This window comes from Ascaphus truei, chromosome 19, assembly GCF_040206685.1.
Source record: "Ascaphus truei isolate aAscTru1 chromosome 19, aAscTru1.hap1, whole genome shotgun sequence".
Classification (NCBI taxonomy): domain Eukaryota; kingdom Metazoa; phylum Chordata; class Amphibia; order Anura; family Ascaphidae; genus Ascaphus; species Ascaphus truei.
In genome coordinates, this window is record NC_134501.1 from 6,066,152 (window position 1) to 6,138,240 (window position 72,089).

The following is a 72,089-nucleotide window of genomic DNA, read 5'->3' on the forward strand; positions in this document are numbered from 1 at the left end:
CCTTACATTGTGTCTGGGGTTCTGTACCCTTAGTGTGTCTGGGGGTTCTGTACCCTTACATTGTGCCAGGGGTTCTGTACCTTACATTGTGTCTGGGGTTCTGTACCCTTAGTGTGTTTTGGGGGTTCTGTACCCTTACATTGTGCCTGGGGTTCTGTACCCTTACATTGTGCCTGGGGTTCTGTACCCTTACATTGTGTCTGGGGTTCTGTATCCTTACATTGTGCCTGGGGTTCTGTACCCTTACATTGTGTCTGGGGTTCTGTACCCTTACACTGTGTCTGGGGTTCTGTACCCTTACATTGTGCCTGGGGTTCTGTACCCTTACATTGTGTCTGGGGTTCTGTACCCTTACATTGTGCCTGGGGTTCTGTACCCTTACATTGTGTCTGGGGTTCTGTACCCTTACACTGTGCCTGGGGTTCTGTACCCTTACATTGTGTCTGGGGTTCTGTACCCTTACATTATGCCTGGGGTTCTGTACCCTTACATTGTGCCTGGGGTTCTGTACCCTTACATTGTGTCTGGGGTTCTGTACCCTTACATTGTGCCTGGGGTTCTGTACCCTCACACTGTGCCTGGGGTTCTGTACCCTCACACTGTGTCTGGGGTTCTGTACCCTTACATTGTGTCTGGGGTTCTGTACCCTTACATTGTGTCTGGGGTTCTGTACCCTCACACTGTGCCTGGGGTTCTGTACCCTCACACTGTGTCTGGGGTTCTGTACCCTTACATTGTGTCTGGGGTTCTGTACCCTTACATTGTGTCTGGGGTTCTGTACCCTTACATTGTGTCTGGGGTTCTGTACCCTTACATTGTGCCTGGGGTTCTGTACCCTTACATTGTGCCTGGGGTTCTGTACCCTTACATTGTGCCTGGGGTTCTGTACCCTTACATTGTGTCTGGGGTTCTGTACCCTCACACTGTGCCTGGGGTTCTGTACCCTCACACTGTGTCTGGGGTTCTGTACCCTCACATTGTGTCTGGGGTTCTGTACCCTTACATTGTGTCTGGGGTTCTGTACCCTTACATTGTGTCTGGGGTTCTGTACCCTTACACTGTGCCTGGGGTTCTGTACCCTTACATTGTGCCTGGGGTTCTGTACCCTCACACTGTGTCTGGGGTTCTGTACCCTTACATTGTGCCTGTGGTTCTGTACCCCTACATTGTGTCTGGGATTCTGTACCCTTACATTGTGTCTGGGGTTCTGTACCCTACATTGTGTCTGGGGTTCTGTACCCTTAGTGTGTCTGGGGGTTCTGTACCCTTACATTGTGCCTGGGGTTCTGTACCCTTACATTGTGTCTGGGGTTCTGTACCCTTAGTGTGTCTGGGGGTTCTGTACCCTTACATTGTGCCTGGGGTTCTGTACCCTTACATTGTGTCTGGGGTTCTGTACCCTTACATTGTGTCTGGGGTTCTGTACCCTTGGTGTGTCTGGGGGTTCTGTACCCTTACCTTGTGTCTGGGGTTCTGTACCGTTACATTGTCTGGGGTTCTGTACCCTTACATTGTGTCTGGGGTTCTGTACCCTTACACTGTGTCTGGGGTTCTGTACCCTTACATTGTGTCTGGGGGTTCTGTACCGTTACATTGTCTGGGGTTCTGTACCCTTACAATGTGTCTGGGGTTCTGTACCCTTACACTGTGTCTGGGGTTCTGTACCCTTACATTGTGTCTGGGGTTCTGTACCCTTAGTGTGTCTGGGGGTTCTGTACCCTTACATTGTGTCTGGGGTTCTGTACCCTTAGTGTGTCTGGGGGTTCTGTACCCTTACATTGTGCCTGGGGTTCTGTACCCTTACATTGTGTCTGGGGTTCTGTACCCTTACATTGTGTCTGGGGTTCTGTACCCTTAGTGTGTCTGGGGGTTCTGTACCCTTACATTGTGCCAGGGGTTCTGTACCTTACATTGTGTCTGGGGTTCTGTACCCTTACATTGTGTCTGGGGTTCTGTACCCTTAGTGTGTCTGGGGGTTCTGTACCCTTACATTGTGCCAGGGGTTCTGTACCTTACATTGTGTCTGGGGTTCTGTACCCTTAGTGTGTTTTGGGGGTTCTGTACCCTTACATTGTGCCTGGGGTTCTGTACCCTTACATTGTGCCTGGGGTTCTGTACCCTTACATTGTGTCTGGGGTTCTGTATCCTTACATTGTGCCTGGGGTTCTGTACCCTTACATTGTGTCTGGGGTTCTGTACCCTTACACTGTGTCTGGGGTTCTGTACCCTTACATTGTGCCTGGGGTTCTGTACCCTTACATTGTGTCTGGGGTTCTGTACCCTTACATTGTGCCTGGGGTTCTGTACCCTTACATTGTGTCTGGGGTTCTGTACCCTTACACTGTGCCTGGGGTTCTGTACCCTTACATTGTGTCTGGGGTTCTGTACCCTTACATTATGCCTGGGGTTCTGTACCCTTACATTGTGCCTGGGGTTCTGTACCCTTACATTGTGTCTGGGGTTCTGTACCCTTACATTGTGCCTGGGGTTCTGTACCCTTACATTGTGCCTGGGGTTCTGTACCCTTACATTGTGTCTGGGGTTCTGTACCCTCACACTGTGCCTGGGGTTCTGTACCCTCACACTGTGTCTGGGGTTCTGTACCCTCACATTGTGTCTGGGGTTCTGTACCCTTACATTGTGTCTGGGGTTATGTACCCTTACATTGTGTCTGGGGTTCTGTACCCTTACATTGTGCCTGGGGTTCTGTACCCTTACATTGTGCCTGGGGTTCTGTACCCTTACATTGTGCCTGGGGTTCTGTACCCTTACATTGTGTCTGGGGTTCTGTACCCTCACACTGTGCCTGGGGTTCTGTACCCTCACACTGTGTCTGGGGTTCTGTACCCTCACATTGTGTCTGGGGTTCTGTACCCTTACATTGTGTCTGGGGTTCTGTACCCTTACATTGTGCCTGTGGTTCTGTACCCCTACATTGTGTCTGGGATTCTGTACCCTTACATTGTGTCTGGGGTTCTGTACCCTTACATTGTGCCTGTGGTTCTGTACCCCTACATTGTGTCTGGGATTCTGTACCCTTACATTGTGCCTGTGGTTCTGTACCCCTACATTGTGTCTGGGATTCTGTACCCTTACATTGTGTCTGGGGTTCTTTTGCCTTTTAATCTTTTTCTGTTGACTTAATTATTTTAGTAACGTTTTCATACAGCACAAACAAAAAAAGGGAACGGGGGATACAATTATAAAACCCAGGTAAAAATAAGATTCAGTATCAAATAAAATAAATAATAAGTACATAATAATTAAATGCTATAAAAGGAGCGGGGAAGGAAGGGGGGGTTGGGGATGGGGGGGATTTGGGAAAGGGGGGGGGGGTTGGGAAATGTGCTTATTCTCTTTCTTATTCATAGTAATAACTATGACTTGAGACCCGGGTGCGCAAACTGGGGGCATGAGATTTTCTGGGGGGGCCGCGCGAGGCCTCTGTAACTTCACTTACCTTGGTGTCGGGCGACACGCCATGGCCACCCGGCATCAAATAACGCCGCAGGGGTCACGTGACATCGCGTCGCCATGGTAACCCAGCGTCAAATGATGCTGCGGGGGTCACGTGACATCGTGTCGCCATGGTAACATGACGTCACATGACCCCGCTGCGTCATTTGACGCCGGGGGAGGGGGAAAAGTTTGCACACCTCTGCTCTAGTCCAGGGGTGCTCAACTACAGTCCTCAAGCCTTCTCCCCCTCCCCCCAACAGGTCAGGTTTTCAGCACATCCTAGCTTCAGCACAGGTGACTCAATCAGAGGCTCAGTCGTCTGATTGAGCCATCTGTGCTGAAGCTAGGATATCCTGAAAACCTGACCTGTTGGAGGGGCTTGAGGACTGGAGTGGAGCAGCACTGATCTAGACCAGGGTGACATGGTGACCAACCTGAGTGGGAGTTGGAGACAGAATTTACCTGTGTCAGTGTCAAAGCAGGACCACAATAAAAAGTGTGTGTGTGTGTGTGTGTGTGTGTGTGTGTGTGTGTATTAACATACAGCAAACTTACATCAATCAGAATTAGAGAAAGGAAAACAATATGCTGGGAAATAAAATGCATCTCACAATAATAAGATAATTTACTTTGTTTTGTCATTGTTATTCTGTGCAAAACAGTTCGTCGTTTCCACTCTTGGGAAACAAACACAAAATAAATCAACTCTGCCCCCTCTCACTCTATTCCCCTCTCCCTCCCCCTCCCTTCTCTCTCTCTCCCTCTACCCGTCCCTCCTCTCTCTCCCCTTCTTTCACCCTCCACCCTCTGTCCTCTCTTACTCTGCCCCCTCTCACTCTATTCCCCTCTCCCTCCCCCTCCCTTCTCTCTCTCTCCCTCTACCCGTCCCTCCTCTCTCTCCCCTTCTTTCACCCTCCACCCTCTCTCCTCTCTTACTCTGCCCCCTCTCACTCTATTCCCCTCTCCATTCCCTTCCTCCTCTCACTCAATTCTTCTTCCCCCCCACACTCCATTATCCCCCCACCCAATTCCCCCTTCACCTCCCACCCAATACTCGATTCACCTTCCCCCCCACTCAATCCCCTACACTCACACATTTCCTGCCCTCCCCCCTCCCCCCCTGCCCTCCCACCTCCCCACCCCTCACCCCCCCACACACTTCCAGCACTTTTACCTTGGGGCACGGTGAGAGGCTCTAGCCCTGCGTTAACTTCTGGCGCGGCGGTGCACGGGGCAAATAAACTAAAATGCCGGGGAGGTGGAATGTGGAAGTACCGGCCAGACCCCTAAGCTAGTGCACATGAAACACTATAGGCCCCACATGTGTCCCTGCGGGACACGGGTTGGCCACCCCTGCTGTAGACCATATAGATATTGATAACACTTAACTCATTCCTAAACTATAGAATTTTTTTTATCCAAAGAGTCCCTATGTGAACAGAGACTCAAACAGGCGCTCCTACGCGGAATAACTTACTATATATAATAATATGTGCAAAAATATGAATTATATCATAAGTGAATAGTAACATCAAAATGTGTAAAATGTATATATGGAAATAAGAACCGAGTGTAATAGCAGAGAAACGAGGTCTTAAGCCGCTGAAACCCATAGAAACCGTCCTAAACAGTATAAAGCAAATAGAGGAGCGATAATGTCTCTCAAAACACCAAGCTAATTGAAACATGGAAAAACTTATATGAATATTAAATAGGAATACAAAATGTATCCATAGTGTAGAGAAGGGAAGATACAATAAAAACCATACGTAGACCCTTCCTTTCACTGCCAGCAGTGCTCTCCTCTCCCGCAGACAGCGAATCTCCGGGAACAGGAAACAGAAGAAGACCAAGAGCGCAGATCGTATGATATATAAAACAGAATTACAATAATCAACAGACACCGTCTCCATTCTCTGACACATTAAACACGGTGCGGTCTCTTTCCGGGATCCGTGGTGGTAGTAGTCCTCTTGCCGGGGAGTGAATCACCGCTGCTAAATGTGGCAGGATGCCCTCTTTGAATTCTCGCCGCCCCTTCCCCTCCAGTGTCGTGATCACTCAGCTTGAACTCAGCACGGGCTCCGTCTGCCCTGTCTCCTCTCCCTGACAGATAACGACAACGCGTTTCGCATCAAAAAAGCTTTGTCAGGAGTCTCTGATTCAACATCTAACTATTAACCTTTTATATACCCTAATCAATTAATCTAATACTTTATTGAAAACATATTAATACAATTTTAAACACTTGCTATACCATCAATTTTCCATGGCAGAGGTATGCGTGGCATATGATCTGATACGATGTGCATAAAAATGTCCCTACATTGTTACATAGATAAACAATAACCACTTGCACAGCAAAGTAGAAACCAAAAAAAACCTAACAAGTTGACACATAAATATCTTTACCTAAACTGGGAATTATTATCACTAAATGAGTTTGTACAAACTTTCAATGTTATATTTAAAACAAGTGATTTATTCTTTCAAAGCATTTTGAACAATTTCACCAAGCCAGCCCTGAGGGCCTTATATACAAAGTGATTGAACATGTAGAGATGAATCGGAGAGCAGGGGGCAGAATGTTGAAATTGGCACAAAGGGAGACCTAGATTTCAAAGACTCTGTATTGGGAGCATAATATCTCTCTTATAGTTATGAATATTTGTATATTTCCATTATGGAATATTTTTTTTAATCTGACTAATCAATTCGTCTTCCATAACTGCCAACCTATATCTTGTTGGACCAGTGAGAAATCTGAATTTTGAAATATAGAGGTCATTGGAGATGGGAATTTCGACAATCTCTCTCTTATGCCCCAAGCATCCCTAATATTCAATAAAAGTGTCACTATAGGATTGCATTCTTTAATCCATTTTCTTTGCTTATTAGTGTAGCCACATACACCAATCTAGAGGACATTGAGAGCAGGCGTCTTTCTCAATGTTCACCCAGATTTTAAGGACATCCAATAAGTGCCAGCCAACCACTTGAATTAACCGAGCAGCTATATAATATTTTTTGTAACGATGGAAGAACCAAGCCTCCACTTTCTGTGCATCTATATAATATTTTTGTAATGATGGAAGAGCTAACCTCCTGTGCATCTATGTAATATTTTTGTAATGATGGAAGAGCTAAGTCTCCATCCTCTCTGGACCTACTGTATATAATATTTTTGTAATGATGGAAGAGCTAAGCCTCCATCCTCTCTGGACCTATATAATATTTTTGTAATGATGGAAGAGCTAAGCCTCCATCCTCTCTGGACCTATATAATATTTTTGTAATGATGGAAGAGCTAAGTCTCCATCCTCTCTGGACCTATATAATATTTTTGTAATGATGGAAGAGCTAAGCCTCCATCCTCTCTGGACCTATATAATATTTTTTTGGACACCTTAGGATTTTTATCCAACCAAATAAAGTTGTGAATTATGCATTGCTGTTTATCTAAATGAGCATTGCTTATCTCAATAGGAAGTGTTTGAAAAAGATATGAGTCTGGGTAAAACATTCATCTTTATATACATTATTCTACCCAACCAAGATATGCTATATTGTTTTTAAACCTTCAACTCCGTTTCTATTTTTTTTTTATTATCTGAGGAAAGTTAGCTTGAAAATGTTATTATATGTTTTAGTTCTATACACTTCCAAATATGTAATACTATGAGGCCTAGTCTAGTAGCTTCGAAATGTGACTTAACCCCGCTAAAACACACTTTAGACGCGAATTTGCATGTTTTGCTATTCTGTAATGTCCAAATGATGCAACAAAAGGCTTTTTTAGAAGTGTTTTCATTCCGGCTGTGCAAATCTGGGCGGAATGACCAAAATCGCATTTTTTGCAAACACGCTGTGTAGCTCCGAAAACTGCAAAAGGCTAAATTGCTTCTAAACAACTCGCGTTTTTTCCGAAGAGGACGACTTCCTAACTTTATAGTATCTCCAGTTGTATATACTGTATGTCCCCTCAAACTTCCCTCCAAATAAATTAGGGAGAGATGCCTGTGCTGAGAAAGTGCCGTGCTCCTCCCACACCACCACGCCCTATTTCAGGCGCAGAAGGAGGGAGTTAGATAGAGAATACAGTTTTTTCACACATTTCATACCGCGTCTTCTGAACATACAAAAACGTGCGATTTGGGAATGACAACTTCGGAGCTACTAGAATAGGCCCTATTCCTACGTGTCTTGAACTTGAAGGCGAAACTTATCTTAATCAATTTTTGGGGGGAATAATGCTGAATATGTATCCCCGTTGCTTCAGATTCGGAGGTGTTTACTTTACACCCTGCCATACCCCCAAACTCTAATAACTCCTTCAGTAAATTAGGCAACGAGATCATTGGTTTGTTATAGTTATAAATGTGTGATATGCATATAGGGACTTGTACTCCTGTAACCCTCCGTGCCCGGCTCTTAGGGCGTTTATATCAGTGTCTGTGTTAGGGCTGCTCAGGATGCGTTACCTTGTTCAGGGTGCAGGCTGGGGACGCTGGTACGTAATGATGGGCACCAGGTACTTTATTCAAACAGCAGCTTTATTATCTTTCAGGCACAGTCTCACATTTACTATACAGAGGTCACCTTGTATATCCAATTGAGTGTCCTTGCCCTATACTATTTGTGCGGCTTCCCTAGCCGCCCCCATCTCGTCCCACCAGGAAGAGCCAGCGATGTTGGGGTTGGTCCAACTATGCCTAGGGCCTGCTGCTTGTGAGCCCCCTCTGGGCCTAGTCTGTCTCTCTGTACACTGTGGGAGTCGTATAAAACTATGGGACTCTATATAAACGGGGTACTTTCCCTAACTATAAAACAATAAAAGGGAATCCTTACCCTACCCTAAACATAGGAACTATATATATATATATATTCACAGCGAGATACCTCTTCCTCAACTCCTCCTGATATCTGATTTCCTGAAGCTTCCCACTACTATTTATAGCCTAGCCCAATGTCTCTGTCCCCAGGCAGAAGGGGGTGGGGCTTAACTTCTGTGGAGTCACCGCAGCACCATGTGATAGGGGAAGGGGCGTTACTCTGTGTGAGCCCACACAGTTAACCTCTTAAAGCCCTAGTAATCCCAAGGGGGGGGGGGGGCAGGGTTACACTCCTAACACCCAACCTTGACCCCTGAAATGTCTGGATTTACTCCAATTCTGGCAGCCAATGCCTCAATTACCAATACAAAAATGAGACGAGACAATGGGCACCCTTGCCTCGTCCCATTGCGTACAGGGAATGTCTCAGAAATGTATCCACCCGTTTTTACACTAGCTACCGGAGACTCTCACTGCCGCCACCAGTCTAAGTTCTTTAAAACTAAAGCTATCTCACATTTTAATCTGGTCTGTAACTGTTACATACGCCTATAATATATATTATCTCTTACTGTGCATGCAATGTCTTGTATATAATGTATTCCCTGTTCACTTATGTAACTGTGTACTTGTAACCATGTATTATTTGTCATGTTAACTCTATGCCCAGGACATACTTGAAAACGAGAGGTAACTCTCATTGTATTACTGGCTGGTAAAACCTTTAATTAATAAATAAATAAATAATTTCTGAAACTTTGTGCTTAGTCCATAACATTTAAAACTCAATATCATGAAAGTCCAATTGAAACGATCAAATGCTTTTTCAGCATCTGAACTATGCAGTAAAAGCGGGGATTTCCTTTGATTTGAGATATTTATGCGATTAATTATTCTCCTTGTGTTTTCTGAAGCTTGTCTAAAGGGTATGAATCCAACCTGATCTGGGTGTACGAGTTTAGGAAACACCTTTCCTAACCTATTCCCTTGAATTTTTGATAATATTTTTAGATCTGTATTATGCCAGAATATAGCTTGCACAATTCTCTGGATCGTTATCTTTTGGGGGGACTACTGTTTGCTTTAGCGTTTCTGGGAGTGTGATACCCTGTATAACATTATTATAAATGTTGGCCAAGTATTATTGTATGTATTCTAGATGCAATCTGAATATTTTGTAGTTTGTGGGCTAATAACCTGGTTTATTTCCTTTCTCATAGTATCTCTGTTTTGGCCATCTTAGTGCCCTATCAGTTCTATCAGATAATAGCATTTTCAATTTACCTCTCAAACTAAATATCTTCTTTTCTTTCTCCACATTTGGTTCCTCTAAGGACAAGATGAGCATTTCTTTCTCACTTTTTCGCTTCACCTATCTCCATTGCTGTGCCCATCATTCACCCGATTTTTGTCACCAATAAATATGTTTTAAACAACTGAAGGGACGTGTCACAAAAAGATCAAACCGAGATATAAATCTTCATATGCAAAAATATATTTGCATTGAACATAAATATAGACTTTTACAATAATTTAACAATCGAAAAAAATATTGCCACACAGCCTAGCAATACATATAGTTCCATGGTAGGTGGGGTCGAAAAAAGACACACGTCCATGAAGTGCAACCTGCGCTAAGTGTAGACAACAGATACTTATCCTATATTTGTACTTACAGTATATGTATCCAGGGGATACATATAGGGCCTGGGGACAGAGACTTGGGCTACAAACAACCCATAAAAAAAATACCAAAAGGGCGGTTTTTGCCCGAAACGTTGAGTCGCTCTTCCCTTGGTGTTAGCCTGGTATATATTTTTATATTGTTACTTCCGTTTTTTTAATCTCTCTTGGGAACCTAGTTCACGAATGTGTAGATTATGTAAGATTGCAGTGTGATGTTTGTTTTTTTAAACGTTTGCGCGTATCCGTATCACTTGACTGCCCATGTTGTCCATCTATTACAGTCAATGGATATGTCACTTGCTAGAATACCATTCAGATTCAAGCCTGTCAAAAATGAATATGTAAGACAAGCTGGTATATACAAGTTGCCTCTGAGACCTGCTTTCAAGTATAATTCCAGACAGTAGTGAATAAATATCATTTCAAATAAATGTCTGCTGGTTCCTGCCATGCTTTCTCTGATAGCACTAAAAATCATGAAATGGGTACTGAAAGCTCCAAGAAAAAGAGCCTGAGAAGCTGTTCTAAGAAACCGGCTTGGTTCCGTTATTCTTGTTCGGGTGGAAGGTTGCCAGGGGGCCTAGTGGTTTCCATAACATGGCAGGAATTCCTATGGTGGTGTCTCCATGAAGATGCCGATAACGATGGTGCAGTTAAGGGTACGCCAAGTTCCCCCACTTCTTATTTGGATGATATGCAATTGGGTTATTCTGTACTACTGACCAAACTGCGGTACAGAGTTTAAAGCTGCCGTTTAAAATTATTATCTTTTTTTTTTCCATTCAATATGTGCATCAATACAATCTGCACACTGACAAGTGATTAGCTAAACTGCTGATCGATCCGTTCTCCTGTAATCAATCGCTTTGCTCGGGGTTATTTAATTCACTGTTATTGCTGCAAAACACTACCCACGGAGCAAAGTTCTGTGTGGAAGATCATGTGACCAGGCAGTTACTAGATACAATTGGTGCACTGCTAGAGAGAGGGCAGGGCTCAAGAACCAGAGCCTGTGTCAGAAGAGGAAGGGGATGTGACTTTGTAAATGGTTTCTATAGAAACAAAAATGCTTGTTACATTGGAATACATAAAAAAATTCTTACATTTTTTTTTTAAATGCTACAAATATTTTCTCTTAGTACAGAACTTATTTATTTAAAAAAAACCACACATGTAGGATATTGCTTAAATTGCAGCTATAAATATAAAAGTGGGTAATTGGATACAATCACACCATACATTGTGCGATTCATTAGTCCAATATTTCTGTCCCCATCACTTCCTCAAGTTGACTGACGTACAACATTTTGGCAGCGTGTTTGATATGAGCGTGTGCATATGAGCGTGTTTGATATGAGCGTGTGCATATGAACGTGTTTGATATGAGCGTGTGCATATGAGCGTGTTTGATATGAGCGTGTGCATATGAGCGTGTGCATATGAATGTGTTTGATATGAGCGTGTGCATATGAGCGTGTTTGATATGAGCGTGTGCATATGAACGTGTTTGATATGAGCGTGTGCATATGAGCGTGTTTGATATGAGCGTGTGCATATGAGCGTGTGCATATGAACGTGTTTGATATGAGCGTGTGCATATGAGCGTGTTTGATATGAGCGTGTGCATATGAACGTGTTTGATATGAGCGTGTGCATATGAGCGTGTTTGATATGAGCGTGTGCATATGAACGTGTTTGATATGAGCGTGTGCATATGAGCGTGTTTGATATGAGCGTGTGCATATGAACGTGTTTGATATGAGCGTGTGCATATGAGCGTGTTTGATATGAGCGTGTGCATATGAGCGTGTGCATATGAACGTGTTTGATATGAGCGTGTTTGATATGAGCGTGTGCATATGAACGTGTTTGATATGAGCGTGTGCATATGAGCGTGTTTGATATGAGCGTGTGCATATGAACGTGTTTGATATGAGCGTGTGCATATGAGCGTGTTTGATATGAGCGTGTGCATATGAGCGTGTTTGATATGAGTGTGTGCATATGAGCGTGTTTGATATGAGCGTGTGCATATGAGCGTGTTTGATATGAGCGTGTTTGATATGAGCGTGTTTGATATGAGCGTGTGCATATGAGCGTGTGCATATGAGCGTGTTTGAGATGAGCGTGTGCATATGAGCGTGTGCATATGAGCGTGTGCATATGAGCGTGTGCATATGAGCGTGTTTGATATGAGCGTGTGCATATGAGCGTGTGCATATGAGCGTGTGCATATGAGCGTGTTTGATATGAGCGTGTGCATATGAGCGTGTGCATATGAGCGTGTGCATATGAGCGTGTGCATATGAGCGTGTTTGAGATGAGCGTGTGCATATGAGCGTGTGCATATGAGCGTGTGCATATGAGCGTGTGCATATGAGCCCGCCACACAGCTCTTCTTTGTCCATTTTCTCTTCTATTGCATTCTATCTTTGGCATGTTTTTTTCCATGGAGGATGTTACATAACTATGGGGGTTTGTACTGTCTACCACCTACAGAGAGGTCCCAGAGGAGACCCACATGTTGATCTAAATGAAGTCTACATTTTATTGTATATGTGCCGGTTTCCATCTGGATATTCCCGATGATCACGGGAAACTTCAGTTTACAGTGCACCCTGCCTTATTAATGACTGTTATTTGGGTTCACTTAATACACCTAGATACACAAAGCTCCATTAAATCAAGGCTTGTTACCTGATTAAGCTTTGTACCAGGTGTATGTATATTTTGATTGCGTCCACAATGTATACAGCGCTACATAAAAGGTCCTGCAATACAGGGAATGATAATACAATAAGTGCAACAAAAAAGATCAGACCATGGGAAAGGAAAACCCTGCCCCAGGGAGCTTACAATCTAAATGACCTATCTATTTTCTGTAATATAGTACGTGTACAGGCAGGGGTATATAAAACAGGAATCTCTTTATTAGCATACAGTGGATCTCTGTACAGCGGATACAGAGACAGGCCAAACCTCTGGGTGGTACCTGACCTTCTATTAGAATTGAGGCCTTGCAATCTGTTGGATCTTTATCTTCAGCCAGCCCCCTTAAGGGGGTCAATGGCACATCTTTAAGCACAAGAGGGAGAGACCCAGACTGACTATAATTTGGAATGGCTTCCTCTCCAGTCCAGAGGGGGAAGGCACAAGTTCTGCACCTGGATTGGCTGCACACAGACCAAGTTCCACCTCCACCCGAGTCACGCAGGGAGGCTACCTAAGGATGGGGAAAACCAAGGTGATAGCTTGTCACAGCCTGCAGCTACCAGGACTTACATGACAGGGGGGCAGAAGTATAGCCAGAACCAGCCATGGCTACACTCTCCCCTAGGTGAAAAATGTCCTCACTGGGAGCCAAATTTGGGGTACATAGATAGAAAATAGGGGTAACTACCCCCCGGTGATGCTCTCACCAAACAAGGAAGTCCATATAGGAAGAAAAATATATGTCCATAAAACGGTATAATGCAAAATAAATGATACTTGGATTATGGATTCCAATGGGTAAGCCGATGGTGTGTGCGTGCCTGGAAACCCCCACCTCACCTGAATACTGCCGTAGGAGAAGTCTCGCCACGCCGATGGATAACACTCATCCCCACCGATTGCTGTTGAATGGGGTTAAATAACCTCCTCAGCCGAGAATACGATAACCCGGTAAATGGGGACTGGCTGCTGGAAATGGAGCTCCGTGTGCAGGGTCTCCCGCCGTCTCCCCCGGGTACCGGATCGATGTTCTCCGAGTTGCCGGGTCGTGGCTGTCGGTGGGGTTAGTGCTGGCTGCTGGCAGTGAAGACCGGACAGGACACTCCACTCGTGCGTAGGATGTCCGTCCGCGATGTTGATTCCCGGAACAGGTGAGGGGAATGGTGACCGGCTGCACACTGGCAAAAACCCCGGATCTCTGCAGCTAGGAGAGGAAATCCTCTTGGTGTAAACAGCTGCTCCGTGTAGTAGATACCGGCGTGCTACAATACTAGGTAAAAAATCAGGAACAGGGAGGAAAAAAGTAGAGCACTGCTAATAAAAATAAGAAAAAGGGCCAGTTGCAAAATAATTATTTATATTAGGGTTAGGGCCGACGGGCCCACAATGTCATCCGCGGTAGGGAAAGCTGTAGGGGCAGCATCAGTTGGTGTGGAGGCCCAGTTGATTGGTAGGAAAGCGGCGGCTGGCCCAGGGCTTGCAGGCCGCATGAAGTAGGCCCTGCAGTGCTGACACTGCGCAGTGGGGCTAGCGTCGCCTCCGGGGAGCTGACATTGCGGGCAGATGCACCGCAGGTGGCACTGTCCGTTCACGGTGACTACCAGGTAGCCTCCTGGAAGATGGAAATTGGCTATCTCCAGTGTGGACATTATCTCTTTAGTAGGCGAGGTAGTGTAGGCAGATCAGCAGTAGTACACTATAGCTCTTGTCACTTGCTCAGCTCCGTGAAACTGAAGTGGGGCAGCTTGTGTTTAGCTCCTCCCCAGGACAGGCACAGCCTCCGATTGGTCCTTTGCGGTACCCCCTCCCCTATGTGGAATATAGAGCAGAGGCATGACAGATCAAGGCATGACTTGGCTCCGGCTGAGCCAGTCACAGTGATGGGCGGTGCTTAACCTTGCCGCCTAAAGCTTGCAACTTGGTTTGCAGAAATAGCTTGCAGCAAACCCGTGCGGTCCAGGTTTTCTGGCGGGAACGCCATTTTGAGTATATAGAACATGCGGTGTGCTCCTTTTGTCTAGGAGCCACCATTTTGAGTAACAGGCAATACGTCAAAATGGAGAAAAGGTACACAGGGTCCCTGGCGACTCCTCAGGGGCCCATTCCTTAGCGTATTTCGAATAAAGATGGTGAGAGTTACCACACATCCTGGATTTGCAGTCAGGGTACCCCCCAGCACAGTACAATTTTGGGCAGTTATGAGGGTACACGCTCCCTGGATTTCCCGTCAGGGTGCACCCCAACAGTCTCTGGGTGCTTATGAAGAGTGTCCACGTTCCCTGGCGGAGCCTCAGGGTATGCCCCAACATAGTCTCTTTTTCCGGTAAGGGCCTAGGCAGCCCACTCCCTGGAGTAGCCTGCCGCACTCAAAAGCCGGCTCTCTTCTGCATCTCAGAAGATCAAGGCATTGGTTCCGATATATATAATATATATATACTGCCCTTCAGCACTTAATAATTTAGGGACTTTAGTTATTTGAGAAATCAAAATGTAGAACACCTTGGTGAGTTGACCATATATATATATATGGATGTAGCACTGGGCACCCCCTGTTGTTTGATATATATATATATATATATATATATATATATATATATATATATATATATATATATATATATATAATTTTTTTGTTCTTGTATATCGCTGCTAGTTTTACGTAGCGCTTCACAGAGACATTTTGGAGACACAGTCCCTACCCCGTGGAGCTTACAATCTATGTTTTTTTTTTTATTTGGTGCCTGAGTCACAGGGAGATAAAGTGACTTGCCCAAGGTCACAACGAGCCGACACCGGGAATTGAAACAGGTTCCCCTACTCCAAACTCAGTGCCAGTCAGTGTCTTTACTCACTGAGCCGAACCATCTCCCAAATGAGTACTTCTCCCTTCCTGACTCGGAACCCCAAGGTAAACATACATTTGTCAGACCTTGTCGAAGAATTGGATGGAGACCACAGGGACGATAGAGCAACTGGCCATGGCATTTACGATATCTGCACAACAATTAAGGAAAACACAGACAAGGTACTGATTGTTGGTACAAACCCCCCCCTAGCCATATCCAAATACGTACCAGGGTACTCGGGGCCGGTTGGTGGCGGTTCCATCGGTGCAGTCACGCCGAGCCTCGCACTTACAGAGGCCCCACGTTCTTCCCCATAACAATTATACTGATTACCGGGGGAGAGCGCAGGACCTCTGTAACTGTGTCTTGCCTTCTATCTGGCTTCTCCTCTCTGCGACGTCCATCTTGGTGTTCCGTTGCCTTGACAACGCGACGTCATATGATGCTGCGACATCGCTCTCTCCCCCAGCACCAAGCCCCTATGCCCAAAGGCTGTGGAGAAGTAGAATCTTTCCCCCACATGTGCTGGACATGCCCTCAACACTGACCGATGGCGTCAGAAAAAAAATTGGCTCCAACACATTTTAAACACAGATATTCCCATGGTCCCATGAGTCTTCCTCTTAAATAGGCCTACCCAAAGCCGAAAACAAACGATTCGCACGTATAGCCACAGCCCCCAGATGTGAAACAGCTGGCATTTGGAAACCGAATAAAATCCCAACCCTGTCCAGCATTAGGAATACAACGTGGTATATACTGTATGATAAGTGGAGAAGTTGAATATCTTTCTGAGCGATACCGGTCAAAAATTCCAAAAAGTTTGGCAACCCTGGCTCTCTTTTGCGGGAAACTCCAGGGTGAACCCAAACTCAATCCTCCTGTAACACCCCCCCCCCCCCCCCCCCCGAGAGCAAGCCCTCACCTTGACCTTTGTCCCAGAAGGTGGAGATAATAGTGACGTGAAAGCAGATAGTTCCCCTTGGGAACGTCCAAAATATGTGCCTCTTTCCACTAGTTGGACAGAATTTTCCACTTGATACCCAAACTGTGTAACAAATACTATGTATATTTCCCCTGAGATGTAAAGGCACCCCCCTCACCACCCCTTTTTTTCCTGTACACCCCCCCCCCTCCCAACGAATGCTTTTTGCTTTAAAAGTAAATAAAATTAGAAAAAAATGACCATTAAAAATAACTGTTCTGTCCCAGTCCTCACATGTTACTCAGCAAACGTCCTAATGTACAGAACCTTCTTCTTCCTGCCAGTACAGGGTATTATATCAAAGCAGCAGATCCCCCTACCATACCCCCCCCCCTCCCCCTCCCCCATCTTTTTACTTTTTATTTACCAGGGTGGGATACAGTTGGTTCCCAGAAGCTGACCCCCCTGTTATTTACAGCCCTGGGGACTCCCCCGGTCCCTGAGATTCTAACTATTAAAGTTAGCGCTGGTATTTTCAATCCCCTGAGTCACGCATGCCAATAGGAAGCAACAATGGATGACATGATGACTTCCTACCGGCCCGTGTGATGCAGGAGATGCACACCGCCATTTTGTTTTCCCTGAAGGGACTGCTACTTTTACTGTAAGTATTGAGAACCAGGGGGTGTTTTAGCTCTGGGGACCCCCATAGCTCCCATCTTTGGTAAAAATAGTGGGGGTAAAAAAAAAAAAACACAGGAAGAACTGATGCTTATACTGTACATGCACAATTTATTAATATTTTTTAAATAGTGTTCTACAGTATTAATTTGCTGCACTATATCGACTTTATTCAATATGATAAAGTGGTCGGAATAATCCCAGCCTTGTGATTTAGCAGTACAAAAATCTGAAATCTAATCCTAACAGCATGCCTCAACCCTACGCCAGTCATTTCCCTTCCAGGGGGGACCCTCCAATACTCTGCCCTGAGGCTTCCTGCAGTACAAAATAAATTAAATTAATAACTGAAACTCGAGCCGGGGTCTGGCATGCATCTTATTCTGCTTTCTTTGTTAGAGGGTAAAAAGGCGATGATATTCTCTTAAAGTACAAGAAATTGTGTGTTTTTTACTTCGATAAACATACTACAGAAAATAGATATGCAATTTAGATTGTAAGCTCTCTGGGGCAGGGATTTCCTTTCCTATAGTTTGATTTTGCACTTATCGTATTATCATTTCCTGTACTGTCTCTTTTGTGAAGCGCTGCGTACATTAAATATACATATAAATATATCACATGGAAATAGCCGTGTTAGTCCAGTTGCGATAGTGCAGAATAAATGAGTACTTCCGTATTAGGTAATACATTTTTTATTTGGACTACGAATTTATGTCATAGGACAAGCTTTCAAGAGTTCTCCTCTCTTCCTCAGGTCAGCAATACATAAATATACATAGATGGCGTGCGTGCGTGTGTGAAAGCGCCCAAATCCGTGTGCGGATTTTACACGGCAAAACGGATTTTGGGGGTAACATCAGCAAAAATCCGGGTAACTGATTTGGGCAGATTCGCCCGTCTATAGTTATATCAAATAAAGGGTTTATCCCTGAAAATGAAGGGACATTTTCCACTGAGTATCGCTTGACCAGTTACTGGACCTCCGGTATTATTCCCCTAAGATTGCATTACAAGTTCTGCCATGTGACTTACATGTTCCATTTTCTTTCATTGCCACTCTGTGCATTTTCCATTGTGGACGAGTAGACTCCTGACCAGCGGGGAATTAGCACAGCACCTGGCCTTTAATGCCCAATTCTGACTCTGATACGACATTTTCTGGCAACTGGGGTACTTTCCTTATACGAAAAAGTAAAATAATCATATTACCAGTGTTCGACAAACCTATACATTTGCTCGCCCCGGGCGAGTGGATTTAACCCCCGGGCGAGTAAATATTGGCCCAAGCAGCACACGTTTGGTACTAGGTGGCGAGTAGATTTTTTTGTGTGGCGAGTAGATTTTTTGGTGATTTGTCAACCACTGCATATTACTAATGTGTTGGTTAGGATTCGTTTTATTGTCCACAAACAAGAATTGAATTAACGTTAGAACTACAGCAACCACCGTTGACGTGATGGATATTTTTTGGAGCCCAAACCGCTTATTTGTACGGATTTTGTTGTAGATATAGAAATTGTGCTGAAGAGATTTGGAGGGATTGAAAAGCATGTACACCGAACTCTCACACACCAATAAACCGTGTCCCAGCGTGCAGCGCATGCAGCCTTTTGTAGAACCAATATGGTTATTGAAAAGCGGCATATAAATATATAAACATGTTATTTGTCTGGTTGGGTGGTAAATGAATCTTTAATTATAAGTATGTATTATAAGTGCGGTAGTGGATGCATTGTTTTAATCTTGGATTAGAACGCTCTTCTTTCCGTGTGCTTAAGAAAAAGAAGAAAAGCAAAAAAAAAAAAAAAAAGCATTTTATGTGAAAGTATTCTCACTGCCGTCTTCCCAAACGAGAGCTGGGCACAGCAGGGAATGAAACTGAATTGTTTGTTAATGCACATTACGCGTTTTGTTGCCATCAAATTGCACGTGTGTAATGTTCTTAAACAGAACACCCAAAAAAGGGGGAAGCTGCGAAGCTATTCTGCTGAAATTGTTGCTATAAAATGTTTAATAAGTATAGTCATGAAACATTACTCTGCTCCCAATACATTTATAATTACAGTAAACTATGTATAGAAAGCCTGGCTGGCGAACTACATTTTGTTGCAATATTGCTTAAGATGAGAGGAATGTTTGCGTAGTCTAAAGACACAGCAGTCAAGCGTTCCTCCATATAAATGCAATCGCAACGGGAGTTTGCTCGCACAGCCACTTGCAGACTATCTGCACACAGCCGTTTTAGGGTAAAGACTTCATTTTAAGGAACGGATTTGGTATTTGTCAAAGTGCTTAAAATATATATAGCCCATTGTGACTAGTTACAATATTGGCATTGTTCCAATGAGTTACTAGTGTTACGCGTATGTTATGTTATATCAAAGTCTGGGGAACGCGGCTAATGCCAGCAGGGCGGCGTCAATACATTACTTTGCCTCCAACTGATGAGCAATAACCTATATTGCCGGCAATTGTAACACTTCTAATGCTGAAATTCCTGGAGGTGCCATGGGTCTGTCGGCCTGCGCCTTGTTTCCTGTAGGAGTCACTGGAGCCCGATTAAGAGTAACTAAAAAATGGGTGCTGATCATTAGAGTGGGGGTTTTTTTTTTGCAAAAATAGTAGAAACTGAGCACAATTGTAAAAAAAATAAAACTGTACGTTTTAAGAAAATGGAAAAATAGCTTTTTGCCCCTTTGTAGAATTATGTATTTTTCACACCTTTGCTGACAGATGAACCTCCATGACTTACCCATGCCTCAAGCTGGACCCCTCGTCCATTCCCAAACCATACAACTTCTTGGGGGGAAAAACCGGTCACAGCTTTATTTAGAAACAACATGATAAATATAACATTTACCCCAAACTAGGGACCCAGCCTGATTGCTCCGCTAACATCTACCAGAGCTCGAGGCAGACCCTCAGCTCGTGCTCATTAGGCCACTCAGCATCTTCGGCCAAATGGCACATAGCCTCCATATGGAAGGTCTCCACCATTACGCCTAAACCTGGAATGGCACCTCCTTCCCCAAGTATCCATTTACGAGGTCTGAGACCTCCCTCTAGGAGCCAATGCTGACTGAGTCCTCCCCCCCCAACCCCCCAGAGTAAACATTACTCCCGGCATGACATTTCCAAGCTGCAACGAATCCAGAATGGTATCTCAAGCCTCTTTCAAAAGCCGCCGTTCCTTCCTGCCTAAATCTAGCAGGTCCTAGAAGACAGAGGAAGGTAGGATCCCTCCTCCCCTACATTAAGTACCCTTTCTTAACCTGCACCCCTACCCCCCGACCTCACAGCTGCTTAGCGGAGGGGCCTCTCGAACCTTGACGTGCCGCCCCTCCCCTTACAGGTCCAGGGCTTTCTTTACTTTTACATTCATTTTACTCCATCATGTTGTTATATTATTTTTGGAGTTGGCAAGTTTCTGAATGTACAGTATGGGCTCATTAGATATACCATGATTTTAAGAATTTAGTTTGTACAAGCCTTTATTAAAATGGGGCAGTTTCCGTTAAAATGTCATTTTTTTCTAATAAAAAACAGTAAAGAAGAGTAATTTTGTATATCTATCTTTATATTGCGCTATCCATGTACTTATGCTTCCCAGCAGTAATACACGTGACATAATAATATAACACATAATGGGAAAAAATGCTTCAGACAAAAAAGTAACAATAGGAAAAGGAGTCCCTGTCCCGAGGAGCTTAAGTGGTAAGTAGGGAGAACTTACAGAGCCAGTAGGAGAGTATTCTGGTAAGTGTGTCTGCAAGGGGAGAAGGTCGGTGCATATGAGCTGTATAGTATCAGCCAACGGAACTTCCCATATGCTACGTTAAAGAGATGTGTTTTAAGATGGGTCTTAGAGGTGGAGAGAGAGGGTGCCGGTTGGATATTGAGGGGATGGTCGTTCCAGAGGTGTGGGGCAGTGAGTAAGAAGTTTTAACCAAGAGAGAGCTTTAGATACAAAAGGGGGTAGACAGAAGACATCCTTGAGCAGAACGCAAGAGTCTGGCAGGTGTATAGCGAGAAATTAGGGGTGAGATGTAAGGAGGGGCAGAGGAGGGTATAGCCTTAAAAATGAGGAGCAGAATTTTTTTAAAGTAATATAGGATTTAATAGGAAGCCAAGAGAGGGATTTCGGGAGAAGAGACGCAGAGACAGATTTAGGAGAGTAAAGGGATTCTAGCAGTTTAGGATAGATTGTAGGGGAGAGAGGCAGGAAGGCCGGACAGTAGAAGGTTTCAATAGTCAAGGCGGGAAAGGATGAGGGCCTGCGTTCGTTTAAGCAGAAGAGCAACAGAAGAAAGGGTGTATCTTTGCACTGTTACGGAGGAAAAAACTACATGTTTTAGCTACTTTATGAATGTGAGCAAAGAGTCAAATGTGGCCCCAAGGCCGAGCACTTTATCATACTTGGTGTATGATAGTGCTGCCAACAGTAATGTAGAAGGGGCAGTAGGGCCAGGCTTGTTAGGAAGTATGAGGAGCTCCGTCTGACATGTTAACTTTAAGGCGGCGGAGGGCCATCCAGGATGATATAGCAGAAAGACATTCAGAGACTTTGGTCTGTACAGCAGGTGTAAGGTCAGGGGTTGAAATGTGTGTGTCACCAGCATACAGGTGATATTTGAACCCAAGACATGTGATAAGGTCACCTAGAGAGAGTGTGTAAAGAGAAGAGGTCCCAGGACAGACCCCTGGGGTACTCCCACAGAGAGATCGACAGAGGAGGAGGTGTTAGCAAACGAGACACAAAGTATAAAGTAGCAAAAATATGACTTTCTTTGCAAAGAAAAGTACGTTGTTCTATAAAAAGACTAAACTAATACAAGTACAGTGGTAAAGTACAAAAACAAATTGGGAAGTATGTTACAAGGGGACACCAACATTTTTTTCTTAATAGAATATAATGTATTTCACCTTCAATATATAGATGTATAGTAAAAATATTACTGATCAACATATTCATTTTCAGGGTCACAAATATCATATTGAGATTTTTTCGCTTAAACAATGACACTATCTCTGTAGTTCTATGAATACTTTTGAAGTGTCATATTAAAACCAATCTCTGGGCCTCCGGGCAAAGCGAAGCAATTAGTCTTGGAGTTGTGAATAAATAAAAATCCTTTTATATACCCGTCCTTGACACGTACCTTGCAAATCATGGAACTTTCATCTGGCAGAAAAAAATGTTAAATAATGAACATCAATACTAAAAAGTGCTACTGCTTTCTGATATTAAGTTTATACTCATTTGTGTTGTTATGGGCTTTTATATTTACATTTAAAAGGCATCTTCAGTAGAAATATATGGGCTACACCTAAAGTAATACCCGTGTGTGTGTGTGTGTGTGTGTGTGTGTGTGTGTGTGTGTGTGTGTGTGTGTGTGTGTGTGTGTGTGTGTGTGTGTGTGTGTGTGTGTGTGTGTATGTATATATATATTTACCACTAACTGTAGATTGTAAGCTCTCCGGGGCAGGGATTTACGTTCCTATTGTCTGACTTTGTTGCGCTTATTGCATTACTATAATTCCCTTTACATAGTGTCTGTGTAAAGCGCTGAGTACACTGTGGATGCTATATAAACAAATATATACATACTTACATAAACACACACACATACACACATACACAAACACATACATATATACATACACGCATGCATGCGTACATACATACATACACACATACATACATACAGTACACACACTCATTCATACATACATACATACATAGATACATACATACATAGACACACACATACATACATACACACACATACACACATACAGTACACACACTCATACATACATACATACATACATAGACACACACATACATACATAGACACACACATACATACATAGACACACACATACATACATACATACATACATAGACACACACACATACACACACTCATACATACATACATACATACATACATACATACATACATACATACATACATACATACATACATACATAGACACACACATACATACATACATACATTTTTGTTTTTTGTCAAGTTTTTTTTATGCAAACAATTCAAACGAAATAAGCTGCTTCTGGTGGGCTGCATTAACTCAGAAAACTAGGACTGGATTACAGTCTCATGAGGTAAATAAGCAACAATGCATTCATACTTATTAAAAAAAAAAGGAATCTCCGTACGGGAGTATTTCACAATAAACTGCCACCTAAAGTCAATTTATTTACTAAAATTGAACAAGGCGCATTAAAGTTCCATGCGCAAGTACATTCATTTTATTTGTAACACCTATAGTTCCGTTTCAATATCCTGGTTTAGTCATTTTATTAATGTTTCCACCATGCTTAAAATGGCACAACGGAAAATGCCGTATTTGTATTATTTTATATCCCACTCTTCCGTTTCTGTTTGTTAGCAGACATATACATGGAAATGAACTGGAAAAGATGCACTGGTTAGGTGACCATGAACGCTTTGGGAAGAGGGCCGCAGCACTGGTCAGGTGACCCTGAACGCTTTGAGAAGAGGGCCGCAGCACTGGTTAGGTGACCCTGAACGCTTTGAGAAGAGGGCCGCAGCACTGGTCAGGTGACCATGAACGCTTTGGGAAGAGGGCCGCAGCACTGGTTAGGTGACCATGAGCGCTTTGGGAAGAGGGCCGCAGCACTGGTTAGGTGACCATGAACGCTTTGAGAAGAGGGCCGCAGCACTGGTCAGGTGACCATGAACGCTTTGGGAAGAGGGCCGCAGCACTGGTTAGGTGACCATGAGCGCTTTGGGAAGAGGGCCGCAGCACTGGTTAGGTGACCCTGAACGCTTTGAGAAGAGGGCCGCAGCACTGGTTAGGTGACCATGAACGCTTTGGGAAGAGGGCCGCAGCACTGGTTAGGTGACCCTGAACGCTTTGGGAAGAGGGCCGCAGCACTGGTTAGGTGACCATGAACGCTTTGGGAAGAGGGCCGCAGCACTGGTTAGGTGACCATGAACGCTTTGGGAAGAGGGCCGCAGCACTGGTCAGGTGACCATGAACGCTTTGGGAAGAGGGCCGCAGCACTGGTTAGGTGACCATGAACGCTTTGGGAAGAGGGCTGCAGCACTGGTTAGGTGACCCTGAACGCTTTGAGAAGAGGGCCGCAGCACTGGTTAGGTGACCATGAACGCTTTGGGAAGAGGGCCGCAGCACTGGTCAGGTGACCATGAACGCTTTGGGAAGAGGGCCGCAGCACTGGTTAGGTGACCATGAACGCTTTGGGAAGAGGGCCGCAGCACTGGTTAGGTGACCATGAACGCTTTGGGAAGAGGGCCGCAGCACTGGTTAGGTGACCATGAACGCTTTGGGAAGAGGGCCGCAGCACTGGTCAGGTGACCATGAACGCTTTGGGAAGAGGGCAGCAGCACTGGTTAGGTGACCATGAACGCTTTGGGAAGAGGGCCGCAGCACTGGTTAGGTGACCCTGAACGCTTTGAGAAGAGGGCCGCAGCACTGGTTAGGTGACCATGAACGCTTTGGGAAGAGGGCCGCAGCACTGGTTAGGTGACCATGAACGCTTTGGGAAGAGGGCCGCAGCACTGGTTAGGTGACCATGAACGCTTTGAGAAGAGGGCCGCAGCACTGGTTAGGTGACCATGAACGCTTTGGGAAGAGGGCCGCAGCACTGGTTAGGTGACCATGAACGCTTTGGGAAGAGGGCCGCAGCACTGGTTAGGTGACCCTGAACGCTTTGAGAAGAGGGCCGCAGCACTGGTTAGGTGACCATGAACGCTTTGGGAAGAGGGCCGCAGCACTGGTTAGGTGACCCTGAACGCTTTGAGAAGAGGGCCGCAGCACTGGTTAGGTGACCCTGAACGCTTTGAGAAGAGGGCCGCAGCACTGGTTAGGTGACCATGAACGCTTTGGGAAGAGGGCCGCAGCACTGGTCAGGTGACCCTGAACGCTTTGAGAAGAGGGCCGCAGCACTGGTCAGGTGACCCTGAACGCTTTGAGAAGAGGGCCGCAGCACTGGTCAGGTGACCATGAACGCTTTGGGAAGAGGGCCGCAGCACTGGTTAGGTGACCCTGAACGCTTTGAGAAGAGGGCCGCAGCACTGGTTAGGTGACCATGAACGCTTTGGGAAGAGGGCCGCAGCACTGGTTAGGTAACCATGAACGCTTTGGGAAGAGGGCCGCAGCACTGGTTAGGTGACCATGAACGCTTTGGGAAGAGGGCCGCAGCACTGGTTAGGTGACCATGAACGCTTTGGGAAGAGGGCCGCAGCACTGGTTAGGTGACCCTGAACGCTTTGAGAAGAGGGCCGCAGCACTGGTTAGGTGACCATGAACGCTTTGGGAAGAGGGCCGCAGCACTGGTTAGGTGACCATGAACGCTTTGAGAAGAGGGCCGCAGCACTGGTTAGGTGACCATGAACGCTTTGAGAAGAGGGCCGCAGCACTGGTTAGGTGACCATGAGCGCTTTGGGAAGAGGGCCGCAGCACTGGTCAGGTGACCATGAACGCTTTGAGAAGAGGGCCGCAGCACTGGTGACCGCGCAAGCACTCCTCCGCTGCGGCCGCGTGACGTCTCCTCCGTGTGCGGTCTTGTGACGGCTCCTCCGCTGCGGTCGCTCCTCCGATCGCTTAGGCTGCGGCCCCGCTAGCACTGAGCAGGCGGCGCTTGCCGCGGTTACTTACATATATTGATATATGTAAGTCCCCACTCACGCGGTGCGCTCGTGCGCAGGCACACACGCTCGGCACTTAGATAAACAAAAAAATCTTACTTTCTAGCGCGCTCAACTACCCGCAATGCCCCCTTCCCCCCCCCCCCCCGCGTAAATGCAAGGACCCCCGGCGCTCATGCTTGGAGTACTTTCCAAGCATGAGAGCGCTCAACGCCAACGGGGACTCGGCCTTATGATGGATGGAAGGATTCCTTTTCCTGTTCCACCTCCCCTAGAAGGACGAGCAGGAACGTTATGATGTATCTACAACAACATGGGGCCCCTGGAGTGCCAGACCCAACATGGGGCCCCTGGAGTGCCAGACCCAATGACATAGTTGCTTCATCTAGGGGGCACCCGGAAGGGTTAACACCTTCATTGCCAGAGGGACCTGGGACACATTTGCAATAAATTGTGGGTTCTTTTAACAACAAAGGCTTCAAAATAAGATGACAGTGGGTGCAATTGCACCCACTCAGTGGTAACGTCGCAGCCTTTGAAGTAGGTGAACCTGGTTTGAATTTCAGTGTCGGCTCTCCGTGTGACTTTGGGCACGTCACTCAATATCCCTGTGCGCCAAAATTAGATTGTAAGCTCTATGGGACAGGTACACAGCGTGCCTGCATACTTGTATGTACAGCACGTTGTACACTGTCGGCACTCTTGCGTTCTGCTCAAGGATGTCTTCTCTCTCCCCCTTTGTATCTAAAGCCCTCTCCCGCCTTTAACCCTTCTCACTGACTGCCCCACACCTCTGGAATGCCCTTCGCCTCAATACCCGACTAGCACCCTCTCTATCCACATTTAAGACCCACCTCAAAACACATCTGCTTAATGATGCATATGGCCTGGGACATAGTACGGTGAGCCGTGCTGAGCAGATGCACTTACCCCCTGCATCTGTCATCAGTGCGGCTTTAGCAGCCGCTTCCGCATGCGTGCGGAGGCTCAGGTATTTTGGAGAGACAGGCAAATTTAAAATTTGCCACTCAGGGAAGCGGAGGAGCGGTCACGTGACCGCTCACATCCAATGGGAGCGAGGGACTAGCCCCGCCTCCCGCCTCCAAAGCGCGCTCACTGCCTCGCCTGCCAAGGACACAAAAAAGCTCCAGTTTGAGCAGGCGAGGCAGAGCAGGAGCGCTGATCAGCGCGGCCCAAGGCACCATGCCCGAGGCCTATGGGTAGCTCCATGGCTGATACCTAACACCTCATACATAAAGCTTGGCCCCTTGCAGACGCACTTACCAGAACGCCCTCCTACTGTCTCTGTACGTTCTCCCTACCTACCAATTAGATTGTAAGCTCTTCGGAGCAGGGACTCATTTTCCTAAATGTTACTTTCATGTCTGAAGCGCTTATTCCCATTGTGTGTTATTTATATTATTTGTTATACTGCTGTGACGCGCTATGTACATTAATGGCGCTATATAAAGACGTACAATACAACACACTATATACTGTAGGAAAAAAGAAATACGAAGTTATGTTGTAGTGGCAATGACAAACCAGGAGGGGGGCGAGTTTATAGAGTTATTTAGACTTATTTATCAAGGTCTCCTGGGTGCTAAATTACAGCAGATTAATTTTCAAGGAAAACTGTTCTTGTTGAAATGTGTGGGATTTTCCTCTTTGATAACTGCAATACTTTTTGCATCAGGTTTTCCGCTGGGAGAAGTAACCGGTAATATCCCGAGTAGTAATCCAGTGAGTGCGACACAATATGAGACCTTCACAACTCTTGTTATAAACTTCATAAACCATTCTTCTTACGGCTTTCCAAAATGCCGCACAGCTCGAAGATCATTTTCGAGGTATGCAGCCAGCATACCACTGCTTGATGGTATCTTCTCACCATTTTCCTGCCCATCCCAAGACTACGCTACATACTTACACACAGTAATTTGCAGAAGAAAAAGATTCAAGTTCAAAGGTGAGTCACCTGCACACAGTACCTGATTTACCTGTTCTGTTCAAATGGCCACAAGAAAACAACTTTGTGTGCGGGATGCAAATCACTAAAATGACCTAGTTCTCATTCCCCTTTTTCATTTCAAAAGCTCAGTGAAAAATCCATAAATTACGGAAATTAACTGATGGAGCCTCTGGCATCTTTGTAAGCTATTTAAATCCTTAAATTTACAACATCTTCTGCATATATCAAGTAATTGAACTAACTGCAGGGATGTAACTTTAATGAGAAAATTTCCCTTTTCTGCTGGAGTTCATACTCCAAAAACAGAAAAAAAAGTACCCTTAGGAAGCAAAAGTTGTTTATTCCTTCCTGCCATGGGGATAAAAGTACTCTTTGTGAAGTTATGTTGCAGCTTTTATAAGGTAGCACAATAGGCAGTGGCAGGAACTTAGCATAATACAGGGGGGCTCAACTCCAGTCCTCAAGCCCTTCCCCCCAACAGGGCAGGTTTTCAGGATATCCCAGCTTCAGCACAGGTGGCTCAATCAATCAGTCCCTGCTTCAGCACAGGTGGCTCAATAAAGACTGAGCCTCTGAATAAACCACATGTGCTGAAGCTGAGATATCCTGAAAACCTGACCTGTTGGGGGGAAGGGCTTGAGGGCAGGAGCTGAGCGCATTGACAACACAGCACCAAGCCAGCCCAATTTATATTTTAAGAAATTGGCAACTGGAATATTTATTTCCCCAGCATAAAAAGGAATCACTTGACCTTTAGAAAATGTGTGTGTGGGGGGGGGGGGGGGGGGGGAGGGGGGAATAATATATCAATGTATATTATTTTATATATATATATATATAGAATAGATACAGATATTAATTTTGCTGCACCGACAGCCATTGTCAGCTAGTAGGCGCTACAGATCTACAATTAACACATGGAGGCGTTTGTATCCCTGACATTTCCATTAGCATTATTGTTCTCCTTCCATTATTGCTACAAGGTTTGAAAAGTAAAAGCTGCTGTATCAACCCACATCCCTCCAGATCAATAGAGGGGAAAAGATGGGTGATGTCAGTGCTACAAAACTGCAGCCACTCCTCCAGCTTCGCATGCCACAAGCACCTCTCCAAAGCCAGCCAGCCTGGCAAAAGTTTAGTGTTTTTATTTTCAATGCATAGTAAAAATATATAATATATATATGTATATATACAGCACAGTAAAGATGCAGGGTGTGAAGTGTCTGTGGAGGGGCCTGTCTGCATGGGGAGTCTTCATGGCAGTCTCCAGCTATCCGTGCGCTATAATTGAAATGGCGCATTTAGCCAGAGGCGCAAGGAGAGGGCGCTTTTTGCAATAGCAGAATACATGTCGATAGACGTCATTTGCTTTTAATGGCCTGCTGGAAATGGGCAATTTACAATGCCAGGCATTAGCAAAGGGAGTTGGGCAACCCAACAAAAAAAAAAACCTGCCCCCCCCCCCTCCCCTATACCATAATAATAATAATATATTAATGATATCTGCGCCACCTTCTGCACTTTAGCCAGGTTTATCAACAAGTTTCAGCGCAGCCAGTGCCTGTAACACACAAAGTGCAGCGCTGGGGAGGGACGTGCCCTGTGTTACTTATTTGGGAACTGACAATTTATGCCGAGTTGGAACCGCCGGAGGGAACATTACATCAGACGAAATGACAATGATTAAAATCAGCTTTTTTTCTCCCTTTTTCCCTCCCCCCCCCCCCCCCTCCCCTGCATGTTAGTGCAATCCTGACACTGTCCTGATACCCAGCGATATTAAACCGTTATCCCAAAGCAAATGCCACCCTGGAACCGTTAGAGGGATATATATATATATATATATATCTAAGGGGAGAGGGGGGAGAAGGAATCGGTTAAAAAAATAAAAGGTTCCTCTCTGCAGCAGGAGGGGGGCACAAATATCTCGTTTTCATCTCCAAAAATGAACAAGGGCGCGGGCAGGGCTGAGTTAATTGTAGCCTAATCCTTTGCCCTGGAGGCGTTTGAAAAGCCTTGAGCAAGAATTTCTCTCTCTCTCTGTCTCTGCTTTCAGAGACGGATTCCTGCCTTCCTCCAGCACAGCCCAGGCACTTCCATCCTCCCAGCACAGCCCAGGCACTTCCATCCTCTCTGTATTACAGCCCAGGCACTTCCACCCTCTCTGTATTACAGCCCAGGCACTTCCACCCTCTCTGTATTACAGCCCAGGCACTTCCATTCTCTCTGTATTATATATCTGTGTGTGTTGGTGGCTAGAGAGAGAGAGAGAAGGAGAGAGAAGGAGCTGGGATAATAGAGGGGACATTACAGCGAGAGGAACAGACGGTGAGGAAGAGGAAGAGGAGGAGGAGAGGTTCTCCAGTGATCACGGTAAGAGGGCTGCGCGTCTCTTTGCGCTGGGGCTGCGCGTCTCTTTGCGCTGGGACTGCGCGTTGGTGCTTCTTTTTTTTGGAAAGTGACTCTCTGTGGACAAGGGATTGAAGCTCCGTGATCCGGCTCCCTCCTTTGTTCCTATATTCCCTGGGCTGTGCTGCCGTCCTGCACACATATATACATAGTCCTAAAAAAAAACAACCCCTTTCCAACAAGTCCCACCGGTTATTTGGTGTCCTCTGCCGGAGATCCTGCACGTGCAGGGGTCCTGGGGGCGAATCTAATTGGGTTGGATCCAGTGGGGAACATGTTGCAGCAACTAAGTCCACTTTTCTAAAGGGGGCTGCCATTGGGTTTTGGTGGGGCGCCTTGGGTTTTTGGCACTGCTATGTGCCTTTTAATAAATACTGTATATATTTATCTGCGTCGTTGTAGTTTTTTTTTTTTTTTTTTGTAGTTGCGTTTTTTTTTCTGGGTAGGGTTGTGTGTCTGGGAGGGGAGATGTGATCTGGGTGGGTTTTTTAGGGCTGGTGGATGCAGAGGTTGGAGGAGGAGAGGGGGGAATGATCCCAAACACAGCAGTGAGATGGGATGACAATGGGAGGCTCGGGCTGCATGTGTGGAATGTAACTGATGCCTTTGAGGATGAATTGATCTTGTAGACTTCACCCCCTCTGGGATACAGTTTGCATTTCTGTCACTGCATGCTGTGTGTCACATTTCTCCCAAATAGTATACACAGCCCCTCCAACATTTTGCACATAGGAATAGGTACCACTGTACTTACTTGCACTGGGTGGAGGCGCCCCCTAAGCCTTTCCTATGGAAGTCCTTTAACCTATGCAGCTTACCAAACAAACTTCTGTTTAATAGGTACAGTAGGTCCTACATGGTCCCAAAACGTGTTGTGTACCTTCTAAATAGGTGCAGTTGGAGGGTATGATGTAAATCAGTATGACTGTTCCCTACCAGGATTGTCTGCAAAGTGAAAATCTGATTGTCCTTTGGGGCATATTTGTATTATTATAATAAAATGTAATGCAGGGACGCCATGCTAGGGTTCTAGTGTGAGTTTCCCCTCTGGGGATTGCTAAGACAGGTTTGGACAGGTTAAAGGATAGGTCATTATTTGGTCCAGAATCCTGGAAACAAAAGGACACGTGTCAGAGAACTGAGAGTTTACATCCTCCTGGAAAGCAGTGAGCTAGTGGTCCAAAACTTTCCATGCCCCCATCTACCAAAGGGAAGGTGTTGTAAGAACTGGTAATTGTACATTGTAAAGCATGGGGATAGTGCTACGAGTGATGTAAGACTGGGTAGGAGGACAAAGTCATCTCGTTTTGATAAATCCAAATGAGAGAAAGCATCCACTTATATACAAAAAAGAAGTGCTCATTAGACTCTGGTACTGTGGAGTCCAGATACAGAAGTAGTGAAGCATGAATAACAAGTACATTATTTTTTGAAGTCCAGGGCATGAATTCCAAGGTTGGACACGGACCGTGTATTATGAATGTTCATGCAGACAAAGCACTTTGGCAAAATACAAGCGAAACTTCTTACAGTATATGTGAAACCAATAAAGGAGCCAGTTAAGGAACAGATGTTGGTGGTGATCTCATTATAGACAAGTTGAGGTCCTTCAGCAGACTGGATTCTGTTTTTGCTCCCCATGGAGACATAACTAGCTGGCTCAGTGGACTAAATGCCTCTGGGTGTAGCTGTCCCCTTCTCACATCACCACTAGGCATACAGAACCGTCTTTTATTCTCATAATCCTATACACAACCCGTGCCATGACCCTACAATAGGGGTCTCTCCCAGAACACTGAACATTGAACGTCTAGAAATAATATACAAAGAAAGTAAAACGAATTGAATCAGTGTCATGTTTAACAGAATATTTTTTTTAGAGCAGGAGTTGGGATTCTTGGACATTGAACTTGGCTGTTTTTCTTCCCTGGTTTGACTAGGTTGCCTAAACACCGCCCCTCTCTTATTTCTTTTTATTTCTATTGTTGGTCCCAGGGTGGTTCTTGTTTCTTCTCTACAACCTTTCACCTACACAGACCCTTTCTTCATGCTTTTGCTCTGTGTAGTTGATTTCTACTGTATTTTCCCAACATCAACAGCAGTATTGGTTACTAGGGCCCCAAGCTATATGCAGAGGTGGGGATGTTTCATCCGCCCAAAACTTCTTATACTTTTGAAGTCTTTCTTTTTTTTTTGTGGGATCTGAAATGTATCGTGTTTGTGTGTGTTTGTGTGTGTGTCTGTGTGTGTATTAAAGTGAGTAGTATTCCTATAGGCTTTAGTGCAAGAAAGACAACACCCTGGAATATTCTGCAGTCTTTCAACATTCTCTGCTCCAGGCAAATACCCCCAGGCAGGGGAGCTGAATGGGACTCTCACAACTGCCTTCTGTTTACCTTTTATGGTTAAAATAACAGCTTAGCAAAGAGGCAACTTCATGGAGAAACGATTCGGTGAAATCATCTCAAGCTGGAGCAGCATAGCTAGTTTAATCACCCCTAGAGAGCTGAACAACTGTGAGCACAATAGGACACAAAATCATTTTGTGTGTAAATGAGCATGGCATTCTGATTATTTCACTTTACATGGGCAAATAGCTTTTACAAGCAGCATTTGTGCAGTTAGTCTACAAAGGCAGGGGAAGATAATCTGGCTTTGAAAGAACTTGATGTGCAATTTTGGGGAAAAAAACACACAAAATATCCACATAATTTGGGAACTAGGCCGTATTGATTTTGCCTCCAGCAGCAGGTTCTGCTGCTACTGAATAGTTGCTTGTGCTTCAAATTGTTTTTCCTTTTTATGCAATTAAGGACAGTGATTATTTTACATAGAATGGACTAATTCAATTGCGTTTAACCCCCCCTGTGCCAGAAGAGCGCCGTGCTGGTGCTGGAGGGGTCAGCAGTAAACGGTATTGCTATATACGTTTACATTTAATGCGCCTTTGTGTAAGTAGGTGGCATTTATGTCAGTATATAGGGGCAGTAGCAGAAGCTAGGACTGCTTTTGTGTAAGGAGTTTTGTGTCTGTGCGATCGTATAATGTCTGCCAACAATCCATCTGTGTAATCGCAAAATAAAATGTTGAAATTAAGGTTATTGCTGTTGCCTAGATTACTGGATTACATTGTTATTTCATATTATCAGCTGTCACTCCCTTAAAGCCCCCCCAAAATAAATAAAAATCCCCCTTATATATAGCACTGACAGTGTACGCGGAGCTGTACAAAGAATTTTGCAGGCACAATTAATCCCTGCCCTGTAGGGTTTACAATCTAATTGTGGTGGCAGAGGGACATTGAGTGACATGCCCACGGTCCCCAGGAGATGTGACACTGAGGTTCAAACTGGGTTCATCTATTTCAAATAGTGACATTAGCACTCCAGCTTTACCCTTTCCGCCAGAGGCGCCAAGTTTGGGGGTTGTTATGCCATGTGGTGCAGTCCCCGCTTGAAGGGAAGGGGTTAATACCAAACCTTAAGAAGATTTAGCCTTTTCCCTACATAAGACATATATTTCTTTAAAATGTACGAATGTTTAAAAAGAAATCATTCTTACTATTCACATTTTATTAAAGCGAAATCATGTTAAAAATGATTGTTTTTTTTTTTTAAACATTTTAATACGTTTCCTTGGTGATGTGTTTTTTTTCTTCCCCAAAAGAAAGTTCTTGGCAAAACTGGATTCATTAGCCTAGGTCAGTGCCTTAGAGAAAGTAACATATTTTAGCAGTGATTATGTTTGAAAGATGTATCATATGGATAGGATGCCTGCTATTGGTCCATCATAAGGTAGAAATGGAAGATCTACATGAGCTTTTAAGACCACATTGGTCTTCCCTTCAGACATACTGTGGATGTAAACACATCCACCTGCTCCACAAAAAGGTCAAATAAAGATAAAACTGCTAATACAGAATAATCTTAAGTGACCTTGTACATGAGCTGTGTAGACCACATTGTTCACTGTTTGGAGGGAATCCAGAGTTCATGATGACCTTGACGACCTTTCCAAAGTTTGTGTGAGACAATGTATCACTTCTATGATGGTCATCTCTCAGGTGGAAAACACCATGATCATTACAAGGATATATGATTTTATCTATATATATATATATATATATATATATATATATATATATATATATGTGTGTGTGTATATGTATATGTGTGTATGTATGTACATATATGTTACATGGCATCAGTGGACGACCTACGTCCTACGTTTAAATGACAATCTGCCTTTGAAAACAAGCACAATTGAGAAATGGCAGAGTGAAAACTGTGCATTGTGAAAGGAAATATTTTATTTTAACAAAATGGTAGCAATGACATTAAAAATAAAAACCAATCGTAAAAACATTTTTTTTTTATCATTGAAATATGTCAAATGAATGGACATCTGGAGCGAATGTAGTTGATTTTGCAAAAGCGTCCGGATCTCACTTAGCTCAGGTCCATGCGGACCTTCCCACTCCAATATTACACTGGTTGCAGCTACTGTACCTCCAATATAATCTGCCTGTGTGAGTAATAGGACCTGCCCGATGCCAGGTTGTCGTTCACAGTGGCCAAAACTTTACTCAAGAGAACTATACTCATCTTAACCTCTCCATATCCCGACTTCGTACATATAGTTTACAAAAAATAGATAAATAATACAATTTATTACAGTATTTAACTTGGAAATGCCATGTAGTGCTATCATTATGCTGAAAAGGTTGAGGGCAGCGTCTTTGATGGAATAATTAATTAACCGTCTCAGCACCACAGGTTACTACTGCCGATGTTATGCATGAAATCAGATCCTTTTTAACATGTTAAGCTTAATTAAACATAAATTGTATATGTAGAAATGGAGAGCATTCATTTTGACAAGTTTAGTTAGTTTGTAAGCAATTGCAGCAACACAGAAAATATTATTGTATTTCCTCAGTGATTATTTTCTGTGCTTGACATGTGTAGACAAAGTAATTGGGATTGGTAATCGAACATCCAGTAGTGTTGTCAAAAAAACAGAATTAAATGTAGAAAATAAAAACAGATGTTGATATTATAAATTATACATGTGGTGGCTAATGATTTTGAAAAAAAAATGCCATGTAAGTTTTTACAACTGCTAACGTCCCCTCTTGGAAAAAACCTTCATAATGTTATATGCTTCCTTTAAAATAGCAAACTTTTTGTGTACGTTCTATTTTAAAATGCTCATTTCTTGTGCGTCCTGCAATGCATTTATCAAGAAAACAATTACTGGGTCCTTCCTGGCTGGCACTAAAAAGGTGAATGGTTCTTTTTGTAATTCCGGTTAATTTGACGATAACATTATTTCCCTTAACTCTGCAGTTTTACAACTGGTAACAATTTGCATTTTTATGTACATAGGCTACAACATCCCAGTGGAGGATGGGGATTGTAGTGACAAATGGTCATCTACGAACCTTAGACATTGATACTGACAGGTATTTGTGTAGCTCAGTAGCACGCAGACTCATGTTACCAAGTTGTTCGGTTCCAACTAGCCGAAAACACTTTTGTATCTGTTATTATTTTTTTGCAGGTAAGAGAAGAAATCCGAAAGATGCTATTGGATTGATGTGAAATTTACTACATGTATAAACTAAATGCCTTGGGTACTGAGGAAGTCACTAATTTAGAGGTGTCTCGTTATTGAGACAAACTTGCAAAAGCCCCTGAATTCCAATTCACAAATTGGTTATTCGTTTGTCAGGGGATATTTCACATCTAACACATAAGCCCACGACCTTTAATTAGAATTTTGCAGTTTGTTTTATACCCCTTGAGGCTGACACCTTGGAAAAAAGAAAAAACTGTTCTTGATTTCTTATTGCTAATAAGCATATTCCTCCAACCCTCTGGTATTTTGAAGAAAATGATGCAAATACACTTAATTGCAGTGATGGCAATAATTTGTTAGCTGAATATATGATCGGGCAGATGCAAAAATGATCTGATTAGATCTATGATCACGCCAGGGTTTAGATAATACCCAACTGCACTCAAGGAACGCTCTTCTTTCTGTCATCTATTTCCAGGAGAGAAGCAGCATGTCCCGTCTCTCGCTCACCCGGTCCCCAGTTTCCCCCCTGGCTTCTCAAGGAATTCCTCTTCCAGCTCAACTAACCAAATCCAATGCTCCAGTGCACATTGATGTAGGAGGGCACATGTATACCAGCAGCTTGTCTACCCTGACGAAGTATCCAGATTCCCGGTAAGACCACGTTGCCACTCAATATTTCTTCTCACCACCAGATCCTATTTTGCAGACCAATTACAAATGCACTTCACAATCACAAATGCATAACGTATTGGGACGGCATTGAAGGTTAGTCAGCATGGCTTAGATTTGTCATTTGAAATGGAAATTCCATTCACTGGGATGCTTTGTTCTCACTATGTGTGGCTTCATGTCACTGGGGACTGTGAAGGCATGATCATTAAATATTTTAATATATGGAAATGTATATTACCGAGGATGGAAATGAAAGGTAGTCCGTGGTAATATTGGGAACGTCTGGCTAGCAGTAGCTGAATGAGAGGACCATTTTGCTTAATAAGACTGAAATATAATGTTAACCCTGCTTTCCTTTGCATCTACCCTTAAGCATTGCCGTGTTCCTAGGCACACATACCTATTGTATACTGTATTTTGCATCTGTTTTCACCATGCGAGTGTTGCGTAATTAGTACATTTTATAATTGATGTATCGGTAATGATTTGCAGGTATTTAAAATGTTGACACCAGCCAAACATTTAGAGGTTGTATTTAGAAACTTGTCGATTATAAACACATTGATTTTTTTACGTGTCACTGTTGTTAATACGCTTTGGATTTCATTTTTCTTTTTAGTAACTAAACCAATCAAATTGTGTGTCCTTCAGATAGCAAGTGAATTGGGTATTTGGTGTTCACTTCTGCTGAACTCAAGTGCTAGGGCAGCAGACTGGCTGGCCACCATTAAATCGTGATATTAGGTCAACCATAAAAGTAATGTTTGGCCATTAAACAGTTGCATTTCTTGTAGGGCATGATCCTTGGACACAGGTGTAAGCCATTCGACTTCTTTTTAAATGAAATGAACACTCCTTAAACACTCCCATGCAGTTTAATTATTAGCAGTCTTCTATATTATGGCAACACAGAATGTACGATGACTTCACTGTGTTTTTCACTTCGGTTTGACACGCCTGTACGCAAACTTATTAAAAATCGGTGAGTGTTCACATTTGTCTAATTGGCTCCTAGAACGGCATTCTCCGTAGTTAAACTTTAACTTAACCAGTTTTTTCCCCATTTAACAAGGTCATAGTTTGACTCAGAGATAGATGCTATGAATCCTGCATGTTTGTTTCTGTTGCTTTTTACACCGATGGTAGAGACGGGAAAGGGTTGGAGTTTTCACAATAGTGTAGTTGCCTTCTAGCAGGGGCGGACAACTCCAGTCCTCAAGAGCCACCAACAGGTCAGGTTTTAAGGATATCCCAGCTTCAGCACAGGTGGCTCCGCCAATGACTGAGCTACTGATTGAGCCACCTGTGCAGAAGCATGGATAGCCTTAATAACTGACCTGTTGGTGGCTCTTGAGGACTGGAGTTGACCAACCCAGTCTTATAGACGATATGCCTCTAAAACGGAGCACTTCGTTCATAGATGCATCATTTTGACCGGTTGTACTAGGAACATTCGGTAAACTTTAATACATTCATATATTCGTTTTGCCAGATATTTGGCAGGGATTGTGGACATCACAGACTGATGGTGACAATTTGCATAGTGCTGTGTCAAGGAGGATATTTGTACATTTAAACACTAATTACCATCATTAAAAAAAACTTCTAGTCACATGGAAATGTTTAAATAATTTTGCCCATCCTTACAATTTCCCCGCGCGTCACAAGCAGTCGCCACACGTCTTTCATGTTTATTTTTCGTAAGTGCTTGAAAAATAGATGAGTCATTTTTTTAGAAAGCTGTAATCAATGACTGTTCCCAATATCACACCATCTATTTGTTCTTACTTTGTTGGAATAATATCGGTTGGGCTACAAACTAGATACATGTGGGTGTGTGTGACAGTATTAAAGTATGTGTATGTTGCCTTCTTTGCTACCTGTCATTGATGCCGGACAGGCACCTGGTTCCAGCGGTGTAAGGGTTAGCAGGCACATTATTTGTCATTTCGGTCATGTGTGTCTTCAGTTTTACAGTTTGCCATACTACGTATGATTCTGCATTTCATTTGTAAGTACTTGCACAGAAACCAATAAACTTGTGTACAGACATTTTCAACTAGGAAAGATCAAGTAAGGAAAATTACATGTTGCAACACAGACTGAGCGCCAGTATTGGCAGATAGAGGGGACATTACCTGTGATGAAGTTGAGCTTCATTCAATAGCCCAGCTTTAAAAAAAAATAAAAAAAAAAATCAGTAAATAACACTTTCCCAAATCATTACTTGTGTACTCTTCGAATTCCCAAACTAGGGCATGGATCAGGCGGCATACTTAGGCTGAGGCCTACTTCTTCCTCTTTGTTGCTCAAATCCAATATGGTGGCCCTGGCAAAGCTGTATACCTTGTGTCTACCTTGTATGTGTTGGCATTCAGGCCAGAAAGTGGAGAAGAACATATTATTTTAACAGGTGTGCGCTTTTGTTGGCTAGTAACGCCGTGTTAACTTACTTTTTTGTTGGCTGAACCAACGCCCCTTTGCCCTTCCTCACTGGCACTGAGGATTTCACGTGTACCCCACAGGTGTCAAATAAAGAAATCGGGAATATGGTACAATTACCTCCTGTTGTTGTTTTGCGGATGCCTCCTAAATTGGGGGAGGAAAAGAAGAGGGAGAAGTTTTTGACCCCTGTGATAATAAAAAGAGCAGAGGCGTTAGAAGAGGACATAGAGCTGGAAGAAAAGTCAACAATTAGAACTAATCAGTAAAAATACACCCAAGGGAATTTTCATTTTACCTTCAATAGAATTGACCAGGGATCTGCTTTTTTTTTTTATTGAACTAAGGCCTCTCATTCACACCTTATTGTGGTCCTGGTCATTGAGCTTTATTTTTGAATTTAAAGAGGTTTATACAAAAACTAACAAAGAGACATTTTCTAAAGTATAGCAGGTTATCATTCTGATAACTGGACGTGCCGAGGTAAATGAATGCATAGATTGAATTGCTATTTGAATAACAGAAGTAGTAATGTGTTAAGCGTCCTTATCTTCAGAGAAAGTTTGCAGTAAACCTTTGCCGCCTGTTGCTAACATGCAATGCTCAATCAGGACGATCATACTAATATGTAAACCCTCAGCTCGGCTTGCCTTTACTGCACACTTTTTAGTACTGAAGTTGTGCAAAGCGTCACATGGAAGTTTGCAATGACTGATACCCCTCAGGCCTTCGAATCTTGTTTTCTGCACACAGACCTCTAGGCGATCCTGCTCCTAAGAGGCAATTATGCCGCCCCCAGATTCCCCAGCGCACCTCCAAGTAGAGTTAAATATTAATCTGAGGACGTGCATTAGAAAAGTGTAAAAGAAAACATGAGCTTCCCCGCCTAGCTACACATGCCGAGTTTCCTAAAAACCCAAGAGCCCAGGCAGACACCTGTGGCCTTTATCCTATGAGCTGGGAAGCAGATATATATATATATATATATATATTTATTTTTTTAAAGAGGAGATTTGAGCTGTATTGAACTAAAAAAGGTCCTCAAGTTTTGTTGCAGGCCTCTCTGGCATCAACGGGTTTATAGATTTATATTTGGTGATATATACATTAAACAAGGTGGTAAATGTTCTGCCACAGTCCAAAAACCAACCAAATACCCATTAAAGCAGGGGTGGCCAACTCCAGTCCTCAAGGTCCACCAACCGGTCAGGTTTTCAGGATATCCCTGCTTCAGCACAGGTAGATCAATCAGTCCCTGCTTTAGCCACCTGTGCTGAAGCAGAGATATCCTGACAACCTGACCTGTTGGTGGCCCTTGAGTCACGGTGCGCTATTCTAGACAGGCCACAGTTATCTGTTTGCTGTAAAGCAGGGAACCATTATTTCATTAAACTGGGGGTCCCTCGTGGCAAATGGGGGAAACAATATGGCTGCCGAGATCAGGGCAGCCAATCGAAAAGCCGCAACATCAATGAGGGAGGCGACTTGGCAGTTTTCTGTTGGTTGCCCCGGCGACCTTGTTTGTAGTCTGACGCCATATTTTTTATTTATTTTATTTTTTTAAACCAGCACACACAGAAAAATGAGTAATCTGTATTGCTGGTTTAATCTTAGTGTTTAAGTATTTTAACTTTGGCAATTTGCTTCCTCAACATTAGAGAGGGTTGGGGTTCCTTACAGTGCATCGGATCTCAGACGCGCTATTAGAGAGGGTTGGGGTTCCTTACAGTGCATCGGATCTCAGACGTGCTATTAGAGAGGGTTGGGGTTCCTTACAGTGCATCGGATCTCAGACGTGCTATTAGAGAGGGTTGGGGTTCCTTACAATGCATCTGATCTCAGGCGCGCTATTAGAGAGGGTTGGGGTTCCTTACAATGCATCTGATCTCAGGCGCGCTATTAGAGAGGGTTGGGGTTCCTTACAGTGCATCGGATCTCAGACGTGCTATTAGAGAGGGTTGGGGTTCCTTACAATGCATCTGATCTCAGGCGTGCTATTAGAGAGGGCCGGGGTTCCTTACAATGCATCTGATCTCAGACGCGCTATTAGAGAGGGTTGGGGTTCCTTACAATGCATCTGATCTCAGGCACACTATTAGAGAGGGTTGGGGTTCCGCAGAATTTCACAATATAATTATAGAGTTCCTTAACCAAATAAAGGTCAAGAACCACTGGTTTAGGGTCTGCCATTGTGTCTGTATGCATGATCATTAAGCAGTGCAGCATAATAATAATTATATTGCACATAGAGGTGAGAAAGGAGAGTGGGGCACACTGCATTCTACTCAAATTTAAAAAAAAATTTTTTTACAAGTTTATTTAATAAACAACTTCTGATAAGAGATTCATATTTGACATTCTTCATTTGTTGGTTATTTTATATTAAAACCCCAATTCGCTTTGAGTCTTTTTATGGAAACTGTAGCTGGAGGTGGGGGGTTGGGGGAGGGGGTGAATCCCGGCGTTCAGTTTTGTTACATTCGTACCTTCCATATTGTGGATGCAATAAACAGAAACGTAGAGACATGATGATTTACCAACTGATGCTATCATCTTTTACATAGAGGGACATTGAAATATACGCTCCTCTTTCACACAGTGTGGAAAGAATTGATCGTAAACCAGTATCCTCACATGTTCCAGCTTCTGCTCCTTATGATGCACAAAAATGAGACCGTTTAGTCACAATGGAGCGTGCGTGTCCTTGTGAATTGTACAGTAGATGTTATGTGGGGAATTCTTCAAACTCAGCTCTCTGGATTCTGTGGAGAAGAACAACAGCAGATTGCCCCGGGCTCAATGAGATTCAGAGCTGGAGGGGTATTGACCTAGTGATGCAGCTGTAACATGTGCAGATTTGGTTGGGAGAGGGGGAGGGAGGCTTCTCTGTAATGAGTTGCCATCCTTTCTTTACTATAGACCTAATCAGCAATCTGAGAAGTCACCCTTTTCCCCCCCATTCTCAACCCATTTTAAATAGGGGCTGAGGTTTAGAAACGATCCATTACGGTGGGGTGGAGATGCTAAAAAAATGTATGTCACTTGGTAACCTACGCACGGGTGTTTCTGCGGTTGACATGTTCCTCTTGGGTTCTGACCACCAGCAACTCACAATAACGCCAAACAATAAAAGTGGGATGAGTGTTTGACAAAGAAACACTAAGCTTTGCCCATAGTGTAGGACGGGGGGCTCAACTCCAGTCTGCAAGACCCCCAAACAGGTCAGGTTTTAAGGATATCCCAGTTGAAGACCGAGCCACTGATTGAGCCACTTGTGCTGGGATAGCCTTAAAACCTGGCCTGTTGGGGGGGGGGGGGGGGGGGGGGGAGCTTGAGAACTGGAGTTGAGCATCACTGGTGCAGTGTACGTACAAGTATCAGATAATCCAAGGCACTACGGAATTTCCCAAATATATTATAAAGCTAAGCACAACGTTTCGACCTTCTCTGAGGTCTTTCTCAAGTGACTGGCATGTCACCGTAGTGCCTTGGATCATCTGATATGTGTCATAGTCTAGGAGTATGAGTTACAGCATTACCCTGACCCAGGAACATCCGGGATTTAATCGCAAGCATTTTGCTTTATTGTGATTCTGATTAGGTGTGCAGCACTGTTATCTTTTTGTAGTGTACGCACAAGTCGTGAAGTACTTTTTACACCATCACATCGCTTGCTTTTCTGTTCGTGAACAAACAACCAATACAAGTACATTTTCTCCGCTGCTTTCAGCTTCCCGTGTAGCTTGTGATGCACTTTATTTGTAAAACACCTGTCCAGGCGTTTCCCTTTGGGATTATTTAGGTTGGAAACTTCAAGTCAAACGCTGTACAGGTGTGCTTGTCTTTTTTAAGCCCCCTTGACCAGTGAATAAACCACATAAAATTAGTAAGCAACTTAATGAAATAATCACGTGGCAGATGTAGTGAAAATGGAGATACGTTAACCGAAGCTATCAATATCATTCATTTAGTGCAGGTATACAGAAAATCATTCACAACAACCTTAAAAATAATCAGTAGTAACATTGCATGAGTATGAATTTCCCCTTCGGGGTGGACTGGGCTGAAAGTCTCTGGGGTTTGTGAAATGACGTCTTCTTCTTCTCTTTTTAGGATAAGCCGGCTGTTTAATGGCACAGAACCCATTGTGTTGGACAGTTTAAAACAGCATTACTTCGTTGACCGGGACGGGGAGATTTTCCGATACATTTTAAGCTTTCTACGGACCTGTAAACTTCTTCTCCCGGAAGATTTTAAGGTAAGAGGACGAAAGGCAACATTCCAGGGTGCAGTTCCCCGTACTATATGTAAATGGGTTTTGGGAAAATGTACGAATTTAGATTTTCTCATGAAAACGGGTCCGGTGAACGCACCTTTGGAGTGGTTTCTCCACTATTTCACAGGTGTCCGTCCGTCCGTCTGTCACACACAATCTCCGGGGTTGGACAACTCCAGTCCTCAAGGGCCGCAAACAGGTCAAGTTTTCAGGATATCCGTGCTTCACCCTTGCTGAAGTAGGAATATCCTGAAAACCTGACCTGTTGGTGGCCCTTGAGGACTGGAGTTGCCCACCCCTGCTCTGTCTCCAACAACCTATTCGCTATCCGGTCATGTTATATTTTGGTGTAATGATCTTCACGAGGAATTTCCAGAAAAATGGTTGAATCTCCCAAATTGTGACCCCAAAATAATCTTAGTCTGCCATCGACGGGCTGTGATCTGTTCCTATTGCACCCCCCCCCCCTACCTAAGTGTTATAAATGACTTCAAAGCTTACAATTTGACACAGATTAATCACTATGTAGATTTCATATTTGTTGTAACTACAGATATAGGAAGACTTCCTGCCCACAGCACCGCAGACGCAAAAAGCTAAAGATGATGGCGCTGGGCACAGTGTCTGCCGTGATCGCGCTGCGGGGGCGGGTCCATGAATGGGGCCCCTTGCAGCGGTAATTCTTCGGTGCTTACTACATCTGTACTTGCCGGTCATTCAGGCCTGCATATGGAAACCTGATAACCCTATTGATACCACAGGGCACTTAATGCTTCTCAATCTGTTCTTGTCTCCTTTGTCACACGGTGTTGAACATCTTCAATTATATCACCTAATAATGTTACAACAAGTGTTACAAGCCAGAGTGCTTTTCCTTTAATGCAAATTCCACCCAGGCGGCCAAGTGAGATCAACTGCCCGTGACAAAGGCCCAGGCATTGAACACATTGCAGGCCTCCTTTGTCAAAGGAGGGGTGTGTAATTGCTACGCATGGTGTTGTTTGATGTGTTAAATTCACATTTAGCTGGTTAGTAAACGTCTACGTCTCATTGTACCATAAAATGATCATTTTTAACATAGTTTCGTTTCTGGCCTTCTTCCGGGTAGCATTTGTATTCTACAACTTGATACGTATTGGTCACATTTTAACAACCTTTCTATCCTGCCTTTTAGTAGCTTGTACATTGTTGTCATTTTCAAATAATCTGGAGAGATCAGCTTGTATATTTCAAAGTGTTGGGGTGTCCATTACCTTTCAAAGGAAATAGTTCACCCCCCCCCCCCAATATTTAAATACACAGGAGATTATTTGGGGCTGAAAATACAAAATAAAAGCCGTTTCAGTACGCATTGTAAGTGGCGTCTGCATGACTGTATTTGGCGATAGCGAGAGGCTTGATTGTCGGAATCCAGTTGTGGGATATGTGCATCTTTTCTTGTCTTTGCTGGGCGACGCGTCGCTGAGTGATGGAGAGGGGTGCAGGCTTAGCGGAGGTGGGGAATGCCTTCCATGTTGGCACAAGGAGTTTTGAGGAAATGCTCCATGTTAGGCTGTAGCATAGATTAATTGTTAAGCAAGAAAAAATCCACCTGCCAGTTTTTATTTTATACTACAAGGAGGAGGCACAAAATCAAATAACACTTTGCAGGAATTCAGTGTTTCTGGATGTCACATGTTTTCACTGAGAAGTGAACAAACTGTCTAATAGACACAACTTGAGAAAATGCAAGACACATAGTGCTGTTTTATGCCAGTTACACGGTGACACTGTTATCGTTCTTTCCCCAAACCTCTTGGATCCTCCATAGACCCAAGCTACAGCTATTCGTTGCACCCTGTCCATGCTGAATGATATACATAGCCATACAGCAGGGCCCCGCTCATACAGCGGGTTCCAGGCCGCCGCCGTAAAGCGGAAATCGCCGTAAAGCGGGGCCCTGCTGTACTGTATTGTACCTATGAAAACTGAGATGCAGAGCTGCAAACCGACTGTTTCGCTGACAAATGGCATCTGACAAGGAGTTGCGCACGCGCTAAAACTGTTGCTTAGTGACAGCCGGATTCTCAGCTGCTGAGTGCGTCATGCCGAAAATCGCCAGAAAAATGGAACAAGCGTCGAACCTGGTGAATATGGGTTTACATTGTGAAATGCTGTGTGAGCGAAACGCCATAAAGCCGAGCGCTGCAAAGCGGGGCCTACTGTACTTAGTATTTAGAAATCTCTATTGTTTAGAACAGCGGGGCTCAAACGCGGACCTCAAGGGTCAGGTTTTAAAGATGTCCTTGCTTCAGCACAGGTGACTTAATCAAAATGATTGAGCCACCTGTGCTGAAGCAGAGATATCCTTAAAACCTGACCTGTTGGTGGCCCTTACGGACAGAGTTTGATCCCCACCAGTTTAGAGGCTCGAGAACTCAACCCTACATGTTCCTCACACCTCAGACCTTCCCCTCTTCAGTTTGTTTTAGAAAGGACACTGTCATATAGACTTTTTTTGCTGGGTACTTATCTGGCAATTAATACCTTGCCTGCCATTAATACCGCACAAAGGTAGTTGTTATTTTTTAATGTGCTAATTTTGTTGTAGTGACCTGTCCCTGATGAGTATCGCTCTGCAGTGTAAGTAGTCGGAAGGCTCTGTTTCAAGTTCAAAAGATTCAGCCTGTAGCCAGTGAGATGGCCCATGTACTGGGCATGTACTGGGCATGTACTGGGCATGTACAACACAACATCAACATTTCATGAATGACAACTCCAGATTTGGGGTTGAGGTAATCTGTCTATCAAATTCCTCGCAAAGTGCAGACATTTTATTTTCAAGAGATGGGGTGGTGATATCACTTGATATTATAAAAACAGGACTGGCACTCCAAGATCCAACGGTGAAATGTATTCCTCAACGTTTCGGCTCCCAACGGAGCCGTGATCAAGAGCACCATTTATAAAGGCTCTGCTGGGAGCCGAAACTTTGAGGAATACATTTCACCTTTGGATATTGGAGTGCCTGTCCTGTTTTCTCATATCAGATGTGCTGCCTTCTTGACACCGGGACGGTCTGCACCCTGTTACCACCTTTATCTACACACATGTGAATGCTTTCCATATATAAAATCTAAAAATATATATTAAATATATATATATATATATATATATATATATATATAATCATAAATATATATGTAATCATAAATATGCAAAAAAAAAAAAAAGTATTTTATTGGCTCAACGTTTCGACAACCCTCTCTTGATAAAGGCTCCGTAGGATAGCCGAAACATTGGGCCAATAAAAGACATTTGTTTGCATATTTTTGGTGTACCTAGCACTTTATTTTTTGTGAGTAAAGACACTGATTGGCACTGAGTGTGAAGCAGGGGAACCTGGGTCAATTCCCAGAGTCGGCGCCAGGTGACCTCGGGCACGTCACTTTATCTCCCTGTGCCTCAGGCACCAAAAACATAGATTGTAAGCTCCACGGGGCAGGGACCTGTGCCTGCAAAATGTCTCTGTAAAGCGCTACGTAAAACTAGCAGCGCTATACAAGAACATGTTATTATTATTTATTATAGGTACTCTGGTACCAGTGCCCTCTCCAGCAGTCTGGCTTATTTATATTAGTTAAGTGTATTACCCAATTTCTTCACAATATATAATATATATATTGGCAAAACTATACTATACTATGGCAAAACAGACTGCATGCTGGGCTAAATGCAAAACTTGGGGTAAAAGTTTCCAGCATGATTAAAGTGCTAGGAAACGGCGTATAAAGACGTTAGACATAGTTTGTTTTTCTAATTGCCAAACACCGCGGAGAGTGTAAAACGGGGGCGTTTCCCAGTGTGCCAGCGCATTAAGGGTTCTTATGTTAAAGAAATCATTACAAAGGGTTCCTGAATATTTATCAGTTTTCACCTTTGTTTCATCAAACAGAACAAGAGCCTTGAGGTGAAAGCTAGTTGCATTTCACTTGTGCAGTTGTGAACGCTGTTAGAAGTTTGGAATATTCAGAGCGCCACAATTCTAGGTCACTGTTACTGTTCTGAGAACCTTACACAGAAACCAGGGGGGCGTTAGGTGTCTGACGCTCTACGGCTGGTAGCACTTAAGTTGTGGGTGTGAATATATGCTCTGTACAAGTGTTACACCTTCATTTAGATTTTACTAAAGTTTCCCAGTGCTGGGAGAAAAAGTCAATGTGTTGGTTCAAATTCCATCAGCATTGTTTCCTAATTGTTACCTATAGATGTTAACCCCTTCGGTGCTGAATGGGGTGAAGGGATTCTGATACAAATTGATTTATTATCTAGTGATACTGGGGGCTGCTAGAGATGCATAAGAGGGTGTTTTAAAATGCATTTCCTGCTGAGCATGTTGCCCTGTGCAATAAAATGAACGCTGCAGTCAGCGCCGATCTGTAAAGTTCTTTGCATTTCATTTTTTACTTATTTACTCGTCCTGCCCTTTATAACGCAGTTCTTCTTTTTAAAATCGGATGCTTCGTTCAGGAAATATTAAGTATCTGGCAGGTTAAAATGAAGCTCTCCATGAAGCCAACTGCAGTCTAAAGATTACCACGGGGACCTCAGAAACTAGAGATTTAAAAAAAACATGCTTTTTTTTACAATAGAAAAACATTTATTTTTTTACATTTTTTTGCAGAGCAGTCAGGAGGCGAGATAATAACATACTGTATAGAGTTAAACTCATACACAGTTCAGGGGTGGGGGAGATTGCTCGCTTAATACCTTCTTATATCCCACACAGATAGTCTTGTGATTCAACGTTTCTGTATTGCTTTTTACAGTAACAAGCTACAGAAGTTACATAGTAGTTACATAGTTACATAGTAGATGAGATTACAGTTACACAGTTACATATTAGTTACATAGTCGCTGAGGTTGAAAAAAGACGTGTCCATCAAGTTCAACCTACGCTAAATTTAGATGACAGCTACTTTATCCTATATCCGTACTTATAGTATATTGATCCAGAGGAAGCAAACACAAACCCCAGTGATATATTATATAATGATATCTCATAAGGGGGAAATTAATTCCTTTCTGACTCCTGGTGTTAGTTTGGGAGGAGTTAGGGACCAGGCCTGCAATATAGATTGGGTGCTGAGGAGGTGTTTTAAGGTCTCTGGTTCCAAGCAGAAGTAGCTTTATTCATAATCACATTTATATTGCTACTTGCTTACTTTGAATGCCAATGAATGATGCATTGGGTCTGTTTTACAGCAGAAACTGTTCAGTTGTCATTAACTCTTTTAGCACTGGAGGGTCTTGCATTGGCATTAAGGGATTAAAATGTATCCATCGGCATTCCTTTAGCATGTTTATTAAACATGCTAAATCGCCAGAAACGGCAACTTTCGGATTAGTGCTTTTCTAACCACGGTGTAGTTCTTTTTAAAATGTTGTTAAAACACCCAGCCTTGATGCAGGAGACCCAGTGACTCACAAAACACAGCATTACGTGCAGAGTCCGTCAACAGAAGGATGGCTCAGCCTCACTCATAGTATAACGTCCTAAAGCTGGCCGAGGACTGCACAAGTGCTCAGCCTCCGTTCCAGTCGCTGCTCAGCCCTTTGACGCCCAAGAGTCAGCATCGTGGCAGGATTTTCCCTGTGATCTCTGATAATAACCCAGGGCTTTTCTTAACCTTTGATGTGTCACATGTGGGAGGGTTGGCGAAAAGACACCGCCTGAAATTGGTTACCATCAAGATGGCGCCTAAGGGGGCCCAGTAATATAATGGTAACATACTCCTACCCAGAGACTCAAAGAAAAAATCAGGGATGGAGGTTTGATGCAGTAATGTACCATGTTAGCAGAGAGCCAACAGGTGGCTAGCGAACAACGCTATAATGTCCAAGGTGATGTAAGGAAATCTATATATAACTCTGTTCCCTTCCTCTCCAAATACAGCCCAACATGTCCTTAAAGAGGCTATGCCAGCAGCTAAAAAAAATAATCTTTTTTGTTTTAATATATTCAGCCTTTGATGACCTTTATTGAAAACTAATTACCTCAGCTGCCGATCAATTGGTTGTCCCGTGACCAATCAGCAAAATTCTGAGGTTCCTAGGGTTCACTAAATGGCTGCCTTTCAGTTTCAAATCAATCCGTCGGTCAGTGTAACTCAGCAGCTACAATGTATTCTTATATTACTAAGGTAACATTATCTATTGTTCCAGTTTGCAGATCAAACTGATGGGAATATTGGCAACAAATGATCACAAAAAGGAAAGTGTTACAAATATCTTGCACTGCTAGGGATGTGGGATAAAACCTGCTATAGAAATCAAAGGATGTCCAGTGTATTAAAGATTAAAACTAGTTAAAAATGACATTGAGTTGAATTTTAAAATTAAAAAAGGTAGTAAGTATTATCTAATACTGCAGAACTGATTTAGTTTTAAAAAAAAAAACACATGTAGGATATTGCTGGGATTTCTCCTTCATTAAAGTTTATTTTAGTTGTTTTGATTCATTTCTGCTAGTGCAGATTTGGTTAACATCTGATTGTCCAGGCATCTCATCTAAAAGTAGCTCACACAGTGATGTCTCACTGCCATTCATTTCAGCAACATGTATTAGATTTAGTGCTGTGTTTTTTTTTTTAGAAGGGTCATATGTCCCAACACAAAATTACTTTCCCTTTTATCAGAGTGCGCTAAATTGTCAAATATATTGAATAGCCTGTGGACTCCTAAATTATCTGAACTCTGGCCCCGTGCTTTACTGGGTTTTTATGAAGAGACAATCCTAATGATTATACTTCATGTAAGCCCATTAAGCAGCAGGAAACCCCAAAATCCATCTATCAATAGCCGTGGTAATAAACACGGAGGATTTTTTGGGAAGCAGACATGAACTTACTATGGTTTTTGGATACCTGTGAATACATTTATTAGAGGCTGTGCTATATGCTCGGCTAATTATCTTTAGGTTCCCCAGTAAATGGAAATTCACCATTAAAAATGGAATCCCTATTCCTGCCATGCCTAATTTTTTTTAATTGTTTTTTTTTTTGTGTGACTTCATTTGATTTCCAGGTGAAGATTATTTAAATGTAGGTGCGAAAATAGTTTTCTACGGAAAGTGGTCATTTCGACGTTTGCGCACCTGTGCTCCTCCTAAGGCTAAAATGATTGATTTGACTTTGTCAAGAGAACATTAGAAGTCATCCTGGAATTTGACAAACTTTTAGTTCTACAGAAGCATTGAAGTGGTTAATTATCTATTTAAATTTTGATGTAAAAGAATCATTATAACACATAACATTGTATCCATTACGTTTTCTTCTCCCTACAACTGGTAGTTGTGAAATTGCCAGTAACGTGTTTTTGTTTCACGCAAAGCACGATGTTCTAAGTATAAAACAGTCTGTAGCCGGCACAGATCGTCACGTTCTGCGAATACGTTAGCAGGATGCAGGAACACTAGTTGCTCGTACATTTAGCATCCTGTGTTGTCACAAGATGCACATCATTGAAAGGAGTCATTCCAGATCATTTTAACTGATATTTCGTCTTCACTGTCTGAAAAACAGCCGAGTTGGACTGAGTCGGCCATTTATCAGTGTCTTTATTTCGAAACGAACGCCACAGTAATGCAGATTTGCCGCTGCTTGCTATTGAACTTTTATTTCTTTAATAAGGAATGAATTGCCACTTTTTGCACCAGATTTGCAGCTGGGAGGTGAGAATTATAATACTGATGCAGGATTTATTTTGTCGCGTCCGTTACTGCTGGGATGCGCTATAGACAGGGACGCCACTATACAAATACAGATATACATACATCAACCATGTGTGAGAACGCATCAATACATAAAATCAGTGGCGAGTATTCTATCACCCGGCCTAGGTTTTCTGCTGGTTAACCCTTTGAGTGCTGGCGAGTGCCATGGCCCCTCCAGCTCTCGCGGTCACTGATGACGGAACTGACATGTCAGTCCCTCTTCCTGTACGATGGTTTCAGAGCACAGATCGTGAGGTCCCCTATGAGAACGAGCCAGTAGATTATCACGTTGCTACTATATCATTGGGCCCCTGGAGGTCCAGGCCCCATGAAGCTACATCCTGGATCCCCCAAAGGGTTAACGTGGCATACTATAAACCTGAACTAGGGGTCTCCCAGAGCTCCTCTATGGTCCCACGACGTCCAAGGACCTCCTGGTTCCCTCACTTTGGCACCAGGCAAAAGATGTGCACGCCACACACAAAATGGTGGCAGGGTCAGGTCTCATGCCCAATAGTTCAGTAGAGGATACTGTGGTGCTCCAAAAATCACGTGACCACATTCAATTATATCAATAAATCCAGTAAGCGTCAGATGCTTATGTATTATTCATTCCTCAAAATGATGAAAAATAGTGGGACTCCGTGCCTAGTGGCATCCACTTGATGACCACGAATAATGGCACACTTCTATAACCCACTAAGTATAAGCAGCAGTTTTGTATAACAGGAAAGAATGACATGGCCCTATGGCCCATTACCTGTATCCTTTGCAGGAACACTCCCACTGCCAAAGCATCCCGGGCGTGCAGTCTGTAAGTGAAGATGATCCAACGTAGTATAGCAGCAGCCAGAGCACAGCCAATGAAACGCGTAGGTGGTGCGTTCATGTAGTTCCTGCTTTTTTGGAAGTCTGCAAAAAATAGCTGATCAACGAATTTTGGAGTCTGCCTGGGGTTATTTCGAATACTGGTCATTGGCTGTGCTCTGGCTGCAGCTATACTTCATTGGCTCATGCCCAATAGAAAAGGCGTGACTATTTGTGACCCTCCCCCCACGGCCATAATTGTAGTCCGGTGGCCATAATTGTAGTCTGGTGGCCATATTTGTACCCTGCACATAAAAATATTTTTTTTTAATGGGGGAATCCACGGATGTCAGGGGGGCAATGGATGAGCCCCGCGGGACCCCTGGTTCAGGCAGGAGGGTAACTGATGCGTTAAAAGATACAGCATGTACAAAAATGCATCGTTTTGTGAATACATCTTCGAACAATAGTTTAATCTGTCTCCTTGAAACATGAATGAATATATCATACAGGAACCGTTTTCTTTGCATCGCGGAAACATTTGTCTTTTGTGTTCACCAACGCCAGCAAACAGTCTTGTTTCTCTGTCTCTAGGAGTTCAATCTGTTATATGAAGAAGCAAAGTATTACCAGCTGCATCCCATGGTCAAAGAGCTTGAACGATATAAGCAGGACAAAGAGCACAGGAAACATTTCCAGCCATGCGATTGTCTGGTCGTGCGAGTGACCCCAGACCTGGGGGAAAGGATTGCGCTGAGTGGGGAGAAAGCTTTAATAGAGGAGATTTTCCCCGAAACTGGAGACGTTATGTGCAACTCCGTCAATGCCGGCTGGAACCAGGACCCGACCCACGTCATCAGGTTCCCACTGAACGGTTACTGCAGATTAAATTCGGTGCAGGTAATCCATATTACACATTACCTTCCATTGTGTTGTGCGTTTGTGTATTACTGCTATATTTTGTTCTGACCCCAATGATGAGCACAGCACTACACAGCCCGGGAATATGTGGTGGGGCACAGATACGAGGAGCTGACATGAATCAATATCCTATAGTTTTTTCTTGGGACCGCGTATGAAGGACCATATATTCCTACACCATAGGAGACCTTGGTTACATTCACCTGAGCAGCAGGGTAACCTGTCTTCCAACGCCACAGGGTATCTTTTGACGTTACACTGTTTGGGTCATATGGCTCACTCTATTGTCATGGACACAGGGAACTTGAACCTGGAGCATGTCATGCACCCACAATTCCATGTTACCCCTTAATGCCAGAAATGCACTTTATGGGGGCTATGCATCAAGGCGATAGGGGTGCAATTCTGGGGCAAAACAAACTACACCAGATGTGTCGAGGGGGAAAAATCCTATTGATTTCAATGGGATTTTCATCTTTGATACACGTGGTGAAAGCCTGGTTGTCCCAGAATTGCATCACTTTTGCTTTAATACGTATTCTCCGTTGTCTTTGTTATTTTTTTTAAACCTGATATCCCTCCCTCTGATGTGATAATAGGGCTGCCTCACTTATGTGTTGCGTACAATGCCGGGAAACAGATTATTTTCCCAACAGGAGTCCTGGATTAGAGTACGGTGAAGCAGCGATGATCACATGTCGGAGTTAGGGTCGGCTAACCCTACCAATGCCTAACACACAGCTGCGAGGCAGTTACATCCCAACACAGCTGGGACGGCACATAAATAGGAGGGTTTGGTAAATCCCACAAACTAAACATGTGCTGAGACCTACCTCAATCTCATTCATAATTTAAGTATACAATAACCATGTAATGAAAAGCATTGGCTAGTATATATTTAGTATGTATGTCAGGGGTGGCCAACTCCAGTCCTCAAGGACCACCAACAGGTCAGGTTTTCTGGATATCCCTGCTTCAGAGCAGTTGGCTCAATCAGCCCCTGCTTCAGCCCAGATGGCTCAATCAGTGGCTCAGTCTTCGACTTAGCCACCTGTGCTGAAACAGGGATATTCTAAAAACCTGACCTGTTGGTGGCCCATGAGGACTGGAGTTGGCCGCCCCCCTGATATATACCAATTTCACCCTCATGTGGATGGATGTTCTGAGCATCAGCCAGTGGTGACTGGAGACAGACAATAGAACTCATGGGATTAAATCTGATCAGCAATGAACTTCAGCAAAAGAAAAGCTCCATTGTTTAGGTGGGATACGGGATAGGAAGCCGTTCTGTAAAGGGTGTCTTTTTTACTCATCCCATGTGATCTTGGGTAAACCACTTCTGAGGTTACCTGAGGTGAGCGGGTCCTCCCCAAAATAAAACATTTATCTGCTGATCTCCCCTTGTATTCTCCATGTGTCTATAACATGGAGAATGTATATCATTTATTTAATACCTTACTTGCTAGAGCGGTGTGAAGCAATGGACGCCAAGACCCTCCAGTCCACAAAGCTCCAGCAACAGTGTAACCAGGTGATATCATAGGAGAATGGATTTTGAAGTTCAAACAAGGAGGGGGGGAGCATACTTAGTGGGTTCTGGGCCGTGACGGTGCTATTTTTATAAATGCTAATTTTTTTTCATCAATGCATGGCCCGGAGGTTTTTCCTGCAAAATCCCCCCCCCAGCATCTAAGATTGAGTTCCAAAAAAAAAAGGACAAAAAAAAAACCCGCTCTGCTATTCTAGAGAGAGAATGCAACAATGTGTTAATGCATAATTTATGTCTTGCTCATAATTAAATGATGCTGCCCGAGGTATGGACTTAAAAAAAATTGATCTCTGCACTTTTTTCTTTTTTTTTTTCTTTCTTCTTTTTTTTTTATTTCAAAAGGATGTTCTGTAAAAATCGCCGAGAGTATTTTAAACGACGGTTTCATTTCATACTCGGTTTTGTCACCAGTCTGAATCTAAACTCATGCACCCGTAGTCAGATTATCTAAACGGGCAGATAGACATCAAATATGGAATTCTTTTCTTTCTTTTTATCCATTTAATTTTACGTTTAACAAAACTATTTTATAAACAGAAACAAAACTTGCTGAAAATGTTAATTAACGCAATGTGTAGAAACATCTCACTAGAGCAGTGATTTCCAACAGGGCGTTTGTGAACACCTAAGGGGCTCTCTCGCCCCCAAATCTGTAACGGCAGATTGCAGGCAGAATGGGGGGTCCTGAGCCTGTGTGGGACGGCGCACTTAGGAAGACCCCAAACTGCACCTTAGCGTGGGTGGTATACCTGTCAATACAGCAGGAGCTCCTAACATTGTTCCCCACAATGCTTTGCATCCAAAGCCACAAGGCTTTGTGGGGCGTGACTTTGGAAACTATCTCAGTAATTGTAATACAGAACCTTTCGTGCTGCCTGCACACACCGAGGTGCAGTTTGGGGCCTTATTAAGCGTGCGTTTTCCCCCACCCCCCATCAAGCTCAGGACACTATACTGTCTTTGATTGGTCTAACAGTTTTGTTAGCGATAGTCTGACGAGACGGCAATAAGATTTATTAATTAGGGGTTCGGTGAACAAATATTTTCTAGCAGGGGGAGGACAATGTAAAACAGTTTGGTAAGAACTGCTCTAGAAGTCTAGCGTTGGGAGAAGAACTGCGGTAGAAACGTTTTCTCAAAGGAAGCAACAGAGCACCAAATATTTCCCCAGCTCCCTCCTCCTGGAACGGAGCATCTCACACCTGCAGGTCTCACCAGCGTATGGTTTAACGCACAGTACCCCTAATTTCCTTTTGCTGTACAATTTTTTTTTTGACAGTAATTTATCAGAAACAAAGGCACGAATCATACATTTTGACAGATGTGGAAATGGCCTGGGGGGGGGGGGGGGGTGAATCTGTTTTTTTTGTGAAAACATTGGAACTGTATAGTTCTGCGTTTGGGCTTTGCAACTTTTATTTTGTGCTCTTTTGCGTGTTCGCGAAATCGGACATTAATTTTGAACTACTACGTAGGTTCACCCTTCAAAATAGCACAGATAGAAGCCTAAATCAACTGAAGGCCGATACATTTTTAAAATGACGTTATCTGTGCTTTAGCGTAATTCGTTATCGACGTATTCATTATAGCCACATCGCCCGCTGTAGGCTCATCACCTCGGCGATATCAGCAGCGTTTTGAGTGCGTCATATGCAAATAAGTGATTAATGCCAAATTACTTCCTCGCATACTCTTATACCTGCCAATATCGGACTAATGCCAAAAAACGATTGCAAATTATTATCACCTACCCCGAGGCTGGCGTTAGGCCTATCATGCCCATGTTTATAATGTCCACATAGACAAGATAAGACTAGCCAACCTCGATTACGTCATCCAATTCCCAATAGTAAGATTGTAGCACATATTAACCCATGACTAACTGGCCACTGGGGAAACCAGCCGCGTCATAGTTACACACAGGGCTGTTAAGCTGTTTGTGTTTTATTTGTAGGGTGTTTGTGTTGTGTGTTAACCCGTTGGTGCTTGGAGGCGTTCCTTTGCAATGTAGCCGTGCGGCATCAAAAGGGTTAAATCATTTTCTGCCGTAGGACTGTGTCAGAGATCCGATTACATCACCCTATGATAGAAAAGTGGGATGTATCCCCCACCCTCACAAGTGCTTCGCTAGCGCTGATTAACGTAGGTGTGTAGGAGTTCTGCCTTATTCGGGCTGTTAAACGCAGAGTGAACACAATTGTCGTGTGTGCAAATTAGATGAAATTTGCTGCCCAAGTATGAATAAATAATTATTAGTGAGTACAGCGTTAATTCAAAAATAAAAATACGTCAGCGACCCCATTTTTCAATAACACCAAATGTTAATGCAGCTATATCCACCTTTAGTGAATCTGGGGCGGGGCAACTGCAGTCCTCAAGGGCTCCCAACAGGTCAGGTTTTCAGGATATCCCTGCTTCAGCACAGGTGGCTCGGTCGAAGAGGCCCTTGAGGACTGGAGTTGGCCACCCCTGGTATAGGGCAATATACGTCACATGATCTATAAGAATTTCTTATCTTTCACAAAATCAAATGATGGCAGAAGAGGAAAATGCAGCAATCTCTGTCCTGGGATCAATGGGTTAATCCTAAAGTGGTTATTTGGGTAAAACACCTATTTTTGGAAGCTAACAGAAAAAGAGCGGTTTTATTTCCCATTTGTGTAGCGTTGGCTGCCTTCCCCTTTGTATTTTCGTGGCAGCTTTCTGGGGTCAGAGCCACTTTAACCTTTTGTTTCCAGATGGGGCTGACACTCTGGCCACAAAATGGTTAATTAAACATATGGTAAGTAGGTGAAAAAACCCCATTGTTCACAAACACCCCGGGTTTAGTAGTTGCTTTGAAAATGTCCAGCCATGTACGTGCTCGTACCACAAGGAAAGAGCAAATACAGATCCCACGTGTGAGCACATACACACGTCTGCAGCCCTGCCCTTCCCTTTTATCTCTTAGCATACAGCGCTTCCAATGCAGCCAGGGATTCTGGGTAATGCATATGAGCGCTCTGAGTGAGTCACCTTTTACTTCTTATCCATTTTAACACGGACCCCTATTAGCTTCTGCCTGCCGTATCACACAGCTTTTTGAGCACAGCCTGCGGATACAGAAGTGCAGAGCCAGTAACCCTGCCTGGTTATCACAGGTACTGTAGAGAAATGCAGAGCACAGCCGGAAACAACCAAAAGATTCAGGCAGAAGAGGAATGAATAAAAACCCAGGGCAACTCTAGCAGGAAGATCAATTTATAGCGAGCTGAAGCAGGATGGTGAAGGTACTGTAACGCACCTACGCGTTTCGTGCCTGGGAACTTTATCAAGGTGGTTATCACAGGGAAATAAACCATACGACACTTGTTAGGTGACACCTTTTATTCAATTTCATCTTGGGTTTTCTGGTTCCTAATACTTGGTGTATTATTTCTTTAAGTGTTGGAAAGAATTAACACAATGACGTGTACCTCCTAGCATTAGCGCAGGGGCGGCCAACTCCAGTCCTCAGGGGCCACCAACAGGCTAGGTTTTAAAGATATCCCTTCTTCGACTGAGCCACTGATTGAGCCACCTGTGCTGAAGCAGGGATATCTTTAAAAACCTGACCTGTTTTTGTCCCCCTGAGGAATGGAGTTGGCCGCCCCTGCGCTAGGGACTGGTGGTGAATGAAGCGTTCTCCGAGGAGCGTGCGTCGCTGTTCCTGCCGCGCTGCCCGCTGTACACTCTCCCGTCTCTTGTTTTCCAGGTCCTGGAGAGACTATTTCAGAAGGGGTTCAACGTGGTGGCCTCCTGCGGCGGCGGCGTGGACTCCTCCCAGTTCAGCGAATATGTCCTGTGCCGCGAGGACAGGCGGCTGCAGCCCAACACAATGCGGATAAAACAGGAGCCGCTGGACTGATGCGTCACGCGTTGCGCTTGTAACCATGGAAGTGTTCAGCAACCCTTGATGTGAAACTTTGAGGCCCCTGCAAACCAGTATTAACGGACATCTTGTGACTCTTTGTTGCCAGTTTGTGATAATCTTAAAAGTACCTTGTACGTAGCCATGACACATTTTGAAAAACAGTCGCTTCTCACTCCGGCCCCCGAGAGGACTCGCCAAAATAGGGTTTTGTGGGAATGTCATTTCATCATAACAGCCGCGCTGGTAAAAACGGCAAAGCCTCGGCCAGTGGCAATCTTTCCCGTTATTGGATTGCTGCAGACCAATTAAAGCCATCAGAGTAATTCCGCTGATGAAACAAACGTGGCAGTTTTCTTCACGAGACCCATTCTCAAAGATCACACGGAGCAAGCAAAAAAAATAATATATGCTGCATTGAATGTGCGCTGCCATCTTGTTCTCTCCCTTCAATGTGCCACATATCCCTAGAACCCCGGTTCTAATCTCTGGGACTGTTCATGCCAGCAAACGGCTTCTTTTTAAAGACACCTGGAACTTAACGGCGGTGCTTAATTAAGGGGGAAAACATTTTTTATATATATATATATATATGTATATATATATTTAAAAACGTGGGAACCTGAAAGCAAACCGAGAAAGTCAGCGACTTGTTGGAATTTTATCTCCTGAAATGTTCGAACTTAAAAGCACCCACCTTTTTCTGCCAAGGCGCCCGGTTTCTGCTGAAAGATCAGTGAGTTTTAATGCTGGCAGTGCAAAGCAAATTCCTCCCGTGTTATTTCTCACCAAGTTCTCTGAACAACTCTGCCTTGATCTTAAAGCTTTTGTTTTCCTGCATGGTTATGAAACTGTTGAAAAAGTATAGCGTAGAACTAAAGATGCCTGAGATGACGGCCTAGTGTGTTGTTAAAACTTTCTTTTAATTGGAGCACCGTGAACGCCTGATTACCAGATCCATTGGCACACACCCTTTCATTATTGTAGTGAGTAGGTAGCTTGTCAGAGGGATATATGGGAAAATATTACACTCCCCCCAAAAACAGAACTACATATTGTAATTATTAAGCTTGTGGATCTTCCGTCATTCTGTTTGTTACAAGAGGGGAACAGCATTGTGTTTGATAGTTTATTTTATTTACCTTGTGCACTAGAACTAAAAATGATTTCATTTGGCCGATTCCAAGACTATACTTTCAGACTCCACAATTAGTTGATTAAAACCTTGTGGTTCTCAAACAGATGCCACACTTTGTTTTCCAATCGTATGCCCGGTCAAGACTTGCGCAGCTTCCTCGAGAGGCGGCAGCCGGCTTTGCAGGTGTACAATTATAAATAGCATTCTGCTAAATAAGGGGGGTAACCAACTTCAGTCCTCAAGGGCCACCAACAGGTCAGAATTTCAGGATGCTTCAGCACAGGTGACTCTGTTAAAGACTGAGCCTCTGATTGAGCCACCTGTGCTGAAGCTGGGATATCCTGAAAACCTGACCTGTTGGTGGCCCTTGAGGACTGGAGTTGCCCGCCCCTGTGCTAAATCCTGTTTGTGGTCCCAATCACTAAGCATAGTGTTAAATCACTATTTCGTTTCCCCCACATAACGTATAGCATACTGTTAAAAGACGCCATGTAAATGAATGCCAGGATCGATAAGCACACGCAAAAATAGTCCTAGTTAATGTAAATAACGAATCATTCTATACCCAACCTGATGCATTACAGAAAGGTTTACAATGCAGCCATCTTTACGTTCTGAAGGGTCACGCGTTGCAAACTACCCCGGCAATGGAAGTGTTCTACAAGACACATATTATTCATTAGTATCGAGGGTAATTTATCACTATATAAGACTGGCCTCCCTTAAGCAATTTTAGAAATATTTTATTCCACAATTTTATACTTATATGGATCAAATGAGTAATGAATACTGGTGCTGTCATATGAGTATATGGCACTACATTCAGACTTGTATATAAACTATATGTAGAATTGTATATTATACATTATTGTAAAAAATATTGTCATGTACTTGTGTATACATATTTCTAATATAGTACTTCATGCCATAAACATTTCTGTATAGTAAATGATAAAAATGGTTAAACAGGAAAAAATTGCCACTTTATTTCCTTCCCTGTGACTTCATTCGGTGGATAAGGGAACTTTATACCAAGTCCAATCTACCAACTAAGATTATATTTTAAAAATTTCTGTGCGGTAAAATTTCATTGCTAAAAAGTAATTTATAAAAAAAACCTTGATAAATTCTGCGTTGTTTGTATGAAGGCTACATACATATGATGCATCATTTGATTTAAATAATTTGACGCATCACCTCTTGTCGATTTACCTGATTGATAATACGCACCATTTAAATTGGAACAAATATTGGGAAATATCCATTATGTAATGTAATAATATTGATAATAGCCATAATGCAAAAACATAATGTTAACCTATATAATTAAACATTCGCGCTGCGTCAAATACATTTTTGGGGTAATACATAGCAACTTCATTCTGCGCTAACGCTACTAACAGACTTTTAATGCCCCTGGATTCTTAAGAAACACTATAGGATAAGTATCTATCGTCTAAATGTAGCATAGCTTGAACTTGATGGACGTTTGTCTTTTTTCAAGCTCATCTATTATGTAACCATAACAATGTTACAGTATTTGTTACAGCGAGATCTGCACACAAACGCATTGGGGAGGAAGACATGCAGGTGACTGCACCTGTGGGACCCCAGTGTGTTTGCTACACTATATTCCTAAAGAGTTGATATTAAAAGGTACAGTTCCTTAAAACTGGTTCTCAACTCCAGTCATCGATATTGAGCCATCTGCGTTGAAGCTAAGCAACCTGTGCTGAAGCAGGGATATCTGGAAACCCTGACCTGTTGGTGGCCTTGAGGACTGTAGTTGCCCACCCTTGTTCTAAAGCAATGGAAGGCAAACAGAGCCACAAGCATGAGCCATAGCAGAAGTCAGAAGGTGAGGGTCTCCGTATTTACCAGAATCCGGTCTCGCCTTGGTAGAGAATCCAGTGACCACGGATTTGTCTCTTGAAGGTACAAATGAATGCATTGTGCTTGAATACACAAGAATGGCAGAACCATTTCCAATGTCAAGGCTCAGTTATATATTTCCTTTTTGCTTTTCTTTTATCATTCTATTCACGTATTTCACTGTCAGCCTCAGAGAAATATTGATAGAAAATATATTGTTGGGAATTTTCCTTCCTGGGCATAAAAGAATTGCATAATTCCTACATCAAATTCAAATCCCACCTGCGCTTCCCCATTATCTCTTAGAGCACAGGGGAGTACGATCTTTTTTCACTATGGCCCCCTGTTGGCTGTCCTCTCCGCATCCTCCCCCCTTTCCCCTCCCCCCTATCCCCCCCCACGTCACCCCCTTACCTCGGCTCCGGAATTTTGGGCATGAAGATGTCACGGGCATCACATGACCCAGTGGCGTCATTTGATGTCGTGTTGCCATGGCGAAGCGTCTCCAGAAGCCGTCGTTTAGTCAAGGTAAGTGCAGCTTACAGAGGCCTTCGCCACTCCCCCGGCATTTAATTTAAGTGCATTCGGGAAGTGCGCAGGGCCTCTGTAAACCCCGCGCACCCCGCAGACCATCTCAGGTTTGCGCACCACTGCCTTAGCATATAATGCTTCCACTGCAGCAAGGGATTCTGGGAAATTACATGCAAATGAGCACACACAGTATCACCTTTTACTTCATATCCATTTTAACATGGGACCCCTGAAAGCTTATACCTGCCGCATTACACAGCTTTTCTACACGGCTTTTCATCTCAGCCTGAGTCAAAGAAGTGCAGAGCCAGTAACCCTACTCACAGACAGCCTTTTCGACCTTTTGGGTCTCATCAGTTTGAAGCCTGGTTATACTGGCTATACCCTGTACGGTGGAGGGTTTTGTCACTTTCTTACCCACTATAAATGATATAATGTGTGGTTAAGTACTTCTAGTAGAAACCATAGAAATAAAGCCACACAAATGAGATTCCGAGATCTGGTGTATGCAATTGGGTTAATTACTAAAAACGTAGAAAAAAAAAATCTTAGGTGATGCTATGAAAATAATAGAAGCAGTGTTAGAAAGCAAAGACGCAACAAGTGGAATCAGGATCACAGGAGCTTATAGAGGTATGTAAGAATGTAAATATTTCTGATACTTTACCAAATGAAATATTGTATCAGCATATGGAGAAACAAATAGGAGCTTATTAGTACAGTAAGTAACTCAAAACCCCAAACTGGTCCAGTTAAAATTCAGTGACGATATAATTTGCTCACTGTAGTGACATCAAATTCATAAACAATCTGAAATGACATCATTGTCTGACCAACGCCACGTAGACCGCGAATGAAGTGTGTACAGTAGGTCATGTTAAAGCAGTATTGCGTCACGTGACATGACCTGTACTCTAGTGACAAAAATAACTATCTAAAATATCTGTACCTGGCAGAGAGAGAATATGAGCCATTATTACCAAAATGTCTCAATACTTTCCATACTTTTGATAGAATTCTTCAGTGTATATTAGCATAATATCTACCCCATTCTTTATGGAGTGAAGCGAACGAAGGCGTTGTGCTCTCGCTACACAAAAGCGCTCATTGAGAAGACCTCATAGAGAAGACTTCTCTATTCTGGAGAAGGTTTTAGCCCCAATCATTTTAATGGAGCTGGACACCTCTCCAGCGGGGACGTTATTTTTTCCTTGGGCACACGTATGTCTTCCCACACCCTGCAAAAGAATCTAACGAGGAATTGTTATCCTCTGTGATTGACAGAATTTCTTGGATGCCCCTAGTAATGTTTTTTTTCTGGTTATTACAGTCTAATAGTCTGATAGATTAAAGAAAATGATGCAGATTGCATTTCAGGAATGCTTTTAGGATAGACAAAAACATACCTTAACTATTAAGATGACATGTTAATGCCACTTTACATTTTCTGTCAATAAAGACATTTGAGTGGGAGACAGAGTTTAGACTTTGTACACTGGTTGCTGTATAATTTTTCCCCTTAATAATATACATACATTTACCAATATCATTAAAGTCCATGCATGGACTGAGCTAAATGGGGTTGAGTCTCTCATTGAAACTATTATTTATTTTCTTTGTTACATTGTTGCTTTGCAATACATCTTGTTTTTGCTTTTGATTTGTTCCAGGATTGAAGGAGGGGGTCTCTGGAGCTGAACCCCATTAATTTTATCTCTAGGAGACCCCTGCTTCCAGAGATACTTACCTCCGTGGGGCTGCTGGTGTCTCTGCAGCCAGGGAACCTGTGTGCCTAACGAAATGGCAGCTTAAATGTCACGCACATCACGTGGGCCAATAGGAAGCCGTGACGTCATCCATTGTGGCTTCCTATTGGCTCGCATGACCAGGACATTTATACTCCACAGAGATACTGGCCCCCGTATGGAGGTAAGTATCTCTGCAAGCAGGGGGTCCCTGGAGCTGAAATTAATGGGGTTCAGTTCCGTAGACACCCCGCTTCAATCCTGTAATAAAACAACACATAAAACACAAAGATTTAATGCAAGGTGTTGTGCTGCTTTAAGCATTACTTTCAATGTTGTGTACGGCAATTTGTCTTTAAATTAAAACACACAAGAAAGAAGCACTTTGCATGAAAACATTTGATCGCCTATTTATGTAGTGTTAATCTTTCATTCCCTTCTCTACCTCCTAAAAGGTAACACAATGAACCTTTCAGAAGTGGACATACGGTGTACATATAGACTGGAGAGAGGCGCTGCAGGGCTGCTGAGCAGATGGAGTTTCTTGCAAAGGATTGCTACACCCGAGTTGCTTGGATTGAGGACCGACATATTTATAACATTGCACAAGCCTGGGTTATACTACTGTCACTCCGTAAGCTGACTCCATGCTTTGCTTTGGAAGGGCACATCTGAACTTTTAATACCCAACTGTAAATAGGCAATAGTGATAACACAATTACTCTAACACTTCCAGTGTGAATTGGAATCCGGGTTTGTTCTTGCATGGTTTGCAGTCCAACGTATTACTATTTACCCTCGGCAACACGGAAATAAAAGGTGGATGGAGCCTGCGGCACCGTTTGACCCTTGATGAGGGCATTTTCTGAGAAAGAGAAGCCTTGGGCTCCTTGACCACCTGCCTTCTGTGAGAACACCTCAAGGCAAATTATTAACATTCACAGTGGGACTTTTCAAGTCAAGTTCCCACTAAATCCTCAAGTGTATGCACCTTTGCGAGCATGAGTTGAATTCTTTTTAGATCATTATACTTTAATATTCATTTTCTCAGTTCTTATTTAACTGCCAACCGTAGGGACAACGGTGGAACAATGTGCTCATGTAATGCAATACATTGTATTCATTCAAATAACTACTGCATTGCCATAGGATGCCACTAATGTCAACTCTAACACAAAACTGCCTCTAAATATCAGAATATAGCACTTTCTGATAGACTCAACCATGGTTACTTCCAACTAATACTGTAGTGTACAAAGAATCAAAGTCTACAATTGACTTTCTCTCTATGCACTTTGTGCTCAGGATCAACTTTGCCATACAAAGTCAAACAAGAAAGTATTTCCAAACAAATCTGACCTGTAACACATTAACACACATTAGGCCTTTGTTACTGTGTAAAAAGGATCATGTTCTGAAACAGTCAGTTAGGAGCAAGTGCAGAAAAAAACAAAGGATATGGGTAAAAGGAGTTACAGTGAAGGAGTTAATACTGTAGCTTTCCTCCTCTCAATATAAGAACAACTCACTCTTGACATGTCTCCTTTGAACACAATCTTGAGCTGAGGCTATTGCTTCTTCGTGACCCAGAGAGACAAGGCGAAAATGATGAAACGGATACGCTGTTTCTACTAAAGCTAGATGGTGGACTAACACTTCAAAGCATTTACAAGACCTAAAAAAGCAAAAACTTGATTGCGATAAGTGAAAACATTGATAGGCGCTATGAGAAACTCGTATCCCCGGGGAATTCATCAGTGTGGAATATACCTATTCCTGATGTCATTTTCTCCTGCAGTAAAAAATATACAACTTTTGCTGGAGAAAAAAATAAAAATAGCTGGAAGTCGATGTATTGTAAAACGCTTTCAAGCAGTGCATCTTAACCACGGAATTCAGCCAATAATACTGGTCAATAGCTCTGCCAGTCTCTGGGAGCATCTCTGCACCAATGCATTTAAGTAGTATGGGATGCTGTGTTCAACTCTTGATTAATGTCAGTAGGAGCCCAAGTCCCAGATCATCACAGATGATCATGAATCAGTTAATCCCAAGGACTTCACTGAAGAGGAGGGGTGGCCAACTGCAGTTCTCAAGGGCAACCAAACGGGTCAGCTTTTAAGGATATCCCTGCTTCAGCACAGATGGCACAATCAGTGACTCAGTCAATGACTGGTGGCCCTTGAAGTCTGGAGTTGGCCACCCTTGCTGAAGAGTTTGTAAGACAGCAATCCTCCAACTTGTTTTTTATTTATTTTTTACAAGACGGGATCCAGCAGGTTCCCCAGAGCTGAGCCACTCTATTTTCAGCTCCAGGGGGGGGGGACTTCTGCTTCCAAAGATACCAGTTTAAATCTCCCTCCAGGGGAAATAAAATGGCTGCCAATAGGAAGCCGTTAAAATCATCAGTGGCGGCTTTTTTCTTGGACGGCCATTCAAATCCACTTTTAAAAACCAGGAAGTAACACTGGCAACTTCACCGGTAAATGACTTGGGGTTCCCTGGAGCTGACAAAGTGGTTCAACTCTGGAGGACCCCCTGGTTCCAATATTATTAAAACAAATAGGGGGATTATGCAGGGCTTTGCTGCTTTCAAATGCACGCTTGGGTTTGAACCTGTCCTCTGCAGGAGGGTCCTGTCATGCATTGATTTGGATTGAGCTGCCGCCTGGCAACACAATAGTTAAACCTTTCTCATAGAAAGGTGAGTTCAGGCTGGAGATGAACAATGAAACCAATCTGTGCTCCTTTGGGAAGGATTGTGGTAAGGTTTCTGTGTTAATTAATGAGGTATTTTGAAACGTTTGGTAACTTTCATATCGTGAGTCTAATTGGTTCCAATACATCTGGGAACCATTGCTCCAAAGTTCTCTAAGTTGGAAATGTTGATTGAACTCGGAAAAAATGCCTGTGTCAGAGATTCTCTTCTTTTCTCATAACTTTTCCAACAAAGAACTTTACACTCAATATATGTTTAAAAAAAAAAAAAACAACATCAATGAAGTGAATTCCCCACTAGAGTAGTTTGAACATCTCTTCAAAATGATTCAGTTTTACATGAATCAGTGGTTTAATAGCATAAACATTAATCGGTGAACTAAACCTGATACAAAAGTTCAATGTTTCAGTCGCACCAAAGCACAAAGCAGCAATTATTGTGTAGAAATTCTAATTTCTTTCCTAACCTGTTGTTTTCCTTTACAAGAATGTTTAGCCCAAACTAGTTAATGCAACCGCTTGAAACCATTCAGTTCTGGCATATGCGTGCACGCTACACCCTCTTGGATATAAATGCATCCCAGTTCCCCCAGGCACCTAAGCACACGCCTTACCCTGCAGTCAAACATCAGGAAAACTTGATTTGCACGAGTATTTACAGGCATATTAAATACCAACACAATTGCAACATATCACAGCATGCTATAACTTAATATTAAAACAATAAGAAGTCTGGGCATATGCTGCCATGGCATTAAGAAGAACCTATTAATTTGTATGTCTCACTTTATTAGCGTTGTGCGGGCTAGTAAAGTTCTCATGTGTTGGAATACCACTGAGAATTTCAAGTACTTCATCTACATCCCATTAACACAATGCAGTAAATGGCCATGCTAGAAATGGCAGTGTCCTTCTGCTCCTAGAGATACTTCTAATTCAAAATCAATGATCTACCCGACTGACCCTAACAAAAAAAACAGCATTTGGTGTGAGTGCAATAAAGAAAAAAAAAAAAAAAGATTGTGTTCAATAACTAATAAAAATGTCTAGCGAGCCACAAGAACATTGCAATATTCATTATTATTACTCCATACAGCGGCATGCTCATTTTCAGACGCAGCTCTCCCCCTAACACCCCATGCTGCTGCACTTGGGATGGAGATCTGCAGAGGAAGTCTAAATACTTATTCTAACAGTTCTCGTGTGGTTGGGGAAAGAGGTCGTTTCACCAGACTCCTAGATTGTAAGCTCCTTGGGTAAGGCACCTTCCTACTTATTGTCTCCGTTAGTCTTGATATATATGTACTTTTTTGTTATTGTCCTCCCTCCCTCGCTGTACCATGCTGCGGAATATGTTGGCGCCAGCCTGCCTGCTTCTTGCTCTACGTCCTTAGTTGTAGCATTGCACTTTTGGTTATTGGTGCCAGCACACAAGACATGAATCTGCAAAATATTCCCGACTTTGTGATAAATGAACTCTACCCAATCTCTTGGCACTAGGACAGCTGCCATAATACAGAAGCAGGAAATAGGATATGTCCTTACAGAGAAGTTGTACTATCAGTGCTATCAAATATATTCCAAAGGAGCATCCAGTAGGGCAGAGGTGCTCAACTCCGGTCCTCAAACCCCTCCAATAGGTCAGATTATCAGGATATCCCTACTTCAGTACAGGTGACTCAATCAGTCTCTGCTTCAGAACAGATGGCTCAATCACAGCTTCAGCACAGATGGCTCTGATTGAGCCACCTGTGCTGAAGCTGGGATATCCTGGAAAGTTGACCTGTTGGTGGTTGCGGGGGCTTAAAGACTGCAGCTGAGCCCCCCTGTAGTAGAGAAACATTTTTCTACTTGCAGTATCTTTTTGAAAAATTTAAATCCTATTACCCACTACTTATGCCGCATTTCTTACAAGCCGTGATACACATAGTTGTTAACAATGCAGGTTCGTTGACAACTATGTAATTGTAAGGCTGAGATTATACAGCCAGCGATTGCGCTCTCGCACGCCAACTTCAAATTGGCTAATACCTATGAGGCCCATATCGTGTGCCCGCGCATGATGGAGAGGCATCCGTGCGGGCTTGGCATTGGTTTCCTTGTCACGGTGCTGAATCCGTGCAAGTTTTGCGTTGGTTTCCTTGTCACGGTGGTGGATCCGTGCGGGCCGGGCGTTGGTTTCCTTGTCACGGTGCTGGATCCGTGTGGGCTGAGCGTTGGTTTCCTTGTCACGGTGGTGGATCCGTGCGGGCCGGGCGTTGGTTTCCTTGTCACGGTGGTGGATCCGTGAGGGCCGGGCGTTGGATTCCTTGTCACGGTGCTGGGTCTGTGCGGGCCGGGCGTTGGTTTCCTTGTCACGGTGGTGGATCCGTGCGGGCCGGGCGTTGGTTTCCTTGTCACGGTGCTGGATCCATGCAGGCCGGAGCATCTGTTTCCTTGTCACGGTGCTGGATCCATGCAGGCCGGGCATCGGTTTCCTTGTCACGGTGCTGGATCCGTGCGGGCCGGGCGTTGGTTTCCTTGTCACGGTGCTAGATCCGTGCGGGCCGGGCATTGGTTTCCTTGTCACGGTGCTGGATCCGTGCGGGCCGGGCGTTGGTTTCCTTGTCACGGTGGTGGATCCGTGCGGGCCGGGCGTTGGTTTCCTTGTCACGGTGCTGGATCCGTGCGGGCTGGGCATTGGTTTCCTTGTCACGGTGGTGGATCCGTGCGGGCCGGGCGTTGGTTTCCTTGTCACGGTGGTGGATCCGTGAGGGCCGGGCGTTGGTTTCCTTGTCACGGTGCTGGATCCGTGTGGGCCGGGCGTTGGTTTCCTTGTCACGGTGCTGGATCCGTGCGGGATGGGCATTGGTTTCCTTGTCACGGTGCTGGATCCGTGCGGGATGGGCATTGGTTTCCTTGTCACGGTGCTGGATCTGTGCGGGCCGGGCATTGGTTTCCTTGTCACGGTGCTGGGTCTGTGCGGGCTGGGCATTGGTTTCCTTGTCACGGTGCTGGATCCGTGCGGGATGGGCATTGGTTTCCTTGTCACGGTGCTGGATTCATGCAGGCCGGGCGTTGGTGTCCTTGTCACGGTGCTGGGTCTGTGCGGGCCGGGCATTGGTTTCCTTGTCACGGTGCTGGATCCGTGCGGGCCGGGCATTGGTTTCCTTGTCACGGTGCTGGATCCATGCAGGCCGGGCATTGGTGTCCTTGTCACGGTGCTGGGTCTGTGCGGGCCAGGCATTGGTTTCCTTGTCACGGTGCTGGATCCGTGCGGGCCGGGCATTGGTTTCCTTGTCACGGTGCTGGATCCATGCGGGCCGGGCATTGGTTTCCTTGTCACGGTCCTGGATCCATGCGGGCCGGGCATTGGTTTCCTTGTCACGGTGCTGGATCCGTGCGGGATGGGCATCGGTTTCCTTGTCACGGTGCTGGGTCTGTGCGGGCCGGGCATTGGTTTCCTTGTCACGGTGCTGGGTCTGTACGGGCCGGGCATTGGTTTCCTTGTCACGGTGCTGGATCCGTGCGGGCCGGGCATTGGTTTCCTTGTCACGGTGCTGGATCCGTGCGGGCCGGGCATTGGTTTCCTTGTCACGGTGCTGGGTCTGTGCGGGCCGGGCATTGGTTTCCTTGTCACGGTGCGGGGTCTGTGCGGGCCGGGCATTGGTTTCCTTGTCACGGAGCTGGATCCGTGCGGGCCGGGCATTGGTTTCCTTGTCAGGGTGCTGGATCCGTGCGGGCCGGGCATTGGTTTCCTTGTCACGGTGCTGGATCCGTGCGGGCCGGGCGTTGGTTTCCTTGTCGCGGTGGTGGATCCGTGCGGGCCGGGCGTTGGTTTCCTTGTCGCGGTGCTGGATCCGTGCGGGCCGGGCATTGGTTTCCTTGTCACGGTGCTGGATCCGTGCGGGCCGGGCATTGGTCTCCTTGTCACGGTGCTGGATCCGTGCGGGCCGGGCATTGGTTTCCTTGTCACGGTGCTGGATCCGTGCGGGCTGGGCATTGGTTTCCTTGTCACGGTGCTGGATCCGTGCGGGCCGGGCATTGGTTTCCTTGTCACGGTGCTGGATCCGTGCGGGCTGGGCATTGGTTTCCTTGTCACGGTGCTGGATCCGTGCGGGCCGGGCATTGGTTTCCTTGTCACGGTGCTGGGTCTGTGCGGGTTGGGCGTTGGTTTCCTTGTCACAGTGGTGGATCCGTGCGGGCTGGGCGTTGGTTTCCTTGTCACGGTGCTGGGTCTGTGCGGGCCGGGCATGGGTTTCCTTGTCACGGTGCTGGATCCGTGCGGGATGGGCATTGGTCACCAATGATGGGCACCAGGAACTTTATTCACACAAACAGAAGATTTGTTAATCGCAGTTCATACGGTCTCATTCACATATACATTATATCTTGCATAGTTTCATTACTGTTCATTGCTTGTGTTGTCTGTATCCTCTTCCCTAGCTTCCCCCAATCTCGTCCCGCTAGGGAGGTGCTAAGACTTTATTAATTATGTATTTCCTAATTGACCCATCTGCTGGGTGGTGTTGGTGATGCTCCATGCCCTGTGGGCTCCTGCCGGGCCTGGTACTACTCTCTCTGTCTGCTGTCAGTATCCCCATCTCGAGTACTGAATGGCAGCTCATGGCCTTTTGTGTGGGAGTCCGCTATGCCTCAGGGCTACGGCTTCCGGAGCCCCTTCGAGGCATATGTTTCCTCTATGTGAATCACGAGAGTAGTGTGGAGCCATTCCTGGGGAAGCGATCTATGTAGGGCACTGTCACTAAATATAAAACAATAAAGTAAATCCTTACACTATACCCTAGACTCATCTATATTGTAACCTACATTCACAGTGAGGTCCCTCCACTTAAACTCCTCCTGGGACCTGGCCCTTCTACAAACCTCCCGCTACTATATATATCCTGCAATTACATCACTATCACTAGGCAGTAGAAGGCGGGCTATGAATCTACCTATTCACCCAGCATCATATGATTGGGAAAAGGGGCTTTACTCTGTGTGGGCCCACAGAGTTAATCCCCTAAAGCCATAGTAATCCCAAAGAGGGGATATATATTAATTAGCCTGTCCCACGAGTGAGTTTGTGCGAAAAACTGCACTTAATTGCCTAAGCCACTAGTATGATATTAGGAGCATAGTCTAAGAGCCACTCTTAGGTCACACCTGTCCTATTGCATGCTAAAAATAATCTTTATAATAAAAAAATGCACTATTACTAGTCCTCGCTTGCTCACTCACCTGGTCACCACTATAGTCTTTCCCGGTTATATTTTGCCATTGTCAAGACTCGCGCTTCCATAACCTCCAAAGTGCCTCTTACTTCCCATTGTCCTATTTGGCCTCCAAACTCTGGAATCTCCTGACATTCATGTAAACAGCTTTATTGTGGAGTCCTGACAGATTATTTCTAGAGCTTTAATTTACACGGCGGGCGCCAAACGGAACACGGGAAACAAAGATCAAAGATATTGTTACAAGTGGAAGAGTAATGGAACGAGACTGGAGGGCTCAGGCTTTTTACAAACTATCTGACCGGGGGGGGGGGGGGATCTTACCAGGCTGTTTGTGGAACCTCCCATTCCGCTGGAAAATGGTTACCTTTTTACACCTTCACCAGGATAAAGTCATTTGCCCAATATTATAACGAGAATGTGTCTGAAGATGAAATCGTGCCCACGGTGCGCTGGATACATTAATGGTTCATGTTAACCACTGTCCTGCATTTGGGAATATAAATATGTTTAATATTGCTGCAGCCGTGTGAGCTTGTGTGTATGGGGAAAGATCTTACTTGGATGCTGAGTACACATGTTCTGTATGTCTGAGAGACTCTGTTTTGGTGCCTGGTATTCATGCTTAAGGGGACAAGATATTTTTCCCCTGATTGCGGTACCATTTCCTCATAACCAGCCGACAGTACGTTAATGGCATCTGAGCAGAATCTGTTGGGCCGTAGGGTAGTCAAATGATCCTTAACCTTTCATACTGAATGCCATCTGGAGACTTTTGCTATTGTCTGACTA

The 72,089-nt window shown here is 44.0% G+C and overlaps 1 protein-coding gene across 1 annotated transcript; it reads left to right on the forward strand.

Annotated features, from left to right (window-relative positions):
* Positions 1-29,695: 29,695 nt before the first annotated feature.
* On the forward strand, positions 29,696-60,190 carry KCTD15 (potassium channel tetramerization domain containing 15). The gene is made up of 5 exons (XM_075576375.1): positions 29,696-30,149; positions 36,244-36,419; positions 42,996-43,140; positions 52,313-52,618; positions 57,922-60,190. The coding sequence occupies exons 2-5, from the start codon at positions 36,256-36,258 to the stop codon at positions 58,072-58,074; spliced, it is 768 nt and encodes a 255-aa protein (XP_075432490.1). The 5' UTR covers positions 29,696-30,149; positions 36,244-36,255; the 3' UTR covers positions 58,075-60,190.
* Positions 60,191-72,089: the final 11,899 nt, after the last annotated feature.

Bases quoted from the DNA above. Each gene is read 5' to 3' on its own strand.
- KCTD15 (XM_075576375.1), top strand. From the start codon at position 36,256: ATGTCCCGTCTCTCGCTCACCCGGTCCCCAGTTTCCCCCCTGGCTTCT. The intron at 36,420-42,995 runs GTAAGACCACGT...TTCTCTTTTTAG, and splicing joins ACGAAGTATCCAGATTCCCG to GATAAGCCGGCTGTTTAATG. The intron at 52,619-57,921 runs GTAATCCATATT...CTTGTTTTCCAG, and splicing joins GCAGATTAAATTCGGTGCAG to GTCCTGGAGAGACTATTTCA.